Source organism: Schistocerca americana, chromosome 2, assembly GCF_021461395.2.
Source record: "Schistocerca americana isolate TAMUIC-IGC-003095 chromosome 2, iqSchAmer2.1, whole genome shotgun sequence".
NCBI classification, from domain to species: Eukaryota; Metazoa; Arthropoda; class Insecta; order Orthoptera; family Acrididae; genus Schistocerca; species Schistocerca americana.
The window spans coordinates 1,028,367,036-1,028,439,124 of NC_060120.1; the positions used below are offsets into that span (position 1 = coordinate 1,028,367,036).

Sequence of the window (72,089 nt, forward strand, 5' to 3'; positions counted from 1 at the left end):
TTAGAAATCTTGACGTGAGGGATGAGTTTGGGGGTGGTGACGGGTTTGAAGGTCACTTTTATAAACTTTTCTTGAATAACTCGAAACCTCCAGTGAAAACGGATCCCAGTACAAAAATTAACTACATTAAATATTCTACAGAAAGGTCCTCTTCATTTTTTCTGTAGTGCTAATAGTTTGCGCTTAGTGAGCGACAGAATACGAAAATGTCGTGCGTGGTTTTTGAAGGCCAGATATAACATTGTGGTTTGCATCGGCAGGGGCATCTCAATTACACAGTATCATTGATACGGTGAGTTGGTAAACGTGTTGTGCCCCAGGAACTAAATTTAGCAACAAGTACCCAAAACTTATTGTACCTCAGACGGTTGATTGTTATCTAATTATCCAATTGCATACGCGAAGCCATCTTTTGTGTTATTAATATGAATAAGGATACCACTTTTTTCATTCAACAATACAGAATTTCATCTTCATCTTGTTAAAACCAGCGTATCCAACGAGTTATTGAATAGGTCCGTTTCACACTGGGACACTGGCGACGGTCACGGACAGAGATACATTCCGGGAGCATTCACACCGGGACACTACACCGCCTCACCCGGCCACTGTGACGCAGCAGTGACTCACCCTCGCCACATGTGACGGACAAGGTCACCGTGTTACCAGCACTCACCGCCGGACATGCATTAGGTTGAATTGGGAGTGTTCGCACTGGGACACAGGCCACAGACACAGCGCTGCAGATTTGCCACCAGACAGGAAGTCATTTCTGAGACAGTGACGTGAAATATTCATTATATATTATACTGTACACATTGTAGCCATGAGTTTACATTTAATTAACACGGAAGATTTTATAAATGAAGTAGAAAGTCGTTCCGCTATTTGGGATGTCAAAAGCGATGACTATAACATCAAAGTGGTGGCTGGGAGGGTAGTAGCCTTCAAGCACATTTGCGTCCCTCGCCCCCTTTTCTTCTGCATCTTAAGGTGTTCTTATGGTCCAAAAAACAGAGTGAAAATATAATTCTTCATTACAATTATTTACGCATATGTGGCTACTACAATAATGAATTTTATTTATGTTATAATATTATTGAGGTACAAGTACCTGACACGCTATAATTTTAATTGTAAGTTCCAATCAGTTCAGTGAATACAATGATGTGCCTTCAGTTAACACAGTAATAATTGCACTTTGCACATCACAAATCGAACTATCAGTTTAATAAGTCACAGCTGCAAAATACTAACGCGAATTCTTTACAGACGAATGGAAAAACTGGTAGAAGCGGACCTCGGGGAAGATCAGTTTGGATTCCGTAGAAATGTTGGAACACGTGAGGCAATACTAACCTTACGACTTATCATAGAAGAAAGATTAAGAAAAGGCAAACCTACGTTTCTAGCATTTGTAGACTTAGAGAAAGCTTTTGACAATGTTAACTGGAATACTCTCTTTCAAATTCTGAAGGTGGCAAGGGTAAAATACAGGGAGCGAAAGGCTATTTACAATTTGTACAGAAACCAGATGGCAGTTATAAGAGTCGAGGGGCATGAAAGGGAAGCAGTGGTTGGGAAAGGAGTGAGACAGGGTTGTAGCCTCTCCCCGATGTTATTCAATCTGTATATTGAGCAAGCAGTAAAGGAAACAAAAGAAAATTCGGAGTAGGTATTAAAATTCATGGAGAAGAAGTAAAAACTTTGAGATTCGCCGATGACATTGTAATTCTGTCAGAGACAGCAAAGGACTTGGAAGAGCAGTTGAACGGAATGGACAGTGTCTTGAAAGGAGGATATAAGATGAACATCAACAAAAGCAAAACGAGGATAATGGAATGTAGTCAAACTAAATCGGGTGATGCTGAGGGAATTAGATTAGGAAATGAGACACTTAAAGTAGTAAAGGAGTTTTGCTATTTAGGGAGTAAAATAACTGATGATGGTCGAAGTAGAGAGGATATAAAATGTAGACTGGCAATGGCAAGGAAATCGTTTCTGAAGAAGAGAAATTTGTTAACATCGAGTACAGATTTAAGTGTCAGGAAGTCGTTTCTGAAAGTATTTGTATGGAGTGTAGCCATGTATGGAAGTGAAACATGGACGATAACTAGTTTGGACAAGAAGAGAATAGAAGCTTTCGAAATGTGGTGCTACAGAAGAATGCTGAAGATAAGGTGGGTAGATCACGTAACTAATAAGTAGGTATTGAATAGGATTGGGGAGAAGAGAAGTTTGTGGCACAACTTGACTAGAAGAAGGGATCGGTTGGTAGGACATGTTCTGAGACATCGAGGGATCACCAGTTTAGTATTGGAGGGCAACGTGGAGGGTAAAAATCGTAGAGGGAGACCAAGAGATCAATACACTGAGCAGATTCAGAAGGATGTAGGTTGCAGTAGGTACTGGGAGATGAAGAAGCTTGCACAGGATAGAGTAGCATGGAGAGCTGCATCAAACCAGTCTCAGGACTGAAGACGACAACAACAACAACTTAAGGTGTTCCGCCTTATGGTCCAAAAAACAGAGTGAAATGGCTCTGAGCACTATGGGACTTAACTTCTATGGTCATCAGTCCCCTAGAACTTAGAACTACTTAAACCTAACTAACCTAAGGACATCACACAACACCCAGCCATCACGAGGCAGAGAAAATCCCCGACCCCGCCGGGAATCGAACCCGGGAACCCGGGCGTGGGAAGCGAGAACGCCACCGCACGACCACGAGATGCGGGCACAGAGTGAAAATATAATTCTTAATTACAATTATTTACGCATATGTGGTTACTACAATAATGAATTTTATTTATGTATTATAATATTATTGAGGTACAAGTTCCTGACACGCTATAATTTTAATTGTAAGTTCCAATCAGTTCAGTGAATACAATGATGTGGCTTCAGTTAACACAGTAATAATTGCACAATGCACATCACAAATACAAAGTCAGATGAACAATGAGGCCTAACCACATTAACGTTCACTTAACATTTCTAGCAATAACATTTTTTCCAGCTGCCAAGCCACTTTACCTTCAGGGCTAACGAAGTAGTTTGCAAAGTCATCTCTGATACTGTTCGCAATATTTCCTCCATAGACTAAACGAGGTGACATGCCCTACAATCCCTGAATAGTTAAGGTATCCCCAAACGACATAAAGAGTATAAAACAATCCTTTCTCCAGCCGATCATGTAGCAGTGTATGTACGTGTAATATACGTTTTGTCTTCATTCTCCTGCTCCTCGCTAGAAGTACAAACAAAAGTTCCTCCTCACTCGAGTCCATTTCACTAACTAATCAGTTGGCAATACTTGCAGTGTCGGACACCGGTGATCCAGGAGTGTTCACCACAATTACCGGTGACCGTCACTGGTGACCGCCACCAGTGTCCCAGTATGAAACGGGCCATAAAGCTCGAAAATGTACGCTAAGGCTTCCGAGTCCGTTGTCACAACCAGTAATATTCTTCTGGGTATGTGACCGCATTGTCAATGCCTAAAATTCTCCGACGTTTCGGCCACTGTTACAAATGGCCTTTCTGAGAGTGTTTTTGCTAAATGCTGAGTGAGAGATTTTGGATCTTCTACACTGGCAGAAGAAACTGTTGTCGTAATCTGATACGAAATTTAGAATGAGGATAGGGGGTGTTTTCTTCCACCTTGCTATTAAGCAAACACCAATCAAGAACGTCAGTTTTCACCAGTGAAAAGAAATAACACAAACACCAGTAAAGGACGTCTAATACCTCTCCTCCTCATCCTTCATACCTTATCAGATTAGGATAACAGCCTCTTCAGCCAATATACACTCCTGGAAATTGAAATAAGAACACCGTGAATTCATTGTCCCAGGAAGGGGAAACTTTATTGACACATTCCTGGGGTCAGATACATCACATGATCACACTGACAGAACCACAGGCACATAGACGCAGGCAACAGAGCATGCACAATGTCGGCACTAGTACAGTGTAGATCCACCTTTCGCAGCAATGCAGGCTGCTATTCTCCCATGGAGACGATCGTAGAGATGCTGGATGTAGTCCTGTGGAACGGCTTGCCATGCCATTTCCACCTGGCGCCTCAGTTGGACCAGCGTTCGTGCTGGACGTGCAGACCGCGTGAGACGACGCTTCATCCAGTCCCAAACATGCTCAATGGGGGACAGATCCGGAGATCTTGCTGGCCAGGGTAGTTGACTTACACCTTCTAGAGCACGTTGGGTGGCACGGGATACATGCGGACGTGCATTGTCCTGTTGGAACAGCAAGTTCCCTTGCCGGTCTAAGAATGGTAGAACGATGGGTTCGATGACGGTTTGGATGTACCGTGCACTATTCAGTGTCCCCTCGACTATCACCAGTGGTGTACGGCCAGTGTAGGAGATCGCTCCCCACACCATGATTCCGGGTGTTGGCCCTGTGTGCCTCGGTCGTATGCAGTCCTGATTGTGGCGCTCACCTGCACGGCGCCAAACACGCATACGACCATCATTGGCACCAAGGCAGAAGCGACTCTCATCGCTGAAGACGACACGTCTCCATTCGTCCCTCCATTCACGCCTGTCGCGACACCACTGGAGGCGGGCTGCACGATGTTGGGGCGTGAGCGGAAGACGGCCTAACGGTGTGCGGGACCGTAGCCCAGCTTCATGGAGACGGTTGCGAATGGTCCTCGCCGATACTCCAGGAGCAACAGTGTCCCTAATTTGCTGGGAAGTGGCGGTGCGGTCCCCTACGGCACTGCGTAGGATCCTACGGTCTTGGCGTGCATCCGTGCGTCGCTGCGGTCCGGTCCCAGGTCGACGGGCACGTGCACCTTCCGCCGACCACTGGCGACAACATCGATGTACTGTGGAGACCTCACGCCCCACGTGTTGAGCAATTCGGCGGTACGTCCACCCGGCCTCCCGCATGCCCACTATACGCCCTCGCTCAAAGTCCGTCAACTGCACATACGGTTCACGTCCACGCTGTCGCGGCATGCTACCAGTGTTAAAGACTGCGATGGAGCTCCGTATGCCACGGCAAACTGACTGACACTGACGGCGGCGGTGCACAAATGCTGCGCAGCTAGCGCCATTCGACGGCCAACACCGCGGTTCCTGGTGTGTCCGCTGTGCCGTGCGTGTGATCATTGCTTGTACAGCCCTCTCGCAGTGTCCGGAGCAAGTATGGTGGGTCTCACACACCGGTGTCAATGTGTTCTTTTTTCCATTTCCAGGAGTGTATAACAACCAAAACTTCTTTCATTCAGCAGTTGGCAAAAATATCCTGAGGAAGACCATTCGCATCTGTGCCACTAACCTGGAAGAATTTTTCTTGCCGGCCGATGTGGCCGTGCGGTTCTAGGCGCTTCAGTCTGGAACCGTGTGACCGCTACAATCGCAGGTTCGAATCCTGCCTCGGGCATGGATGTGTGTGATGTCCTTAGGTTAGTTAGGTTTAAGTAGTTCTAAGTTCTAGGGGACTGATGACCACAGATGTTAAGTCCCATAGTGCTCAGAGCCATTTGAACCATTTTTTGAATTTTTCTTAAAGCTTAAAATGCTTACACAACATTTATATATATAGCCCGCCAGTGCGGTATGAAACGAAAATTAAAAATGTGAAACAGGAAAAAATTCAGAACGATTGAGAAAGTCCTGCTGAATATTTTTAAAAAAGATAACCAACACTAATACTCCTCGAAATGGAGGATCAGGCTGTATACTTTGAAAAAAGTCTTGTTAGATTTGATGTCATCTACATTTTCTTACCTTACAAAACACATATGATCACGCTAATCGCTTTATTTCATTACCTAGATAGTTTTTACTTTCTGATACTGAATGGCATCAGTGAAATTGAACGAAAAATGTTTTGAAGACTACAGTTTTTGGCTTGCTGACGTAAAGTGTGATCTAAGGCCTATAACCGACTTGATGAATTCAAAAGATCTTCCAAAACCACCCTCAAATTGGCCAGTAGAATCGACTTTTAACAGCCCATGAATGAATCAAAGCAGTCCTCGTCTCTCCAGATTGCCACACTACTGTGCAGTCAGGCCAAACAGGACTGCAGAATTCGTAACCCTGTGACTGCATTCGGCGCTGTGTTGCACCCCATAAAGTTAACACTTAAAAGGATTTTGTTTTGTTGGATTGACAACACTGTTTGCATTTCCGGAAATGCCTCTGTAGTTTCACGCAGTATCTTTGTCAGTCTTGTGCTATGAGTCACTTTGATGGTGACGGCTACACGTGACGTAATTGTTGTTTTCTCAAACATTGCAATATCAGTGAAACATGTTTCCAGTAACGCAGAAAAAAGATACTTTTATTTCTGGCGAGATGAACTAGATGCAGCTAATTGTCCTTTCTTTTAAACACACTTTTACGTTGCAATTCCTAGCATTTTATTAATATACTATACAAGTGGGAAAAATGGCGCAGGTCCGGTCCACGTCACGAAAAAGAAGACGAACCGAAGTATTGAGAGGGGCTGATCCAAAATTTTAATGAAAAACTTGGTAGGCTGCAGGAAGAAGTAGATGGAGAGGAAATGCATGTAGAGGATTTATTTTCTGGCTATATAGTGGTGCTTTGTTTTCTCTTGCGTTGACTTTTCCTGCACAGGTAACCAAGCAAATGACTATTTTTTTCAGTTCCTTTTGCTTACAGAGGGAAAAATGGATTTTATTGGGAATCTCGTAGCTGACGTTACGTAATGGACTGTCGCGCCCTCTACATGTGACCCATATATTCATGGCTCCCGGAAGTTTTGGTTCCAGTCCGCTCCTTTACCTATGAGAATGTCTGCCGCAGTCGAAGAGGAAGCGTGAGGAGAGAGTTTGCACATCGACTACGGCCTACTATCCCGGAAGTTTTATCGATGTGAGAATCTGTTCTGTTGACTACTTTTCCCTGTACTTTGTTTTTTTTGCAACTAGCCTATCTCTGTGCCTTAATTTTAATCATTTACGATATTGATAACATTTGTAGCCTTTTATCCTCTCTTCAGCTTCAATTATGCTTTATGAACTGACGATGCGAAAGACGCAAATTTTTTCTTATGTATATGATAAATCATAATTTACTCATTTACTTCATACGTAAACACATTTATGAGATTTTCATCAGCTCCGTGCTATCTAAGTCTTGTTTTATTCTAGATTTCGCGCAGTCCGGTGCTAAGTGCAGAAGATATTTCTTCCCCTACGTATTCTGACGACGTAGGCGGCATGGTGTTACGAGATTGGTTAGACCATAGACACTAATCTACAATCAAATTTTTAATGCTTGTTGTTATATGGAGCATTCCAAAAACATCTATAGGCAACTGAAACATCTCAAACACGGCCTGGCAAAAGCGCTATTGCGAGCGCGCGCGCGCCCGTTTAAAGTGCACTTACCGTTTGCCACGGACGCTGTCAGGCGCGAGTTCCCCCTCCACCACCCAGCTTACATCGTTCGTTTGTTACCGAGATATAAGGGCTCTGCCAAGAACTTGTGACGTCACCTTAGTCAGCTTGTCCGTCACACTTTGCGAACGCTCGACTTCGTCCACGGCCCACGGGAAATCTATATCTAATTGGAAAGGTACTCTCTAAAGGTTTCAAACTTGTCGTGTGCTACCGAGAAGTTGCATGAATTTAAACGCGCAGTCAAGATTTATTACACTCATGTGAAACAGTTACTCGCTCCCAGCCGGAGACGGTTGCTGGCACTCGTAGACCTGCAGTGTCACGTGCTGTGACGTACGCGCTACGGCCTGTCGTGGGCCTCGGTTTGTTCCTGTTCGTGCCGAAAGTGTCGTCGAAGTCTCTTCGCCGTTCGTGGTAGGACAAATATCTGAGTAGGAATTAAGGTCCCGAAAAACAAACCCGGTTGAATCCCTTTATTGAAATGCAGTCCGCCCCTAAGTGTCTATTTTGTAACGGAATTTCATTGGCGTAGAAGTTGTACAATGAAGCGACAGTTTCAACTCCTTCGTTATCATTTTGGATGCTAAGGAATGGAAGGCTAAAGTTCTTGAGCGAAAACAAAAAAGAGAGAAGGAAGAAAGTTCATATAGATATATGTCACTTCCTGAAAATGTTATTATTATTATTATCATTATTATTAGTCGCAAAGCTCCCAGAGTGAAGACGCTAAGTAAAGATGGCTCATTTTCCGTTCTTCTTGTTCTTTTTATTTGCCCACCAGTTTGCCGGCCGCTGTGACCGAGCGGTTCTAGGCGCTTTAGTCCGGAACCGCGCTGATGCTACGGTCGCAGGTTCGAGTCCTGCTTCGGGCATGGCTGTGTTTAATGTCCTTAGGTTAGTTAGGTTTAATTAGCTCTAAGTCTACGGGGCTGATGACCTCAGATGTTAAGTCCCATAGTGATTAGAGCAATTTGAATTTTTTGGCCACCAGTTTTTCATTGTTTGCGAGAATTTAGCTCTTATTTCTTCGTTCCCGGTTCTTCGGGCTTTTGCCTCTGATTTAACCTCCCATTTTCTACTTTTATTCTAAAATTGTTCCTTACGTCTATTTCTTCTTTGGTGATTTTGGCTAATTCCAAGTCTTTTATAACAGTTTGGATACATTCTCCTCCATTAGCGAGGGAATCTACACGTATTTTACTATTCTTTTTGTTAGTCTGTGTTCGGGACACCTCATTATGTGGCCATAGAATTTGAGGCGTCTTTTCCTCATGTCTGTCTCTATGTTAGAATATTCTTCAATTTTGGAAGTTTTCTGTAGTCTATATCCTTTCTCGGTCCATCTTGTTCCCAAAATTTTCCTAATTATTTTGCTTTCTTCTTTCTTTAAATTTTCTGTTTCAGTTTTCCTGTTTAGTGCCAAGATTTCATTGGTATACAACATTGATGGTTTAATTACTTTTTTGTAGTGTCTAATTTTGGCATTTAAAGGTAAGCATTTTTTATTATAGAGGTTTTGCACTAATCCTAAATCTTTACGAGCTTTTTGTATTCTTTCTTGTTGTGCACAGGAATAGTTCCTCCTAGATATTTATAAAAAAAAGTGTGATACTCTGTTAATTTCTCCATATTTGGTTTGTAATTTGAAACTTTCTAAATGCGTTGTTGTAAACACTGCCTTTTCAAATGATATCTGCAGGCCGACTTTCTTTGCACATTCTTTATTTATTTTTACTTATTTTATTATTTATAAATTCATTATGTGGTTTTTGCTTTCCGTTTTGCTGTCGCAACAATTTGGTGTCCAGCGAATCTTCCGATTTTCGAAACAGTTTCTCTTGTAGCTATTAGATCTTGTATTTCTAACTGACCGTACAAAGAAGCTGAATGTCTTGAGTACAACTCTGCCGGTAGACATAAATTAATTGACGATGTTATTGACAGCGGCTTTGGGTTTTAAAAGAAAATCCTGTTGCCCATTAAGTAACTTTAGAGCATCATTTGCACACTTCTAGAATATTGCAGCGCTTTTAAGTGAAACAAATCTTGAAAAGGAGATTCAGGAACATTTTGTTGTATTGTTATGGCGCTACAGACATTGTTACAAAACTTTCATAGCAGCTTTAGCAATTTAAATCGATTTGAACTTGCTTTTGTGTTTTTACAACTCCTTTCGCAGTGGATGTACAAGGTGTGCCTCGTGAAATTCAGTTGGAGCTGACTGATTTACAGCGTACTCGTGTGCTCGCGGACAGGTTACGTAAATATTTTACAAGAACTTTTCTCGAGAACAATTCTCTGCACTTGTTTCGAACAACTGCTCAAGTCTGCATTATGATTGCGATCACATATTTGTGTGACGTGTTTTTTTTCAGCAATGCAGTTAACAAAATCGAATATTAAGCATGGTTTCAGTGACGTTTACACAGAGGAGACAAAAGTCGTGGAATAGCGATATGCACATAATCAGATGGGGGTAATATCGCGTACATAGGGTATAAAATGGCAGTGCACTGGCAGTCCTGTTAATTGTACTGAGATGATTTACGTAAAAAGGTTCCAACGTGATTGTGGCGGCACGATTGGAATTAACAGACTTTGAACGCGGAATGTTTGCTAAAGCTGGACGTAAGGGACATTCCATTGCGGAAATCATTTGGGAATTCAGTATCCCGCAATCCACAGTGTCAAGAGTGTGCCGAGCATACCACATTTCAGGGATTACCTCTTACCACGGACAACGCAGTGATCGATGGCCTCCACTTAACGACTGAGAGCAGCAGCGTTTCTGTACAGTTGCCAGTGCTAACAGACAAGCAACACTACCTGCAGGAATCAATGTGGGACGTACGACGAGCGTATCCGTTAGGACAATCTGGCGAAATTTGGCGTTAATGGGCTTTGACAGCAGACGACCAGCGCGAGTGCCTTTGCTACCAGCACAACATCGCCTGCAGTGCCTCTCCTAGTGAAACGTCCCCTTAGAAAAATTGTACATGGCTGTGCTTAAACTGACACACAGTATTTTTAGCGCAACGCAATCTGACTTTCAAAAATCCCTACAAAAAAATGGCCCTGACTAACATTAGCCTATACCTTTCACAAATCACTTACCCCACAAAAATCTTGGTTACTCGAAGTACTGCTATACAGCAAGCGCCACTACTGCCAGCTAAGTAAAAGATTCAAACTACGGAAGGCACTAACTACTGATAGGCATAGTTAGCAAATGAAAGATTTTGATAGAGAACAAATGATGTATTTACCTTCATAGTCATAATATATATAGCAGTTCATGACATCCAGTCTTACAAATTTCAAAACTCCGCCATCTCTCTCCCCACATCCACCACTGCTGGCGGCTCACCTCCAACTGCGCAACGCTACGCGCTGTTCACATCCAGCTGCCGCTGCCCAACACTACAATGGCAGACAACAATGCAAACTAGCCACAGACTGCACACAGCACAGTCAGTGATTTTCATACAGAGCGCTACGTAACGTTGCCAATAAGAAAACATAAACAGTCTACTTACACTAGGTTCGTACTTTATCGGTTCGAACCCAGGCGACTGGAAAACAGTGGCCTCCCCAGAGGAGTCCTGATTTCAGTTGGTAAGAGATGGTGGTGGGGCAGACACCATGAAACCAAGGACCCAAGTTGTCAACAAGGCACTGTGCAAGCTGGCCATGGCTCCATAATGGTGTGGGCTGTGTTTACATGGAATGGACTAGGTCCTCTGGATGTTCGGCTACTTTGAGACTATTTGCAACCATCCTTTGGCTTCAACGATGGAATTCAAATGATTTTTATTCCAGTCTTTGATCACAATATCAATTCTTTAGACGATGGCTGGTCATCGTCTAAAGAATTGATATTGTGATCAAATACTGGAATAAAAAACATTTGACAGTATTGGATCACTGTTTGTATACGCGACCATGTCGCAGTTGGTGAAACGATGAAATTGGTGTGGATTACAATGCTCCATGTCACAGGGCCACAACTGTTCGTGATTAGTTTGAAGAATGTTCTGGATAGATCGAGCTAATGATTTGACCACCCAAGTCGCCCAATACGAATCCCATCGAACACGTATGGTACATAATCCACAGGTTAGTTCGTGCACGAAATTCTGCACCTGCAACACTTTCGGAATTATCGACGGCTACAGAGGCAGCGTGGTTCGGACTTCCAACGACTTGTTGAGTCCATGCACTACATCAGGCAGAAGAAGGCTCGACGCGATATTATGAGGAAACCCCCATTTTTGTCACCACAGTGTCTATGACCGGAGCAATGCATTGTTTGACCAGTAATCTCACTCCACGCATCGAGATGCTAGTAAAAAAAAAGATTTAAAGACATTCATAGAGTGAGGGAAACAAATCTTTCCCTCTTTTTCATAAATAGTAGACCAGCTCTGAACTTGCTTCTCAGTAAGATGACATGCTTTAAGTTAATAGAACTTTAATTAAAAAAGCATGTCTTCTTTGCATATTACTTTATGTCTGTGTTGTATTTGCGACCAGGAAATTAAGTCGACGACAGTAGTATTTTACTCTCAATTTCTTGATCCCTGTATCCCCACCGCGCCCCCCTACCCTTCACCCTGCCACCGTTTTCTACTGAACATGACGACAGAATTTGGAATGTTTCGTGCCGCTTGTATTTTATCTCTACCTATGCATTTCGCATTATGCAGTGAAAAGATTAATCTTTATTTGTTTCTTTGTTGCCATGCTGAGCCTCTATCGAACTGTATACGGTCAACCGCTTTTCTATCGTTTGCTGGTGTCATCTGAAGGTGTGTAATTGCCTTTAGTTACATTCACACTCAGCAGCGAGTGGAAGACTAGGTACGAACTGGTGGCACAGGGAAAAATATCAAAACCAAAATTTCACTCACTGACGATCATAGGAAAACAACAATGCTGTTCCACTTCCTAATAACTGTCATGCAAAGCCTTATGTGACGAGATGGCCCGTAACAACATGCGTGTTAGCGTAATTGCTTTTCTTCATGCCACAGTTATAATAAGCTAGCTGTCGTTACTGTTACATTCGATGGCTCTTTTGTAGAGAGCCCGCACAAAATACGGTGGCCGATGCGCAGCGCTAATTTGCGTCCAAAGCTTTGGGCGAGTGCATTCGTTTGTTCCGAAGGTTTGCCACCTTTCGGCCGCTCAGCAATGTTAGAAACGCGCAGCGCTAATTTGCGTCCAAAGCTTTGGGCGAGTGCATTCGTTTGTTCCGAAGGTTTGCCACCTTTCGGCCGCTCAGCAATGTCAGAAACGCGCAGCGCTAATTTGCGTCCAAAGCTTTGGGCGAGTGCATTCGTTTGTTCCGAAGGTTTGCCACCTTTCGGCCGCTCAGCAATGTCAGAAACGCGCAGCGCTAATTTGCGGCCAAAGCTTTGGGCGAGTGCATTCGTTTGTTCCGAAGGTTTGCCACCTTTCGGCCGCTCAGCAATGTCAGAAACGCGCAGCGCTAATTTGCGTCCAAAGCTTTGGGCGAGTGCATTCGTTTGTTCCGAAGGTTTGCCGCCTTTCGGCCGCTCAGCAATGTCAGAAACGAGGCGCACAACCTTCAGTCTGTCTCACACGATTTTGCAGCAACTATTCGGTAAAAGAAATAGTTTTTGCCTTACTTATGAAGTTATATGTCAGCTTCATGATGACGAGCCCATCAATTCGTTAATATGTGAATGTAGGCTTTCCTGGTGTATACTGCTGATGAAATCTTCCCGGGCTTCCATCTGGGTAGCTGCGTCCAAAATCTGCGACGTTTCGATGAGTGTCATTCTCATCATCTTCTGGCGATTTCATTAGCATTTCGTTGATGGTCACAGTTATTGTGATATATGCATTTAAATAAGGGACTGTGAGAATTTCGAAAACGTCTGCAATGCAAAATAGCGGTCGCTATGATTTGGTGCATAGTACATAATATATTGCTGCGTTTGAAGTTAACATATGCGACTCTTCTTTGGACTGGGGTGAGGTCTGTATCTGTCACCAACCTCGAGAAAATTAATCTGATGTAGTATGCTCATTTGCGATCGCGTGCCAGCGATAAAAACAGAATTTAATATCCACAACATTGCTCATATTTCATAAACGATTTGCGATACCGAAAGGAAATTTTGGGAAATAATGGCACACAAAGAGGAGAATATTTTCCCATGTATTACTATACAAAACATCATTATCTACCATGTTATCCCACTAACTACAGGCTTTTAAGATGAAAGAATTTAATTTTGAAGGGCCATCGATAGATGGTTAAATGACAAATGCTGTAGGTTTTGGAACAGCGTAAGTGAAGGCATTTTACACTTATTCTTGTAGCGAAGATGTGCTTCTTCAAAGGCTACTGACCTTACTTCTCCTCAGTTCTTCACTTAATAAACTGAATAAATTCTCTCGCAATTGCGTCTGCACAACATTTTAGTCAGGTGACATTGTGTAAACTCTGCTGTGTTTTGGCAACAGAAGCAAATTTTAATACAACAAATTGCTGCTTTTGTTGCAGAACTCCTTGCAGAATTTAAACAAAAACTTCCATCTATTTTTATAAGGTTACTTGTTAATTTACTTTCAACTGTTTCCTTAATACTACTACCCCAGTAGCTGGAAGTGCATGCCAGAATCTCTGTGTTGCTGTATTCCATAGGATGACAAGCACCAAGGACAATGTTCTGCAATAGTGAATTTGCTCGAGTGTTGTAAGCGTATGTACGCTTATGTTCAGTATACCTGTCCTTCACAGTCTTGATAGTCTAATTAATCACAACTGTAAGCAATTGTGTAGACACCGGCTCTATGCAAACCGAGATCATCGTTTACGGAACCTAAAAGCACCCTAATCTTAGACAGTGGTCGAAAAATACAATTTACATAATATTTTTGCAAAATAAGACCAATTCTGATGGGGATGCCCCATGTATAAGGCGAAAACACTGTATACTTTGGTGCTACCTCGGTATTATCATCACTCACCCAGTGCACATTTGGTCGATAGCGCATCACACATCGATCTTTCACTTAACCATCCTCACGTAAGGTTCGTTAATTCAGCACCAAACCTAACCTCAATCAATGGTAACGAATCGCACAGAGGAACGCGAGTAAGGAGAGAGACCACAGCAAAACTTACAGGAATATCAGTCATCCATCCGCAGTCCCTCCAACCGACGTAAGAAATCCACAGAGTTCTTAATGTGTTGTTCACACCGACCTACAATTGGTCTCAGCAGAGTAGCAAGCCATTTCGACAAACTTACTGGGTGTTTAGTAAACAGTACTACGCGCAGACACATGGAATTGAGTTGCGAAGCCCGTTGTCACCTATTATTACCAATTTGTTTATGAAAGACTTTGAGGAACGTGCCTTGGCGTCGACGGCTTTGAAACATTTTTTTTTTTTTTTTTTTTTTTTTTTTTTTCCCAGATACGTAACGATACTTTTGTTTGGCTATATGGCACTGAGAATTTGGACGACTTTTTAGAACACCTGATTTCATTTACCCGAATATTTGTTTAGCGAGTTAGGTGGAAAAGGATGACTACTATCCCTTCCTTGATGTGTTGGTCAGGACGAAGGTTGATGGGATTTTGGATCATGCCGTTTATAGGAAACGTACACACACTGACTTGTATCTACAGGCTGATAGTTGCCACCATCCAGCTCAACGTCGTCTCGGATCCCGGTAGTTTTGTCAGCAGAGTTAGCCCATCTTTAGGTCACTTTTCGTCAGAATGGGTAAGTGATAGGTAGGACAGACGTGTGTTGTGCGATAGACTAACTGTGCAATGGGTGAGTGTAGATAATACATTACGCAGGAAACAGCTCCAAGAACATTGGTTGTATTTTGCGAAAATGTTTAGTTAAATACGTTTTACAACCAAGGATTCTTTCAGGTTCTGCAAAGGATGATCTTGCTTTGGAAAAGGCGGGTGTCTACCGTGTTCATTGCAGCCGTGGTATGTCATATATTGATCAGGCAATAAGGGCTGTCGAGGTTTGTTATTCATGCACGCTTGGCCCAAATGTGGAACACCGTTACCTGTGTGTTGCGCATAAAGAGAAACAATAACTGCGTCAATTATCACCGAGGGAACAAAAGACTTGTCGATCGCCATAGCAATAAAAATAGTAAAAATAGGTAAGATGATGATCATTGGCATGTACGGTACATAATAATTCAGAAACTATTCCTTAGTAGGTCGGAAATGTTATGAGAATCGCTACAGATTTATTCATTTGAATCGGAGGCGCGACAGTACACACTTCTTTTTTTTTTCGTTTGTTGTGTATATGCTGACGTCTCCTACTTAGCTACATGTGATAGCTACGCCAGTTGCAGTACGCTCGACACACATGTCTTGTTTGTCCCATCTATTCGCCAATGGCCTGTACGACGCCAACGTTCTTCCTTGACTAGTGAAAGTGGCAAAGAAAAAAAATATTACGACCCTGCCAGGATTCGAACCTGGAATCTTCTGATCCGTAGTCAGACGCGTTATCCGTTGCGCCACAGGGCCCATGTGCACTAAACGGGTCACACATCAGTATCTATAAACTAGTTACATTGTGATATTGAACAATCATTATTAGTCTAATGTTTCATTGATGATGAGCATAATCACGTGCCAGTAACAACGTTCACTCATTGTTACGTCTGTCAACATGAAACATAAATCACAGATTAATCTTTGATCTTCCGAATAAATCAATATTTTGGGGTCAGACGGTGTACGATATTTACCCGTTGTTTTATACTTTTGATCACATCGGCGTATATTTTCATATAAAAATCAAAACTCACTTGGCATTTTTCATTTCAACCACACAGTACTCGTCACAAACACGGTTTCAAACTTCCCTATCACAATCTAAAACTTTACGCTCAAACACCATTGTACACGAGATTAAAAATTGACAAGAAAATAAATAACACAAATCAGTTAAATATAGAGTTTGACTCACTAAAAGGATTGTTATTTAATACACTAGCGAAAAATATTATTATTCAACTGAAGAATTCATGCAACAGTTTGGCAATTTGAAAAGAAAAGAAACAATAAAGATTATGTATTGTCTAATAAATTGTTAATACATTGTATAAATTGTATTGAAACCTGCAAAATGCCCACAAGTGTTATATATGTTCTTGTTAAAATGTTCACGTCTAAAAACTAAGAAACGCCTGCTTAAATACCGGTATGTTAATTATTACAACATTTTTTTAAAGTAATGTGACGTCTCTCCAGTACAAAAACCTTTGATTTGTATCTGTACGTTATGAGACGAATACACTACATTCTACACATTGTCCCATGTGGTATTGCTCACTACAATACAAGATTAAAACTACATTTACAATGCCGGTAATCAGCTCTATAACAGGATTTGGAACTACTAGTCAGTATCAAAAAAACAATGAAAGAATGACTCAGTTCACATGCAGGTACATGAATAGTTTTCAGTTGAATAAAGTTTGAGTTGATATCCAATGCAATGGAAAGACTGTTTACTTATTAACGAGTGAGAATATTTAGCAACCGTTAACGAGGAAAACTGCTGCCACACGACACAGTTTTCGAGGTTGTAGCGATCCGCTACGTGCCGTGGTCACTGTCCGTTATTTACACTGGACACTACTAGGAAGAAAAGGAAAAACCCGTTTCTCTTATTTCGTTTTCCAATCCGAGCGATTTTTCATAATGCTACGTTTCTCACTCGAATTAAAAATAAAAAAAATAAAAGCATACATAAAGAGTCATAGTTTAGTTAGAATCTTTATACCGAAAGTTTACCATATAATTTTGCGTTCAACGCAGCGAATGTTTTTGAAATTACCTACAAGTCCTCATTGGTTACTGGAACATGAAACTTAATTTGTTCAGTTTGTACTTTTAACTAGCCATAACAATAGCTGCCTCAGTTCTGGTTCTAGCAAAATTAAAATTTTGCTCCGTATATTTTTTTAACCAATTTAGGTGTTCAGTTAGAGGTTTGGAAACTGAGTTCGTGTCTAGCAGCGCGGTATGAAAATGTAGCCTCTTTAGCAGCGCACTCCAGATTACTGTTGAAGCAGTAGCATTAATAGCACTCCTGTGTTTAGCTGTTTTCACGTAGACTTTAATACCATACTTTCTTTTGTGTGCAACAGAAAATTGTCCAGTATATGGTGTGCAACAAACACGTTGTTACTATCATTTCAAAAATCTGTATTCGCGTTACAGGTTACTCTTGCCCAATGCTCGACGCTAAGACGAACAAAACGCATTCACACCATTAAACGTATTCAACACGATTTATTAATATCGCTATGAATAACTGCTTCTTCTCACTTTTAATTTTTCAAAAGGACAAAAAGTTGGGATTTATGTCCACAAAGGAATTTATGAGGTTGCTCTAGAGAAAGAAACGAAAGAAAAAAATACAAAACGTACGAAAAAAATACAAAATGATCAAAAACGAGTACACGAGATACTTCACATCCGGAAACAACATAAAGCCAAGGTCGGCTGAGAGGCACGGCCATAGAGAATGTAGATACGAACTCGAGCATACTTGGGGGGGGGGGGGGGGGGACAACACTCACCAGTAACAAAATACGCGAATCCCGGGCATTTCTGTAAACCCGAGCATCACTAAAAAACCAAGCCAGTCCGGGCTAATCCTCGACGTATGGTAAGCCCATTTAGACCCCTTGGTTGAACCAATGGTACAGGACCTATCATGGCAAAACTTTCTTATAGCTAAACTGCAGAAACAACCGTTTAGAACAACTCTGGAATCAAAAGGCTATAACGCAGAATTTATTATTTAACTGTATAAAATTTTACGACACACCCTATGATTTAATAAACCTATAAGGCTAAAAGAAATGAAAAGCATTCACACCATTAACGTATTCAACACGATTTATTAATATCGCTATGAATAACTGCTTCTTCTTTCTTTATTTTACTTTTTCAAAAGGACAAAAAGTTGATATTCATGACCACAAAGGAATTTATGAGGTTGCTTAGAAGAGAAAGAAGACCCAGCAGTCCTCTCCTTGAAAGTTGAGGGGAAAAAACCTTAAAAAACTACTGTTTTAATTTTTTGTGCTTAAAAATACCAAAAAATTGCAAAAAATATTTTTTATTTTAGACAAAAAAGTTTTACAGTTCTTGAAATGTGTAGCATTCACAACCTTTTTCTGATTAACTTCTTTTATGTAATTGTTAACACATAGCAACAGGTTCATAAATCTTTTCTTAACACAAATTTGACAAGCAAATACTCTGAAATTTGGGTAATATTCTTTTAAAACTGTAGTTCTTACCGTTTTAGAGCATCTCAAAGAATTTATTTATTTATCATCAATACACCTCTACGTGTGAACAATTTGAGCATGAGAATATCGAGTCTATATTCAATTTCTTGCAAATTATGCCTATTAACCCTTCCTGCTAGATGAAAGGTTGTCTCATATGAGAATAAACCTCTTTCCAGGAAGCTGGCATCCATATCAATACGCTGCAGCCTATACGCAGCAAATTGTTGTTGGCATGGTTTGTTGTTCGGCGTCAGATGTTGCAAAATTTTCACTTTGTAAGCACACATACGAAGGCGATGGTGAACTATACGGTGCAATGTTGGTCGAGGTACATCAAGTTGCCTAGATGCTTGACGAATTGACATATGTGGGCTTCTGAGAAACGTCTGTCTGATGTCCTCCACTGTCTCTTCTGAAACTCCATAAGGTGCATCGGCAGAATGTTTCAGAACACTTACTGTTGCCAGAAACTTCCTACCCCTTCCTTAATTGTTTTCAGATCAGGTGGATTCATAGACACGACAATAATTTCTTCGCACAGTAATCGGCGATTTTGTTTCTGTGAACCACACTACTGGTTTCGTGTGCTGCTGTGGAGTCGCCATTTTCACTTCATGCGACCATGCAGCACTGGCAACGATAGTCGGCGCTTCCGACGCAGGAATATAAATTCTTTGAGATGCTCTACAATGTGGTGCATTTTTCATTGTTGTATATACTGTGGTTTCTCTACTGGGTCCTTGAAATCAGGGAGGTTTGAGTGGGACACCCTGTATATATCTACTGAAAATTATAATTGTTAATCGCCCTCTACCCTTTTAATCAGCCCTTGAACCAAAGCGTTAAACCTATATTCTCAAACACCCATTCGAAGCCTGTTCAGTTGTGGAAATGACTATTCCCCACTGCTGTTTGCGACCAGAAGTGAAAGGAACATTCTTAAAGCGACATGCTTATTAGGAAAACAATCTTTGACTTTTATGGCTGCTGCTAAGGATGAAAAGAAGGATGGAGAAATCAGATTTCGACGACTTTGAGCTCACTTTAAAAACCCCAAAAAAGTCTCGAGTTTCAGAGGTGAATGCAGACTTAATTCATATCAGCTGTCCACTGAAAGTAATCAACCGAAAATGATTATGTAAAATAATTTCGTGTATGGCTTTTACGATAATAAAAGGGCCTACTCCACAGTATTAAACAAAGACCTTTTTTATCTTAAATCACTTTTACTCGTCCACAGGCTAAACAATAACTTCTTCAGTGCAGCACCTTTAAGTATCACTAATCTTTGGCTTCATAAATGAAGACCACAAAAATTAATTATCTGTTCCCTATACAAAACGTTTTTCACAACAGTTGCTTCCGAAGAATCTTTACAACATGATGTCCATGCCAATCTCTTCTCTCATTCTAATGAATCACAGACCATTCACTGCACAATCGGTGGTATACCTATGGACATGGGTCTTTTAGTATTATTCACAATGTTAATTTTAGTATTTATAATTTTCTTCTGCACACTTGTACATCCAATGTTGACAACTAAATTACATTTTAGAAATATGTCTTCAACTATTTGTTACCATCCCTTAAGAAAAAAATGCATTGTTTCAACGTGCCAGCATACTGAAGTAAATGTGCAGCATGTCAATATTACAGCTTCCATGAAAGTAGTGAAAAGTTTAACACTGGAAGTGGCACTGAAAATTATTCTCATCAGTCCAAAACTAAGTTTTCAGATATTTGAATTAGGAAAATGAAGAAGGAATAGATGGTAAAATATCGGAACTAAACTTTCTTCTCTTGGTGATGAAACTGGAGTGCTTGTCTCTAGTACAGGCAAACTTCAGTGCGCATGGAACAACTTAAAGGAGCTAGTTCAATTAGTTAAAAATGACAGTTACAATAATGACTGCTTGGACAGCAAAACAAATAAACACCAGAGTGCCTGGACTTGTCTTGAGAAACTAAACAGAGTTCTCTGAACAAAGCTTCGGAAGTGTTTGTTATGGAATGTTTACATTACGTGTGTTTTCTGTATTTCCGGTTTCGACTTGTAACAATGAGACACGATTTAAATGCAAAAACCATTTAAAAGTTGAGGGTTGCAAGCAGTGCAGAAATGCGGGTTATGATTCGCTAGGAGACGCGGTTTATGATTCGCTAGGAGAGACTGGAGCACAGTGTTCAGTGACTTAACTGTAACTGTAATAAATATGGAACAATGGAAACTCCAGGTTGGAATATCAACAATATAAGAAAAACATGAAATGTATTCACACTTGCGATTATGTTCTACTATCAGCTATACAACGGAACGACGACAGTGAAAATGTGTGCCCGACCGGAATTCGAACCCGGATCTCCCACGTCGCCGGTGTTTTTTTTTTTTTCGGTATTGTGCGTTGCGTTTGGTTTGCGCGGACGTTACATGACATCCGTTCAGGTTGATCGTTGTTTTCTTTACTCAGTTTTCTATTATAGTGGACAACGAACACGTTGAGCTACCGTGCTGGTAGACCATTTTGCTATCCGAGCATGACCCACGGTCAGGCACACAGTTCCATTTTTCGTCAACTACCTGTCCACAAACATGTACTCCTACATCCATTACATACATTCCCGTGCAGGGGGAGACATTTTTACATGAAAGCTTGCCCGGTGTTGGCGGTTAAATACGATATTGCAGTGACCGTGTCATACCGAATTACAATGCGAAGTTCGAAGGCACATTGCATAGTAATTCGGAATAACACAGGCTCTGCAATACCGTACATACGGAGAAGAACAGGTTGCTAATCAGCGTAAAGATGACACGTTGAGTTGCTGACAGGTAAAACGAAAATACTGTTAACGATTTAGCAAGGACACATGACTGCCATCTATGGCAGCTCGGTCCATGGATGATAGCTAAATCTTAACTATCTTTTCGTTGTGCCTTGCTGCTACTCAAGGTGTCATCTTTACGGTGAGCAGCAATCTATCCCTTTCATTGTACTGTTACAACAAATACGAAAAGGACGCGGATGGAACTTGTGGCCGAGCGATTTTATTACATACAGCATTATCTATGCACAACTTAAAAACGATATTGTAATAGGAATATTATAATAAAAATTTAAAAGTACAACACACAAATTTAACCTTTTGCTGCTCGGCACTTTGGAACATTTCAGTCTTAAACGAACGTTGTTGCGGTTCCATTGACATACAGTCTAGGCGGCATTGGTGCGCCCAAAGACAAAAACAGGAGCATTGTTCCTTCTGTTTTCTTCCGATTAAACCGCTTTTGGCGTGGAATAGTAATTACTTTCCTCCCATTACAAAACAACTTCAAACGTCTGACTGCTAAATGAGTGACTCAACGTAATTGACATTGTCGTAGTCATCAATGTAAAAGAGAACTCCAAAATAAAAGTTTATTGCATCCAATGCAAATGGTTCAAAAATCGGGTGTATGGGTACCGCACGCTCTAAGCCAGAGTAACAAAATTCAGCGGGTGGCCATATGTGCATCCGCTGCTTGCTGGTCATCAGATAGCTCATGAACAACATCGAGCATTCCTGTCCTGTATCTTTACTAGCGACGAGAAATAATGGCTTCCTGCTAACATAGGGAAAAGAAAGGAATGGTTTAGTCCAAACAAAGCAGCAACTCCCGTAAAAAGACCTGCACGCATCCACAGAAGATAAAATATGTACATGATTAGGCCCTAGTGCCAGTCAGTTATATTTCACGTTTTAGCGAACCGAAGGCAGGTGGTTCATTTTCATGCTAGATACTAATGTTCGAAGATAGGTTCTCTTTCTGGTAGAAAAGTTAGCGTGCAGCCACTCATGGATGAAAAACTGAAACTGCGGATAGCGAAGCAGAAGTACAGGGTGAGTCACCTAACGTTACCGCTGGATATTTTTCGTAAACCACATCAAATACTGACGAATCGATTCCACAGACCGAACGTGAGGAGAGGGGCTAGTGTAATTGGTTAATACAAACCCTAAAAACATGCACGGAAGTATGTTTTTTAACACAAACCTACGTTTTTTAAAATGGAACCCCGTTAGTTTTGTTAGCACATCTGAACATATAAACAAATACGTAATCAGTGCCGTTTGTTGCATTGTAAAATGTTAATTACATCCGGAGATATTGTAACCTAAAGTTGACGCTCGAGTACCACTCCACCGCTGTTCGATCGTGTGTATCGGAGAACACCGAATTACGTAGGGATCCAAAGGGAACGGTGATGGACCTTAGGTACAGAAGAGACTGGAACAGCACATCACGTCGACATGCTAACACCTTTTTATTGGTCTTTTTCACTGACGCACATGTACATTACCATGAGGGGTGAGGTACACGTTCGACGGGCGTTTCATAGGACGTGGAGGACGCATAAATTGGCCAGCCAGTTCTCCTGATCTTACACCTCTGGACTTCTTTCTGTGGGGTACGTTAAAGGAGAATGTGTACCGTGATGTGCCTACAACCCCAGAGGATATGAAACAACGTATTGTGGCAGCCTGCGGCGACATTACGCCAGATGTACTGTGGCGTGTATGACCTTCATTACGCCAGAGATTGCAATTGTGTGCAGCAAATGATGGCCACCACATTGAACATTTATTGGCCTGACATGTCGGGACACACTCTACTCCACTCCTTAATTGAAAACGGAAACCACGTGTGTACGTGTACCTCACCCCTCATGGTGATGTACATGTGCGCCAGTGAAAAAGACCAATAAGAAAGTGTTAGCATGTGGACGTAATGTGCTGTTCCAGTCTTTTCTGTACCTAAGGTCCATCACCGTTCCCTTTGGATCCCTACGTAATTCGGTGTTCTCCGATACACACGATCGAACAGCGGTGGAGTGGTACTCGAGCGTCAACTTTAGGTTACAATATCTCCGGATGTAATTAACATTTTACAATGCAACAAACGGCACTGATTACGTATTTGTTTATATGTTCAGATGTGCTAACAAAACTAACGGGGTTCCATTTTAAAAAACGTAGGTTTGTGTTAAAAAACATACTTCCGTGCATGTTTTTAGGGTTTGTATTAACCAATTACACTAGCCCCTCTCCTCACGTTCGGTCTGTGGAATCGATTCGTCAGTATTTGATGTGGTTTACGAAAAATATCCAGCGGTAACGTTAGGTGACTCACCCTGCACTTCTGCTTCGCTATCCGCAGTTTCAGTTTTTCATCCATGAGTGGCTGCACGCTAACTTTTCTACCAGAAAGAGAACCTATCTTCGAACATTAGTATCTAGCATGAAAATGAACCACCTGCCTTCGGTTCGCTAAAACGTGAAATATAACTGACTGGCACTAGGGCCTAATCATGTACATATTTTATCTTCTGTGGATGCGTGCAGGTCTTTTTACGGGAGTTGCTGCTTTGTTTGGACTAAACCATTCCTTTCTTTTCCCTATGTTAGCAGGAAGCCATTATTTCTCGTCGCTAGTAAAGATACAGGACAGGAATGCTCGATGTTGTTCATGAGCTATCTGATGACCAGCAAGCAGCGGATGCACATATGGCCACCCGCTGATTTTTGTTATTCTGGCTTAGAGCGTGCGGTACGCATACACCCGATTTTTGAACCATTTGCATTGGATGCAAATGTCGCAAAATGGTGCAATGATCACAGTTCATAACATTTGCCAGTTCTCAAGTAAGCTGACGTGGATCATTGTGGATAGATGCGTTTAAACGGTCTTCATCAAAGCCCGAAGTTGTTCCTGAACGTGGAGAGTCGCTAGTGTCAAAACCATCCTCCTTAAAACGAGAAAACCATTTTCTTGTTGCCCTATGGCATTATCACGGCGATATTGCAGTCCTTGTGTTATAAGATAGACACTACAATATCGCAATGATCCGCCCACACCGGGCAAGCGATTTTAAAATAAAATCGACGTAAAAGTTTTCTGGGTATGGTACTGCACGGTACCATACCCAATGACAGTTTTGACTGGAATACTCTCTTTCAAATTCTGAAGGTGGCAGGGGTCAAATACATGGAGCGAAAGTCTATTTACAATTTGTACAGAAACCAGATGGCAGTTATAAGAGTCGAGAGCATGAATGGGAAGCAGTGGTTGGGAAAGGAGTGAGACAGGGTTGTAGCCTATGTCTGATGTTATTCAATCTGTATATTGTGCAAGCAGTAAAGGAAACAAAAGAAATATATGGAGTAGGAATTAAAACCCACGGAGAAGAAATAAAAACTTTGAAGTTTGCCGACGACATTGTACTTCTGTCAGAGACAGCAAAGGACCTGGAAGATCAGTTGAACGGAATGGACAGTGTCTTGAAAGGAGGATATAAGATGAACATCAACAACAGCAAAACGAGGATAATGGAATGTATTCTAAATAAATCAAGTGATTCTGAGGGAATTAGATTAGGAAATGAGACAAAGTAGTAGATGAGTTTTGCTATTTGGGGAGCAAAATAACCCATGATTGTCGAAATAGAGAGGATATGAAATGTAGACTGGCTATGGCAAGAAAAGCGTTTCTGAAGAAGAGAAATTTTAGATATAAGTGTTAGGAAGTTTTTTTCTGAAATTATTTGTGTGGAGGGTAGCCGTATATGGAAGGGAAACATGGACGACAAATAGTCTAGACAAGAAGAGAATAGAAGCTCTCGCAATGTGGTGCTACAGAAGAATGCTGAATATTAGATGGGTAGATCACGTAACGAATGAGGAAGTACTGAACAGAATTGGGGAAAAGTGGAATTTGTGGGACAACTTGACTAGAAGAAGGGATCGGTTGGTAGGACATGTTTTGAGGCATCAAGGGATCACAAATTTAGCATTGGAGGGCACCGTGGAGGGTAAAAATCGTAGAGGGAGACCAAGAGATGAATACACTAAGCAGATTCAGAAGGATGTAGGTTGCAGTAATCACTTGGAGATGAAGAAGTTTGCACTGGATAGAGTAGCATGGAGAGCTGCATCAAACCAGTCTCTGGACTGAAGGCCACCACCACAACAACAACAACAACAACAACCGTATTTATTGATAGACTCGTGATCAAATCTGTGAGATTTAGGTGTGGTTCTTAAAACGGCTGCCCATTTTGTTCTAAAATTTTGCTAAAGCCAACGGCTTTTCGTAAATCTGGTTAATTTTTAGGTTGGTGCCTAAATTGGTGCCAACGGGCGTCCTGCCACATAACCGAACATAAGCGCCGACAGGCTTGTGCCTAGCGCTTGGATGGGTGACCGTCCGGTCTGTTGACCGCTGTTGGCAAGTGGGGTGGACTCAGCCCTTACGAAGCAATTTGAGGCGCTACTTAATTGAAAAGTAGTGCCTCTGGACACGGAAACTGAAAACGGCCGGGAGAGCAGTGTGCTGACCACACGCCCCTCGCTATCTGCAACCAGTGACGCCTCTGGGCTGAGGATGACACGGCGGTCAGTCATAACCATTTGGGCCTTCCGAGAGCTGTTCGGACAGAGTTTATTTAGTTTACTATAAGTTCGTAGCGTTTTTGTTTTGCACGCTACTACGGTATTCCGGTTGCTGCACTGATCTTCCCCGAGGTCGGCTTCTACCAGTTTCTCCGTTCGTCTGTAAAGAATTTGTGTTAATATTTTGCAGCCGTGTCTTATTAAACTGATAGTTCGGTAATTTTCAGACCTTTTAATACCTGCTTTCTTTGGGATTGGGATTATTATATTCTTCTAGAAGTCTGAGGGTATTTTGCCTGTCTCATACGTCTTGCTCACTAGATGGTAGAGTTTTGTCATGGCTGGCTCTCCCAAGGCCGTCAGTAATTCTAATGGAATGTTGTCTACTCCCGGGGCCTTGTTTCGACTTAGGTCTTTCAGTGCTCTGTCAAATTCTTCAGGCAGTATCATATCTCCCATTTCATCTTCGTCTACATCCTCTTCCACTTCCATAATATTGCCCTCAAGTACACCCCTCTTGTATAGACCTTCTATACACTCCATCCACCTTTCTGCTTTCCCTTCTTTATGGTGTACATTCCAACCTGTCGACCATCTCATTCTAGAGGCTAGAAAATAGATACATCACGTTCGAAAAAAGTAGGCAACAGGAGGCGTTCTCTGATGGACAAGAAAACTGAAAATTTTATAATATGCTGTCTTTACATGCTAAAACTGTACTGTACTAGATGGACATGGATAACGAAGATACGAATCCTGCAAGTGAAGCAGCTAAGAATATAATAAACATACGTCATGTTTGTATTTCCGTATTAAATGAGCATTTAACTAAGCGGGACGTCTATATTGCAGTTAAAATAGAAGTGCAATGCATCACAACTCTTAATTTGTGCAGCGTTCGCAATGTATTTGAAGTACCCTTTTCAGGTGTAAATGCCACTGCCTTGTGGAAAGAAGGCCCTTCCAGATTTTCCTTCTACTCTTATAGGCCAGTAGGTTTAAAATCCAAACCTTTGCTACAAAAGGTTTTATTAATGGCTTCATTTGTGGTCCAATAACACTATCCTAGCCCCCCCCCCCCCTCCCCCCATCGGAGCTGTGTGTAACTGATGTGGGGTAAAAATGTACCCCCAAAAGGCGTATTTTTACGATTGTATTTCGTGAAGGACACACAATATAGAAAACATGATTCTGTTAAAAGTTGTAGGGCAAAAAATTCTGCATTGAAAGAGACCAGACGCACATTTTTGACCCATTCGTTGCAGTAATAGTGCTCATCACAGTTGGACAAATTTTACATATTTATGAAAAATTTTCGTTTTAACGTATGCTTTTTGGTAATACCAACTAAGCCGAATCTATCAATAAAGTGATTCATACAAAAGTTATCGATGAATAAATTCTGCGTTTGATGAGACCAAAGTGAATTTTTTGGGCCTTCTTTCCGTATAACTCGCATCTTAAAGTTTGGTCAACTCACATTGATTTCGTGGGTTGTGAGGAAGAGTGGGGATTTTTTTTTTTAGCCTGTTTCATACTGAAATTAGGTAAAGGGTAAAACATACTACTATAGCACAACATAATACTAGTACTGTACCTAATAAATATTGTAATATGTTACTTAATTAAATTTTTTTACTAACAATTAATTTTGTTGCAGGCTGCACACAAGCATATGTACAAATGACTTATGTGTGTCCTGTGTGTGAAAAGTGACTGTGAGGCAGTGACTCTGAAAGCAAGAGGAATCAGAACTTTGTAGGTGTCAGAACTTTGTAGCTGTGCCGTAAGAAGAGACATATTGGAAAGGATGCTCTGTTTAAGATATGTGAGAACCGTAAAACTTCATGTCTCCTTCATAAATCTTACACTAGGAAGAAAAATGTAGCTGCTGCAGCATTTCCAAACAGCTGAGACTGAATGTCCACAGGTGAATTGCTGTTAGCACCACAACCTTTTCTCTCCACCTGGTTGTGTGGAAGAATGCCGAAGCAAAAGATATACTATTCTTGAGGTCATCTTTGCTAATGGTTGTAACCATGACTCAGGAGCAATTTCTTTCCAACGACAGAAATAAAGGGTGTCACATTAGCATGGTTATTGAGAGGGTTGAAGATGAAGACTTCTCAGTAAATCTAGCTGATAAAGATGCAGACCACTTGATTGTTGCCATGGTCCTTGAGGTACCACAGGAGCATGAGAAGGTTGTGGCAGTTGACGTGGATACGGATCTTCTCATCATGCTGAATGCCCTAGCCACACCATCAGCAAACATATATTTCTCAAAACCTGGAAGAGTAACAACCCTATCAAAGTGTTTGGTCCGAAACAGCTTCAAACTGACAGAAATCGGAAGGCTACTCATATTTCTCCACGCCATAAGTGAACGTGACACAACTTCAGCACTCTTCACAAGCAGGGCGCAGGGCAAGAAGAAGATGATTAAGCTTTTGGTCAAAAATATCTTCTAGAAGAAATCAAATCTTTCTTCAAGCATCACACTCAAGCTGAAGCTGGTCTACGATTTTTAACAACCGTTATGGAGGTAGCGCAGGAGATACTTCAGATAAACTGCAATTCTACCCATTTTCCCAACAGCTCGAGAAATCCATATTCAACGTGGCACCCCAGTCACTATCATTTGAAGCAACCTGCCAATACTGAACTACCTACAAGTACAGGGTGGGGCAAATAAAAGTGGCCTGGATGAGTTGATAGGATTGGATGTGAATTTGTGCCAGCGTAACGGAGGAGGAAAAGTCCTACAGTTACATCCAACAGGATGGAGCAACTGCCCATACAGCCATCCAAACCGTTGGGCATATTTACACATCTTCATGCCTGACAGAGATGCTAGCAGCGTCAGTCTGATCACAGCCATAGCTAGCCACCCAGGTCATCTGATCTGTCAGTGTGTGATTCCATTGTGTGGGGTGCATTGCAGCAACCCTAGTCTTCAAGAACTGCAGCAGAACATTTCTGATAAGGCTGCAGCAATTCCAGCAGTCCAGCTTCGATCTGCCTGCAGCACCTTGCTGATCAGGCCCTGAATGCCCCAAGAGATGAACGGTGCTCTTTCAACATCTGCTATGGTCAGGCTATTACTATATTTCCTTTTCTTTGCTAGCTCCTTTGTACTCTGGAACTCTGTTCTCTGAGCTACTTTTATTTGCCCCATTTTTTACATATATGGTTAGTACACCAGATGGAGTTGCTCTTCTGGGGATGGCAGGCTTCAAAGTTGGGTATTGCCCCCATTCCTATCTCCAAGTTACCAGTTCCACAATTTTCTGCAAAAACAACAAGGGGTGTCCAAGTTGTGGGTATCAGAAGACTAGGATCAAGTATTCATTGATTTGTGCAAGGGAAACTCCTACACTAACTGCCTCCGACGGGGCATATATGGGGAGGAGCCGAGTGATAGGCAATGGATTCTGAATCGGATATTACAGACTTTGAGGAGCCATGTGGTCCAATGACAGTCAGACATCGACCGCTGTGAAATTTGGGTACCTACCTACTTTTTTTCTCTTTTCATCTTCATATCTTTGACTACAATTGTGTGGCTATGAAATAAAATAATCACTAAAGCGTTTCAAGAATTCTATTTCTTATCCTGCCTCAATCTTCATACCACTAGAATAGATTTCATCACGTTCCATATGAAACCATTTTAATATAATCTTCTTATATATCCTATAATTTTAATATTATATTGTATTATTGTACTTACTAAAAACAAGACTACTACAATGGAGTGCTACTGTACTATGTTTAATAAAAGTTTAAATAACACTTATTAAAGAACTGTAGTTTAAACAGTCTTGACTGGACTCTGATGAGCAATAGTATTGCAGCAGGTAGTCCAAAAAAATATGAGTCTGGTCTCCTTCAATGCAATATTTAATACTCTACTATTTTTAATAGGACCATATTTTCGATACTGTGAGTCCATTAAGGGATATAACCATAAAACCGCAGAAGTACCTCTTCTGGGGTACATTTTTACCTCCCCCTACCACTTAAACTCATCTCTGATGGAGGGGTGGGGGGACACTTAGGATAGTCATATTGGGCCACAAGTGAAACCATTAAAACAATAAAACCTTTTACAGCATTTATTTCTGATTCATCTACTTTTTTGATAGTACACTACTGGCCTGTTAGTTTTGATGCAAAAGCTGGAACTCAAAAATTCGTGCCAGTAGTGAATCCCATTTCTTCCACTCCTATTAGTTCATTGGGATATGACTGGACAGAACACAAGCAACTCTACAAAGAGTAAAATAAATAAAACAGCAACACATCTACCTGTTATGCATATATACAAGGTAATTGATCTGATTAGAGATATAGCAATCAATTTGAGATACAGCAATGAACTAGCAATCAGAAATGAAAATTTAATTTATACATTAAAATATAACAACAAATTAACTCCACAGTAACCGTTCAAAGTTATTTCTGTGAAACTCAGTGCACATACTACAACTTCATCCATTGAGAGAACTGAGATCTAGGTTCGACGTCTTGCTCCCCTTTCTTGCATTAATCCTGTCCCACTATCTTCCAAAGCAGTAATGCATGCTGACAATACTTATGACAACTTTTCATGATGCCACAAATGTTATGGAACAAATTTATCATGGAAAAGGCATTTCACTGGTTTCAAGAAAATAAACAATAAACACCAGCAAAATTGAGAGTATAGTATTCTCACTAAAAGGTACAGCTGGTGACCATTATGGCCAGGGCTCAGAGAAATTACTGAAATCCACCTTGACATCAAACTGATCTGAAATACTCGCTCAGATAACTTATGGTACAAACTATTTAGTGTATAAAATGCATGTTTGGCCATCAGCTGCTTTTATTTTAAACCCACCAAAAATCAGCTGGTTTCAGTCATGGACCATATTCATGAATAAGGGTTAAAATGGTTTAAGCCACAACATTACATTTTTCATTACTTAAATAATGTGGAGAGCATGTCATGAATATCAATATACAACACAGGACTTCTAGAAGTAAACATGCTAATTCCACACCTACATAGAGCAGTACTGATGGGAAGAGCCTGATCTTCTCTTCAGTACTGCTCTGTGTATACTTGATATTAGTATGTTTGCTTCTAACAGTCCTACATATTGATATGCAACGTTGTGGCTTAAAGCATTTTAAACCTTATCTGTGAAGATGGTCCATGACTGAAACCAGTCAATACTTGGGTTTGAAATAAAAGGAACTTATGGTCAAACATGCATTTTATACATTACTTGACAGCTGTTAATGGTCACCTTCCAAAAATGCTTAAAACTATTTAGTGTGTTGCGCCTCATTAGAAAATTAAAAACCAATTTCAGTGAAAACAGCAACTTTCTGCATACAGTGCAATGCCTTTTTCCACATGCACCTACGCTATGATATAATAATGTGGGGTAATTTGCCAGGGCCAGAGCATTTTTCTTTGGCTGAAAGAAGATATATTGAAGGTCCCATACTTCACACCTTCTGCAGGCCAGGATCAATTGGAATGAACTTGATGCAAAATCACTGAACCACTCTCATTAAATCAAGGGCATGTAGGAAAACTTTTCTTTAATAAATTATCAATGGGATGCAGCAGTTGAAAATTAATAATCTCAGAAAAGCAGTGGAATCCTGGTTGAAACAAATAAATTTCTACACTGTAAAAGAAATGTGACTGATCTATTAATTTCAATGTAAACATACTGTTTCTGTTCATGTTGTTCTTAAGAGTATGTGTCCACCAATTACGAACAGTGTAACAAAATTTAGCCTGTGTGCCATATGTTAATTGAAAAGTGTCTTTGCCGTTAGAAATATGTTATTAGGTACATGTCAATACAATCGGTATTGAAATAGGTGCAGTGTAAAGTTATGTAACTATGGAGGATGCCTTATGCAGCTAGAAAGCTGTTTACAGTCTACTAAGTAAATGTTTTCCACAGTGTACACCTATTCTTCAAGTGTGTGTTTCAGTCAAGTTGATGGGTGTTTTCTCTTGAATCACCTTACACTTGTTCTAACACCACTGACAGAACTGCACTCAGGGGTTCAATGTCCTTCGGCTCCACTGATTGCATATTTTAGTTCATGATAGGGATGTAAACACTGTTTCATTAGTACTCACCACACATTTTTCTGCAAAGTGTCTTTCATGGTTACTCTGCTGAGTGGCACAAATATTGATGCAGCAGGCAATAATTACAAAACATAAGCAGTTTACATAGACATGATTAATATTTATTGCTTATTCAACACTTCATACTGTTCGAAAAGTTCATTTCATTTCCTTATTTGCAAATACTCATGCCAGTTTAGAACCTTCTACCATCTGTATAACTTATGTTGATAGCAACAGCAAAAACCTGTTAAATGCTGTGGTAAACCATTATATACAAACAGTAGCAGCCACTGACATCAGTGAAGTGTTAGGCATTAAACAACATACACGTCAGTCTAAAATATTAAAAATTCTCATTTGAGAATAAGTTAACTCTAAAGATGATTGATTTTCCAATGGACTCCTCAAAGAAAGCGAAGGGACCATCTCACTGTTTGTTTAGAGTATTATGAAAGCAGCACAGGTCTCTTCTGGAAGTACTGGAGAACACTGTCACTGTTTCCCATGGCACCACTTAGTTCACTAAAGAACATCATTACTAGAGTGTGAAAAAATAATGAAAATTCATTGCAATACAGGCAATGATGGCAGTAATTCAGTAGATGTACAAAAAATATGTTTCCAGTTTAATTTTAAATGTTCATTGATGAGGATATAGGACAACTTTCTAAAACATTGCCCAGAAACAAGAAGCCTATAGTAGGTTTATTTACAGTGCATTCATGTTGCCTTTTCATCACTCCAGACAGTGTTCCAAAAGCCAATATGATCTGCACATAGCCTGAAGTTATTTCGTATCTTATACACTCTTTTAATGCACACATTTTAGAAGATCTGTCCCCACTTGTCTCTTTCTTTCTGCAGAAATTTCTGTGAGAAACATACTTACCTAGCAATATGACCTGACTGTAGACTGTCAGGAAAACACTGTACTTATTAAAAATTAAACCACTGTGTTAGTTAAAGAATACTGACAATAACTCTTCCCATGGAATAAAAGTACACTTTCACATGATACAATAAGAAATATTCTCTTCTGCTCAATGTAAAACAGTTCATACTGTGTGGAAATAATAAATCATTCATCTGTTGTGCTAGAGTTTCAATGTTCTGCACAAATTATTAATTCTTTTTGACTTAAGTCTAAATGCACTGAACTTGAAATTCTTTGTCAGTCTTCACTGGTAATGAAAGGTAATGGCATAACGATGATGGACAACTGTGTATTCTTCAGATGAAGTGAAGCTCTATGTTTACGCTTATGTACGTGTCAGACTTCGCAAGAAGGGAAATATGTGTATTACCTAATAGGCCTATACATTTACTTAAGAATGAGAACTCAATTAACAGTAACCAAAACATTCTTTATGCATACTTAGATACAGTATAGGTGCAGTACTGCTAAAGATTGTTCAACATAACATGCATTTCTATCTGAAAGAATTATGTAATGCAATATGATAACAATATTATCAAAAGAACATATTGCTACTCGCCATATAGAAGAGATACCAAGTTGCAGACAGGCACAACAAAAAGACTGCCAAACATTTGATCTTTTGGCCAAAAGATGTTCTGCTGAAGTAGAAAACGACACACACATCTGCATAAGGACAGCTCACACAAACATGACCACTGTCTCTGGCCACTGAGACTGGACTCAGATGTGATGATAACATGATAAAAAGGAAAACTAGCTGAACTAAGTGTGAATATACTTGTACAGCACATTAAAAATATTTAAGAATAACTTTCTGTCATTCTCAATACAAATTTCATTGAAACAGGAATAGAGAATGTTTCTGAGACAAATCATTGCACTCATGCAGTCTGACATCCTGTTCATCAGTAAGTGTTTCCCCCTTTCTTTTTACACATCTAGTTTCACAGGACCAAACTGAGCAACAAATTTCCATGGTCATGGAATCAGTCAGTATATGAAATTAATATCAGAAAAGTAGTAATAATAAATCAAATAAAATGTATGTGAATCCTACACAGACAGCAAGCCAGAAGTTCATATTAGTGTATCAATATGGTACAGGAATTAGCTTTATTATTTTTCCAGGAACTCCCCAGGATAATGAGTGATCCACGAGCAGATTAGAAAGTGTGAGGATTACTGTGAGATTTTTACACTCTTTTGGCCTCTTTTTGAAAATGTATGCAGCAAACTATTGCATGCCTTTCAACACAAGAGTCAAGATGGTGCAATCCACATGTATATTGGATTTCTTCCTAGTATTAACTGAGTGAGGGCTATTAATTCTTGGGAATAAGCTCATACTGTTGACAATAAATGACATTAAAGAAAACGGAGTTTGACAGGAGGTTTGTGATCTTACACTACATACTGCTCATTCTGAGGTAAAAATATCCTTTGAGAATTGAAAGAGCTACTCCAGAATATAATACCATTTGTCATATGTCACAAGTAAGTAAAAATAAGCAAAGTAAGCTAACTTTTGTGGTGGACTACCACTTGCTTCACTGTCCTAATGTTGAATATAGCAGCATTAAGTTTCCAAACAACATCCAGAATGTGCGTTTTCTGTGATGGCTTGCTCTCTACCTGTAACATCTATGAATTTGAATTGTTCAGACTCACTAATCATATGCCTATTCTGTGTACTCAAAATGACAGTTTAGTGGAATTGTGTGCTACAAACTGTAAAAACTGAGTCTTACTCAATTTAATTTCTACAAGCCATGAACTTATGTCTTGAACTGCATTGGTTGATATATTGTCTAAGTTGCACACAGCATCCTTCACTGCTACCAGGTTAGTGTCAACAGAAAATGAATTATTTTGGAATCTCCTTTCACATTAGAAGGCATATAAGAATCAGTAATGGTCCCTGCACTGATCTCTCAGGCACCACCCCACTTAACAGTGTCCCAGATGGACTCCACATCACAGACACTCTCAATACTGTGAAGAACAACCTTTTGTCGTCTGACCTTCAAGTACGAGAAACCAATTCTGAGCTACTCCCCTTATTCCATAACGTTCCAACTTCTGCAGTAATATTTTATGATCAACACTCAAATACCTCAGTTAAATCAAGGAATATGCCTAGTATTCACAACTATTAGTTTAATCCACCCAGTGCCTCATAGAAAAAAGAAAATTAGGATTTCCAATTGTTAAACCATTTCTAAAACAAAACTATTCATTTGACAGCAAATTATGTGAACTGAAATGATCAATTACCCTTTATATGAAGTCTTTTCAATAACTTTAACAAACACAATGATGCAGAAACAGTTCTAAAATTGTCTACATTATCATTTTCTCCTTCTTTGTAAAGCAGCTTCACTACAGAGTACATTAATCACTCAGAAAACTGACCATTCCCACAGGAAAAATTACAAATACGGATAAGTGCTGGGCTAACAAAGGCAGCACAGAACTACAATATTCTGCTAGATAAGACATGTCTGCTTGTGTCTGTGCGGATGGATATGTGTGTGCGTGCGGGTGTATACCTGTCCTTTTTTCCTCCAAGGTAAGTCTTTCCGCTCCCGGGATTGGAATGACTACTTACCCTCTCCCTTAAAACCCACATCCTTTCATCTTTCCCTCTTTCTTGACGAAGCAACCGTTGGTTGCGAAAGCTAGAATTTTGTGTGTATGTTTGTGTTTGTTTGTGTGTCTATCGACCTGCCAGCACTTTCATTTGGTAAGTCACATCATCTTTGTTTTTAGATATATTTTTCCTACGTGGAATGTTTCCCTCCATTATATTCATAAGATTTTAATATTATATTTATGCATACATTACACACACTAAGTGTGGACAGTTACTTTTGACTCACCCTGTATGATTTCTTCTAGAAACTAATTTGTTAAAATTCACCTGCTATATTCAGAAAGTGGTTATTAAACAGTGTACATATATCTGATTTATCAGTAACAGAAACATTTTTACTACATACTGACTTTATATCATCAAACTTCTGCTGCTGACCAGTCACTTCTTTCATGACTGACAATATGGCTTTAATGTTATCTTAAGAATTAGCTTTTATTTATCTACATACCATAAGGTTTTTCTTGCTAATAATATTTTAATTACCTTACAGTACTGTTTATGATGGACTACTGCACCTTGATTGTGACTATTTTACATTTATTGTCGACATAACCAGAATTATAACATCCGCCATTCTTGTTCCTTACTGAGGCTTAAAGAAATCTAATTATATTTAAAATTAATATTACAATCACCACATTTTTGGTAATTTATACAAAGTAAACCAAAAGCTTTCTCTTGAATGAATGGAAATCAGTGTTACGGGATCAGAACTTTTAATTAAAAGTTTTGTTTCACTAAATCGAACTACTCCTACACAACATTCAGAGGCCTGTTCAGTGAAGTGCTTTAATATGTCTGCAGACTCAAATGGAACACTGTTTTTCACATACAAGGTCACTCCTACACTCCACACATACATGGTCACTCCTAAACTCCACAGGGAAAAATAGGCAGCAAATCTGCATCCTGAAAAAGGAAACCTCTGAATTGTCACATTATTTAAATCGTGTTGTAATATACCAATAATGTCAGAGTCAACATCCTTAAGCAGTCCACAAACTTTACCTCCAATATATCTTATATTTTGATGAAATATGCTGATCCCTTCACTACTTAAGATACCTGATTGAAGGTGGTTCCTTTGTTAGCTGCTCAAAGCAAGGATACCTATCAGCTGACTTTAGTCCAAAAAAGTGACAGCTCCAACTACTAAAAGTGATCCCACCACTACAGTGTCACTTCTGACCTTTGCCAACCAGCCTTTCTACACTACATCATATTCAGCAAGCCACATAATGGTATCTGGGAAAGGTACTTGTAATACCACTAACTGATCCCCCTGTCCTTGTTCCACTCACAAATGGCAGATAAGAAGAATGATTGTTGGTAAGCCTCTGTATTAACTCTAATTTCTCAATGAAGTCACTTAGCGAGAAGTATATGGGGGGAAGTAATGAGCTGTCCAACCCCTCATGGAAAGTGGTCTCTTGAAATTTTAGTATAGTGATGCACAATGCCACTCTTGTAATATCTGCCACTGGAGTTTGTTGAGCATATCTGCAACACTCTCACACCGACTAAATGATCCTGTGATGAAACATGCTCCTCTTTGTTGGATCTTTTCTATCTCTTCTATCAGTCCTACCTGCTAGGGATCCCAGACTGATGGACTACACTCAAGATTTGATCAAACAAGTGCACTGTAAGCCACTTCCTTCATAGAAGAGTTTCATTTCTTAAGAATCTCAGTTACATTTCTTAGGAATCTCAAGTCTGGTATCTGCTTTTCCTACTATTGTTTTAATGTGGTCAATCCACTTAAGGCCACTCTGGATACTTACTCATAGGTATTTTACAGTAGATACTGTTTCCAGAAGTTTGTCATCAATAGTGCAGTTATACAATGGTGGATTTAATTTCCTGTGTATGCACAATATGTTACACTAATTTATGATCACCTGCACCTTTCCTGTGGGTTATTATGAAAATTGACACTGTCCTCTTGGGTTGCTCCTTTGTCATACAAAAAAATCTAGTCACCAACAGTTGGCAGGAGAACATACATATAAAACGTATATGTATGCAAGTTTTTGGTGCCTGTGGCTCCTTCTTCTGGCAGAGGAGTTGAATTGAAAAGAAGAAGGGTGAAGGAAAAGGACTGGTGAAGAAAACAGAAGCCACACGAGGATTTTGAAATTGAAGAATAATAATAGGCTCTCTAAAGCATACTTCGTAACTGTACAGTCTCTGCTGTTCTTTTGTGTGGATGAAAAACAGTTGTGTGTAGGTACAACAGATAATGCAACATATAAAACAAAGCCTTTTCTTGTATTTTCTAGCCCTTGATCACCTGTAATATGATACAGTTCAGGAGTCCTAAAAAGCCAAATAATCACAATACTGTTAACTTGGTTTTTCTATTACTCATGACATGAATTTCAGACAAATGGAAGCTACAAAGGCCATGCATAGATGATGAGCAAGAACTACGAATATTTCTATTTATCGAATACTTACATGGTTTATTCTTTTTCATGATTTCTGGGTTCAGAAATGTAATGGAGTTTTAACATAACACTGTAATGCTATTTTATTAGTATTTCCTCCAGACAACTCTGAAGAAAGTTTGTTACAAGGACTGCTGTAATATGCACCACAACTCGAAGGTTCTTATATCAGTCGTAAGATATAATTTTTTGGGGTGTTGGTAAAGCAAACCACCTCAAGAGTGTTCAAGCTACAGACAAAAATCATCAGAGCTATGATGGAAACACATAATAGCCATGCAAACCTTTATCTGTAAGCCTTGCTTAATACATTAATCATTTCGAATGAAATTTTTTTACACATATGAAGCCAGCCATTGATCAAACATGTTACCCTGTCATAGACTTACCTTGTTTGAAAATACCCCGTATTACATGGTTTTGAAGGTTACCAAATAAAATAAGGTCAAAGTTCAAGGACTGCAAACCACAGAACATTGAAAAGGTTAATGTTATTCCAGTGTGGAAGATTTTATAAATTAGAAAGACAATTAGCAGATAATAACTTTTTGTTTCTTTCTTTGTTTTTATGCATAATAATCTCTGTCTTTGCTCTCTTTTTAAATGGAGGCATCTGTTACTTTTTATAAATAGACTAAAAATGTAATCGAAAAGAAACAGCATGGAAAAATTTAAGAAAGAGGAAGAAATGTAACACATATTTAGTTTTTATATTGTAATATGCTTACGTGTGCTTGTACTTACTGTCTTTAAACATATGTTGTTTTTATATACCACTATGTTGGCACACAACTGTATTTACTGATGAGGCACCAAAGTTTCAATGAAATATTTGTATAGGCCTATAACATCTCGTGTGATAATAAAGATATTACTTCTACCTCAGCAAAACTTTATGTTCCGTGTAACATGCCAAGATTCCCTGTTGTCTGCGACGATCAGCCAAGGACAATGGAAATTACTTAAATAATTTGAGTGGAAGTACAGGAATATCAGTTTCATCAGAACTATATCTAGTACATCAGCATAGTGCTTCTGGTCAAAGAGTACGAACCCTTGTACCAGACTGTAGGAGACTCAGTGTATTAGTGCATTTAAAAAGTTGTATTTTTGCACTTTCTTCTAATTTATTTCTTGTAACAGCAGTGTATGATGATGATTTCAATTCATTAATGCAAAACTGGAAGCACTTCATATCTCTCTGTTAATGAATTAACCCTACACCTCACAAAGGCCATATTTGCAATAAACATTGTGATGCGAAATTATCAACTGAACAAAGGATGGTACAGACTATGGAAATTTTTCAGCTAATTATGGTATGTAAAAATGTTTCATTATGAACCTTCAGCTTTATTACAAAAAGTTTTATACAAATCCTGATTCTATCACCAATTTCATATTAAGAAATGGAATGACTACTATGAAATAATCCATGAATCAGATTTTCTTACATCTTTACACACTGTAGTGTTCTTTTTACATGTAGTTATAAATATCAACAGTAACTGAACAGTAAATACAAAATATTACCAGACCTGAGTCACTGTGAACTATGGACAAAACTCTATAAAACATACAAATTTTTCCTGATATGCAATATAAAAGCAAGGTTTTACAAAATATGGGCAAAAATAACAAATACTGCAACAAACACACCTATGATGTAGTTTTGAAAACATAAACACCATGTGAAAAAATCAGTGCCAAACAACCAGTACAAAAAAAAGTAATGTACACCCTAATGATGTAGAAGACAAGAGAACGTACTATTAAAAATGCTAATTAATTTTACCACCAAACAACCAATACAAAAATAGTTTACGCTCTAATGATGTAGAAGACATGAGAACATACTATTAAAAATGCCAATTAATTTTACTTTATGGGCACAATATCAGTTGACCTGTAAAACACAAGCAAACTCAGTTGTACATGTTCACACTTGAAAATAGATCCTGTATACCTCTGGGTACAACTTTTTAAATGATTGCCTGTAGAGAAATTACAAAGGAAATATTTAGCTAAATATCTGTGGATATAAATATAAAAATACAGCCAGCAGTATCAAAAACTAATTATGAATTAAATGTCATAATAACAGTTTGAATTATATCAACTCTGTAAATGGGAAACCTACCAATGAATTGAATAATATTACATAACACATATTGCAGTGACTAAAAATTGAACCAATTTCAAAAATACCAGAATAATATTACAGGAACTTATTATCTTCAATGTTCTACCAGATGGAATTAGGAAAGGACATGTTTAAGTTAACAATTTTGGTCAAACAAGACCTACTTTGAAAAAAAAGTAGCAAATAAAGTGATGTGGTATAACAATAAAAAGGTAAACATAATTATCTTCCATAGCTATGATCTCACTGCCCTTACTGCAGCTCTTACGGTAGTACAAAACCTACTGAAATATATTTTCTTCATACCTCAATTCTGAGAAGGAAATGTGTGTGTTTGGAATGTTATTACATCCACAGTTTAACGTAAATGCCCTAACTGTCAACAAGCTGTAGGTGGTAATTGTGGCTCATCATATTGCTTTGAGAAAGTAGCTTTCACTTGCTGAGGCAGCAAAGTGTACTGATATTCTGTATTCAGTTGGTAGATGTCAACAGGAGTTTATAGAAACTTTCACAAATCTTTTTACTTTAGCAAAAAGCTGCTGCAAGAATTTGTGACCCATAATAATATGCCAATGTATAAGCAATGCTTAGGAAATATGATAAGCATCCAAAATGTAAGGGAGAGTATTCAGTAGAAAATTTAATCCTGATGTACTGAAGTCATATATTACCATTGAAAAACAAAAAAATAACAAGAAATATAAAAATGATGTTCCAAGTTGTTGTAGCAAGTACCCATTTAATTTGCCATTTACTAGTTATGTCTCTGTCCTGATGTTACACACATGAAAAAATCAATAAACATTACGATATGTTAAACACTTTATACAGCCATATAACTTCAATTAGTCCCTGACTTTCTAATGTTAACACCGATACAGTACTGGAAGTATTCACCTTGAATCACTTCTGAAAACATCTGTATTAACACACAAAAATATTTATTATATTGACAATTAGGGTATGTCACACAAAACAATTCAAAACTTTGAGAAAATATTGGTCTTAGTTTTTCTTAAGCAATCTGACAACTTCAGTTGCTATTTCCTTATGTTGATTTTTAATTGCTACTTGCACCAGGGTGTCTCCTTCTTCATTGCGGCAGTTGGTAATTGCTGCAAATTCCATAGTCTTCTTTTCTTTCAAAGACTGCAATTCTTTCAAGTGTCCAGTTTTACCTTTCTTGAATGCTTGAAAGAAATCAGTAACAGACTGCAATAGCTTGACGGTGTGGCGATGAGCTCCATTGTCAGCAAAGGACAAGGGAGTTTCTTTGCTCTCACTTTTGATGTCATAGGACGCTCCGTGTGAAAGCAGGGCACATACAATTTTGTAATAGCCCAATTTCGCTGCGTAATGCAACGGTGCCAACAGAGTTTTTCCATGAATCATATTTACAGCAGCTCCATTATCAAGAAGAAAATTGACGATGCGAATGTGTCCTTCACAGATAGCGTGGATAAGTGGTGTTCCAAACTTGACACTTCTACAGTTTAGGACTGCCCCATTGTCCACACAGCTTTTCACACGGTCAACACTCCCTGCTTTGATAGCAGGAAATAATTTCTCCGTTACGTTTAAGACAACGATGAGAGGCAAGTTGAGCCGCATGATGGTATAATCTTTAAGCGATAGGCTCTTACCGGATCCGAATGGAATGTTGACGTCTATGTAAGCTCCACTGTCAAGCAGACGTTTTGTAATGGTAACATTGCCTGACTTGACCGCTATATGTACTGGCAACTCATCCTTTTCATTTCGAGCATTTACTAGAGCTCCGCTGGCAACAAGAGATTTCATTACGTCCACTCTGGAATGTATGTCGTTATCTTCGGAGTCGGTCAGCGGAACGCCAGTTTCGGCGACGAAATGTATAGGTGTCCACTTGGCTTCGTCAGCAGCATTTACGTTTGCCCCTTTCTTCGTGAGGAACTCAACAACGGCAACATGTCCACAGGCAGCGGCAAAATGAAGTGGGGTGCTGTTCCTAGCATCGGTGCAGTTAACGAGTGCTCCGTGAGTGACCAGTAACTGCACTATCTCCAAATCACCGTTTACAGCAGCCGTATGCAGAGGCGTTCTCCCGTTTTTGTCACACACATTAACATCAGGCTTGCCCTGAAGCAGAGCTCGAACTATATCTGGAGAGCGGTTTTCGACTGCGGAATGCATGGGACTACTTCCGTCTGTCGCTCTCTCATTCACATCCGCCCCATCCTTAATAAGCTGTTTAATCACATTGATCGATCGGTCGCATTTTATTGCCACATGTAGTGCACTGTAACCGTCGTTAGTCTTGATGTTAACGTCTGCGCCGCGTTTTACCAAGATGTGTGTCACTAGGAAATGTTTCCTGATAACCGACACATGCAGTGGCGTTTGGCCTGTGAAAGACTTTGCATTAATTTTCGCTCCTCTATCTAGCAGATTCGTCACTACTACAACATTCCCACGTCTGCAAGCCAGGTGCAGTGGCGTTAAACAGTTTGGACCCGCAACGTCGAACTGCGCTCCTGACTGGAGCAACAACAATGCACTGTCTGTCTGATCAGATTTTATAGCAAGGAACAGGGGCGTCATTTTCTGTGCGTCACAGGCATCTATATCTGCGCCAGCTCTTATAAGTCTACTGACTACACTCGCTCCGCCTTCGGCAGCAGCTACGTGAAGCGGTGTGGCACCTAGAGATGTCGCACTATTAACTTTAGCTCCCGCATCAATCAGTGCGCATATGATTACGAGATGATTTGTCTCGGCAGCGATGTGCAAAGGTGTCACATTAGATTCTATCTGAGAATGGTATGTCACACCTATAGATCCAGCGTTTACATCGCATCCATATTTGACAAGTTCTTTAACAATATGAACATGGCCCCAGAAAACCGCGACGTGTAGCGGCCTTACCTTACAATCGTCTTCGACATCAATATTTCCACCTTTTCGAATCAAATGCACAAGCTTCTCCAACTCACCACTAGCTGCAGCGAAATGAAGAGCACTGACGCTTTTGACAGACATAGTGCAACACTTCACTCGTAACACCACTCACATACAGTTCACTACCGTCTTACTCCGCAACACGCGCACCAATAACTACCTTTAAACCCGTGTTACAGTACCGGTAAAGTACAACAGATTTCTATTGTGTCAGTACCTAACAGGCTAAGCAACACTGCGGCATGTAGAGAATTGAAATGTACTTGGCTGTAATTTAATATCTAAAGTTGCAATGCAACTAACTATTTGTCCTACAGCAAACCCATAATATACCACATGAAAGAAAGTAATTGTTTTCAATGCCATTAATAAACGGCTATTACCTTATTGCAGACTTTCATGCATGTGAAATTTCGCGGTTCACATTACAGTGTTGGTACTCTGCGGACTTTCATCGGAACCTTCAAGCTAGCGACGATGCGCAGCAACCCAAGATCGACTACGGGGAAACCCCGATACGAGAAACGACTACAAGACTTACACAGCATCGATATATCGATGCCTCTATCGCAAACTCGGTATGTTGCTGCCACAAACCGTTGCTGTGGTCGACGTTACGACACGCGAGAAATTTATGAAACGTATTAACAAGTATTTCGAACGCTGTTACTTGGTAAATGTCGGCCAAGAAAAAAGAAATGCTATGTTTAGCAGCTGTGGGATTTGTTTTCCAATGCTTTTATTGGGAGATGTTGGCTGTTTAGAGAGGAAGGGCCCGGACCTAAACTATCTGCTAATTTCTGAAGGAGTAGGCTATGTAATTTTAGAACTATCTTTGACCAGCTAAAAAATTAAGTAGTTTTCTACATCTACAACAATCCTCTGCGAACTATTACGAAGTGTTGAGCAATTGCTGTTCCATTCGCTGTGCTGGAAGACTGCTTTAATGCCTCGCGATGTAATTAATATAATCCTGTATGTTCAAGATTCTGCACATACTGGTAAATGTTCATCAACTAATAATAATAATAATTTGTTTATACCAGTGGTAAGTACATCGCTTTAGCATAACTACAAAAAATTGCAATCGAGAGAAATAATGGTACATCATTTGATAAACACTTGTCCGAAAATTTGAGAAATACATTTGTTAAGCAATTGATTTACGAACTGCAACAGCAATAAACTCTCCAAGCATGCCGTAACTTACACGATATAACATCAAAGTGTGCTCTTAACATATCAATTTTTCACGTATTAACACTATGTTTGGGAACACATATCCGCAAACATATTACGGAAGTTTCCGATTCTACCCGTCTGCTTGTTACCCATGACGTAATCAGTATGGCGGAAATGGCTATTCTAAGCGTCTCCAATATGGCGCCTATGATGTCACTACATACACACAGCAGCAAACACGAAAATACATGATGACAATAGCATCTCCTTCCAAACTAACGGGACAACCGCGGGAAATTGGGGACTTTTGGGTGGGGACAAGCTAAATATAAAAGTAAAATAACACACCACGATCCCATAACACACAAAATTAAAACAAAACAAAAACATTTACAAAAAAATCTACAGGAATCGGACACTTCCCTTGACCTATAAAGGTCAACCACATCTGACATTACAAAAACACCACAAACCTACAGCAAAATCTACGAAAATTGGAATTGGACATTTCCCTTGACCTATATAGCTGAACCACAGCTGACGGTACCGAAACACCAATGCCTACAACTAACACTACAAAAATTGGAATTGGTCATTTCCCTTGACCTATATAGGCCAACCATAACTATTGATACCAAAACGACAACACCTACAACTACGAAATGAAAACCAAAACCACAACACCCAAAAAATTTATTAATTAAAACACATTCAATGTACAATAAATACACAAGACATCACTACTCGAGAAAACTAGACCCAGAAAAACGATTATTTACCACCAAGAAATTCTGGTGCTGAAGAGTAGTTTGGCCATGCCAAACACAAACACACACACACGCACACACACACACACAAGGGTGCACGCTGACACTCCCACATGTGCCCGAGATGACGGAACTCTTGGTCAACCTCATGTTCTCGCGACGAATATTACACTTCACAATCTCAGCGATTAGCCTAAGTAACTAGAGCTATTTAATAAGGAACAACAAGTCCTCCCCCATCTCCGACCACAACATAGCACTCTTATATTTCATCGCCCTATCCATATCGAACAACAGAAGCCACACAATAAATTAAACATCTTACCGCACCACAAACACAAACCAATAACACCTAACGAAAACCCCAAACACATAAACAAAAAAAATTAAGTGATAACCACTGAAATCTTACATTCCGAACAACAAACACTGCCGACGACTTCACACATCCAATGCCAAGGCTCAAATAAACTCAATACAAAAGTTACATTCAGCACATACACGCACACCACCAGAGGGCGCCTTCAAACACAACAACATGACATCTACAAACACAACCAACTAATAAACTCCACGCCGTAATAATGTCACACACTTAAATCATGGGTCAAAGCAGACGGATGCTTCCATTGACCTGTAGCTGTAGGGTGCCAACAGATCAGATGGCGGGGACAGAACCTCAAGCAAGCTATTGAAACGTACCCTGTTCTGAACACAACTATGTAGTAATTTCTAGAATTCCTTGCCATTTTCAAGATAATTAATTTTGGTGCTAGTTTATCCTTAAAAACTTAAGACGAGAGATTTAGAAATTGATGTGTGTCAAACTATAAATGATTTTATTAAGATGTTCTGTAGAAGTGGGAGGAGGGTGTTCATGTTCCACATGACTCCATCCCCCCCCCCCCCCCCTCCGCCCCTACGTATTGGATCCCCACCTACATGTTCCATTCATACTGCCAATTACTTCTATTTGGTAAGTGACCCATAAAGTTTACTACCCAGTGCCAGTATATTCTTGGATGGGTCATACAAAGGTTTTGTGGGTAATCTTTGTAGACAGATTGCACTTATACAGCAGCTTATCATGTTTTACACACTACTGAGCCTATGTGGCCATTCCATTTCATATCACAAATTGTTAACCCAGGTATTGATATGAGATGTCTGATTCCAGTTGTGACTCCCTGACGGATAATATAGTCACAGGTTGCTGTGTTTTTGCATTTTGTTAAGTGCACAATTTTAGATTTTTAAACATTCAAAGCAAGTTGCCAACATTTATACCTCTGTGACATTTTATCAATATCTGACTGAATATTTGCACAGTTCTTTTTAAAAAGCGGTACCTATTATTTCAGTAGAGGTAACTCCACCAGCTGCAAAAACTCTGAATGTACTATTAATACTTTCTACCAGTTTCAATTAACATACAACTTGCACAACAAAGATATCAACACACTTTCCTGGAACAAACCAGGAGCTATTGCTATATCTGTCACTGATGCTCCACCCAAGATAACTTACTGTGGTGTCCCTACCAAGAAATTCTGACACCAGTCACAAATTTAACGTGATATTCCATATGATTCTTAAAGATTGCTGTTTCCTGTACTGGTTATCAAATAACTGTCAAATTATTTGACTATTGTTAGCAGAAACAACCATGTTTAAGAACTAGATTAATGCTGTGCATCCACCCTGCAACAAACCATATGGTTTGGCTTTCATTAATAAGTGTTGTCATGGACCAAGTCAAATGCTCTTCTGGCATTGGAAATTGTGCATCCACCTGATTCCTTTGACCTACAGCTTTCATGATGTCGTGAGAGGAGGGCAAGCTGAGTTTTGCATAGTTTATATTTCCAGATCCATACTGAGTGGCATGAAGGTGATCATTATCTTAGAACTGTATCATTACATTTATATATGATGGTAGTATCTGTTTCCGAAAGAACAGTTACCATGGATGACCATGCAGCTTTGCTAGAAATGAAATGATAATTAAATGGACACCCTAGCTGCAAACAGGCGTTGATGTACTTCATTGGGGACATGTTGAAAATGTGTGCCCAATGAAGTACATCAATGCCTGTTTGCAGCTAGGGCGTCCATTTAATTATCATTTCATTTCTAGCAAAGCTGCATGGTCATCCACGGTAACTGTTCTTTTGGAAACAGATACTACCGTCATATATAGTTAAAATATGGCTTCCCGGCCATTGACCTTCTTGTGCGAACGAACACGCTATGCCCGAACTCGTACGGGACTTGGTAGATTAATCTGCTATGAGTAATGAATATGATGGGCAAACATCTATTAGGTGCACTACGAATGTAGTGGTGTGGACATGTTGGGAATGTGGATCTCACGGGGAGCGTGCAAGGGATAAGTCCCTGCAGACGCACTATCCTCTGTGCCCGCGGTGGCTCAGATGGATAGAGCGTCTGCCATGTAAGCAGGCGATCCCGGGTTCAAGTCCCAGTCGGGGCACACATTTTCAACATGTCCCCAATGAAGTACATCAACGCCTGTTTGCAGCTAGGTTGTCCATTTAATTATCATTTCATCATTACATTTATGCTGAATATATCTTCATTTATCCACCCAGCTGTCATTTCACAATGATATAGAATTTGTCATCATAAACAATGAAAATAAATAACTCAAATGTATGTACACATTAAACACTATATATTTTTACAAGAATAGGACAGGTGGTTAGCCATGGCCTTGCTGAAGAAACCATTATGGCATTTGCCTGAAATAACTTAGGAGAGCCACAGAAAATCTAAATCAAGATGATTTGGGAAAACAAACTCCATCCTCGCAAACATGATATCAGTGTCTTAGCAACTTCACTGCCTTATCCAAATGGTCACTAGTGTACAATGTTTTATGGTTGTACACAACTTGCACCACTACACACACTGTGGACACTTACTGGTGACTTCAGGTCCACATATGGACTGTTATGACTCCTGAACTCTCTTTGGTCTGTTTGGAAAATATATTCCAGGTTTGCAAACATGGTACTATGCACTTTGCTTATTTATATGTCTTCCCTTCAGTCTGTCTGGAAAACAGAGTCAGCATCCGCTCCATAATCAGTGAGATGGTGAGCTCAGTAAAAGCAGAGGGCATTGCTATCATCACTACAGATCCTGGCACATGATTTTCTTGTAAAAACATTGCAGTGTGATCACCTATAATAATGTGACAGATTGATCTAGTTATCCCCTTTTGTATTTAATTCATACTTTGAGTCCTCTAAGACATCTTTAATTTTGTAGTGTGAATTACTTATGAAGTTTGTTTTAGATGACTTTGTAAATATATGCATTTTAGTAATTTACACCTACATCCACACTGTGCAAACTACTGTGAGGTGCATGGCAAGGGATACTTTGCACATTATCAGTTATTAAGGCTTCTTCCTGTTCCATTTACGTATGGAGCATGGGGAGAATAACGGTTTAAATGCCTCTCTGCACTTAGCTCTAAATCCAATCTTATCCTCAGATCCCTATGGGAGTATGTATGGGGTTGTAGTGCATATCTAGCAGATTCATAATTTAAAGCTGATTCTTGAAAATTTTTAAGCAGGTGTTTGCAGGATAGTTTACATACAAGTCTCTGTCAGTTCATTTTCTTCAGCACCTCTGTGACACTCTCCCACACCTCAAACAAACCTCTGATCATTCATTCTGTACTTTTCTTTATACATTAAATAGTCCTTGTCAGCCCTGTATGGTACAGGTCTCAAACATTTGGCCAATATTGTAGGATGGAACACACAAGTTTTTGTAAGCAATCTCCACTGTAGACTGATTGCATTTGCCTAGTATTCTACCAATAAAATGAAGCCTGCCACCTGATTTACCCATGACTGAGTCTTTGTGATAATTACATTTCATATCCCTATAAAGTGTCATAGGTATTTGCATGAGTTGACAAATTCCAATGGTGACTCACTGATATTATGGTCAAAAAGTACTACAATTTTTCATTTTATTAAGTGCACAGTTTTAGATTTCTGAACATTTCAATCAGGTTGCCAGTCTTCGCACCGCTTTGAAATCTTCTCAAGATACAACTGAATATTTGTGCAGCTTTTTCCAAACAGTACTTCAGTATATACAGTCTGTGAAAAGTCAGAGGTTATTATTATTAATATAGACTGCAAGGTCATTAACATACAACATGAACAGCAAGGGTCTCACCACACTTCCCTGGGGCACACCTAAAGTTATTTCTACACCCATCTCTGACTCTCCATTGTAGATAACATGTTGCATCCTTCCTATCAAGGAATCCTCAATTCAGTCACAAAGTTCACTTGATAATCTATATGATCATACTTTTGATTATAAGTGTAGGTGAGGTACTGAGTCAAATGCTTTTTGGAATTCATGAAATACTCCATATACCTGAGTGTGTTGATGCATGGCTTTCAGGATGTCATGTGAGAAAAATGAGAGCTAGGGTTCACGTGATTGATGTTTTTGGAATCCATGCTGGTTGGCACGTAGAAGATCAGTCTGTTGGAGATACCTCATTACATTGGAGCTTTGTTCAGTTTAGTGACTTCAGTTGTTTTTCAACACCATTGAGGCAACTATTCTATCTTTTCAATGAACTGAGAATTAAATTACAGCAATACCTCTGGAATTTCCTTCGTAAAGGAACATTTTAAAAAAGAATTCAGCATTTCTGCACTTAATTTGCTACCCTCAATTTCAATCCCAGTTTCATTCTTAAGTGTCTGGACACTAGCTTTTATGCCATTACCATCTGTTACATATGACCACAAATTCTTTGGGTTTCATGAAAGGTCTTTTGATAACATTTTGCTATAGTAGTCATTGAAGCCTTCACACATTGCCCTCTTGACAGTCTACCACACTGCATTTAACATCCCCCTATCTGTAGCCCTATGCTTTGTTTTACATATATAATACAGTAGTCTTTGTTTCTGTGTAAGTTTCCTTACAGTGACTGTTTACCATGAAGCATTCCTCTTATCATAAATTGTTCTACTAGGTACGTGTGTGTCAAGTGCAGCTATTCTTTTGTAACTGATCCACAGTTCTTCTGCATTCTCCTCTCTAGAGCAAATGTTCCCTTTTTTTTTTTAGATACAACTCTATTGGATCTTTATCTAGTTTGGTGAACACATAAATCCATCTACTTGTTCTGCTTTGTACTTTGGTAGTTATGTTTGCTACATGATCATTTACACTAGTCTCTATGTGGACATTCTCAAAGAGGTTAAGTGTATTTGTTGCTATTAGATGAAGCATATTTCCACCATGGCCAGGCTTCTGCACAATCTGTTCTACATAGTTCTCAGAGAATTCATTTAGTAATTTCACAGGAGTCTTGACACAGCTACCAATTACAAAACTATAATTTTTACAGTTGACTGTAGGATGATTATTAAAGTGTCCTCCAGTGATGACAGTATGATTGGGAACTTTCGTGTTAGTAAACTTAAGTTTTCTCTAAAGTTTCTGGTTACATCTAGAGGTGAGTCTGCTGGTCAATAGTAGGATCTGATTATTAATTTATGCCCATCCTTGATACTAACTCTTGCCCTGACAATCTCACATGCAGTTTCCTCAGTGGATTTGAATTTCTTTTTTACTGTGACAAATTCACCAATTCTTTCACAAGCTGGGACATCATCATGAAAAAACACAGTGACCCATATATGTAATAAGTTTCCTTTAATTTACGTCTCTGATTACAATCTTTTTTGTTTAGCAGAAAAGATTGTGACCATAGACGTAAATTAAAGGAAACTTTTCACCAATTCTATTTGCCAAGGGCTTCTCCTTTGATATAAATGCGAAATTCCCCAAAAATCTCACTAGTATTGATTTAGAGTTTAGCCAGCTTTCTGCACCTAGTATTATGCGAGCTCCTTTGTTTTTTTAGGAGCACTTCAAACTGTCACACTTTGTTGCCAATGCTTTGGCAGTTAATCACTTGAATTTTAATACTCTCCCTTGTAGGAGGCATTTCCTTGGCTCTTACAACAGTTTAATGTCTCCTACAGCTACCATTTTCTGAACTGAATGGAGAGTTACATAATCTGAAAAGAAAGTGTGTACCCAACACACAGTCAGCTATCTGGGTAGCAGCCTCTGATGTGTAGTGTAGACCTGACCTTATAGTTCTCATCCCTATGGCACAAGTCTATGAAGTCACAGCCTAGCTTGTCACAGAAACTTCAAAGTCTTTGGTTGTCTCCCAGAACTAGGTGGCCATGATCGCTTCTTGGTATAATGCTGCAAATTGTGAGGTTCACCAAAACTATGAGCTAGATTGGTCTTCTCAGCTTTCTCTGCCAGTCTCTGGAATGATCCAAGTATATCGTCAGAGCCCTGATGACAGTCATCTCTTGTTCCAATGCGTGCCACTGGTCACATCTGGTTCCCTCAATAGCTGTGAGGACAGCCTTTTCAACATGTCGAATGGGGCATCCAAGCATACACGCTGAATGCACCTGCTATTCCTTCCTGTACCTTGCTGCCAGTTCCTAAGGGATACTATTATTTGCCATATGCTTGAACGTTTCATCTACCCAGCATTTTCTTATACATTCCCTATTAGAAAATTCTGTTTTGAGTTTTTTGTGCATGTATTGTGTACTGAACTGGGGATCTAAAAACGATGGAGAGGTTTCGTCCTGCTGTAGCCCTCAGTGGTTCACAACCCCACAACAGGCCACAGCAGTCCACCCACCTCACTGCTGCCACCCCACACCGAACCCAGGGTTATTGTGTGGTTTGGCCCCCGGTGCGCCCCCCCCCCCCTCCCATCCCCCGGTATGTTTTCATACTAGACAAGTGTAACTCCAATGTTTGCGTGGTAGAGTAATTATGGTGTACACGAACATGGAGACAGTGTTTGCGCAACAATCGCCAACATGGTGTAACTGAAGTGGAACAAGGAGAACCAGCCCGCATTTGCCAAGCCAGATGGAAAACCATCTTAAAAACCATTCACAGGTTGGTTGGCACACTGAACCTTGACACTAATCCACCGGGTGGATTTGTGATGTGGACCAGCATGCCTACCAGCTCAGGAAGCAGTGAATTAGACTGCACGGCTAGCCAGGTGGGCAAAGTTTTTTGTTTCTTTTACCATGCTAAATGGAAGTCTATACTTGATATTGCTCCATGAATATGCATAGCACTATTAGTGAAATGTTCTAAGATTTACAATAAATAGATATGAGATATACAGGGTGATGGTTTTGTGGATCACTTCTGCTACCCTTCTTGTAGATGGGTTTCTGATTCCTTTTTACTGTATGTATTCCAAATAGTTCTTATTTTGATGCTAGAGTAATTTACCTTTTCTTGAAAAGCCTTATATTTTTCCTTGTAATGTATTTTATTAAGCTTTTTTAATGAAATTTCTGATGTATTTTTTTAATGTGAAATAAAGCATTCTGTTAGGTTGTTTGCTATTGTGTTTCTATTTGTAACACAGGTTTAGGGACATTAATGTAGGGCTGCTTACATTTTAGGACTACTATTGTCAGAGTAGACTATGACCAAGTTCTGAGTACATTATGTTTTTCATTAATCCTGCATCTTACCAGTTTATATTTTAGAAATATATCTTAAGCTCCTCAATTCCATTGTTCTCTGTCTTTCCACATCCTGACATCGGGGGTCCTTTTATACTCAGTGTGAATGGTCTTTCCCTGCTTCCCAACTTTCCAAAACCTATCCCTGTTTCCTCACTGATGAAGGAATGAGCAGTTCTGAAAGCTAAAAATATATGTTTTTTTGTACTTTAAATGTGTCTTAAGCATTACTGGAATTTTGCTTGTTGGAGGTAAGTTTCTGACCAGGCTTGCTGCCTCCTTGTGATTTTATAATGTATGAGCCTTTTAGCTTAATTAGAATTATTTACTCTATGGCTTTGCTGTCTTAGTGTGCCTATAAATATACTTTCAGTGCAAGTGTTGTTGGGTCATGTAACTCTTTTTGAAAATTTTACAAGAAGACTTATATTATATGAAATGGCAAAGGACACAAGCGTAGCTGTAGAATAAATGTGATCCAAAAACTTCAAATTAAAATCTCTTTCTAATATTCTGTTTACAATGTAAAGTGTTTAGTAACATATCAAGTTCCATGACCAACTGAAAATCACCAGTTGGAGCCCTATATTTCCACTTCTACAGCACAAGCTCCAAAATGATGATGACTGCAAAATCTAACAGTGTCAATGTTTTTCTATAGTAATACCATATTAATGTAAGTGGCAACACCTCCTTTTAGATACATAAAGATACAAAGATGATTTTTCTGGAATTCATGCTGCTCCAACATTGTACTAGAAAAATTTACTTTATCACTGATAAGCGTCATTATGATTTGGGTGAAAAAGAAGTGTGTTTGGATAAGATATGTGTGCAGTCAAACACATGTTAGGTTGTGTGGCAGGTATTGGGAAATGGTGCTCACCTCTTCCGTAGGAACACTTGGAATGCATATGTTCTTCAGCGACTTCATCGTTCACCTAGAAAAGCTGGTTGACCCTGCCTCCAAGAAAGCTAGTCCAGCAAGTATGCATGATAGCTTCTGTAAAGTTGGCAAAAAGAAAAAGAGAGTGGATATAAATGCACAAAAATTGGAGTTAAGTCCCACACCTCCAGTGCACAGGTGTGGCCACAACGTAGTACTGACTGTACTGCAGGAAGAATCGTAAGCTTTGTAAAGCAACTAGACACCATTTTACTAAGGTTGTGCAGACTTAACTGGTGAATCATTGTTTGCAGAGACTTTAGTGTTGCTTTTCTGTCTGATAGCAGAGATTGAGGCATGTAGAGTTGTTGATGTTCAGCTTTGGATTATTTTCAAGAGTAAAATAGCCAACGAGGATTGAAGGACATGGGAAACTCGGCTTGCCCTTTTTTCATGTGATCTCCTGTCAATCACGGATAAAGGGCAACAGGCGGATACCATATTCCTAGATTTCCATGAAGTATTTGACACAGTGCCACACTGCCAACTTGATGAAGGTACAAGCATGCAAAATAGGTTCCCAGATATCATCATAGACAGTGTTGTCATCAGGAATGCCCCAGGGAAGTGTGATAGGACCACCATTATTTTCTATGTAGATAAATGGTCTGGCAGACAAGGTAAGCAGCAATTTGCAGCTGTTTTCTTATGGTGCTGTAGTGTATGGGAAGGTGTCATTGTTGAGGGTCTGTAGGAGGATACGAGATGTCTCACACAAAATTTCTAGTTGGTGTGATGAATGGGAGCTAGCTCTAAATGTAGAAAAATATAAGTTAATGCAGATGAGTAGGAAAAACAAACCTACAATGTTGAGTGCAGTATTAGTAGTATGCTGCTTGACACAGTCAAAGCAATTAAATTCTTACTGTAGCAATATAAAATGGAATAAAGATGTGCAGATTGTAGTAGGGAAGATGAATGGTCGACTCTGATTTACTGGGGGAATTTTAGGAAAATTTGGTTCATCTGTAAAGAAGACTTTATATAGGACACTAATGTGACCCATTATTGAGCACTGCCAAATGTTTCCGATCTGCACCATGTCAGATTAAAGGTAGACTTTGAAGCAGTTCAGAGGCAGGCTGCTAGATTTGCTACTCTTAGGTTCGAACAACACAAGTATTACAGAGGTGCTTTGGGAACTCAAATGGGAATCATTGGAGGGAAGGTGACATTCTTTTCAAGGAGCACTATTGCAGAAATTTAGGGAATCCACATTTGAGGCTGACTGCAGAAAGATTCTGCTGCAGCCAACATAAATTTTGCATAATGACCATGAAGATAAGATTAGAGGGATTAGGCATATAGACAGTTGTTTTTCCGTCGCTCCATTTGTGAGTGGAACAGAGAAGGATCTGACTAGTAGTGGTACAGGGTACTCTCTGACATGCACTATATGATGGCCCATGGAGTACGTATGTAGATGTAGAAGGATGTACTGAAACAGCTATTGACAGTTCGTGCAAAGAAGGGTTCCACGACCGGTTGTCTTACTTGCCGGTGAATCTTGTGGGTTGTACGGTCATTATGCGTGAAACTGTAGATGAAACATCAGGAACAAAAAATTTCATGGAAGCATGACCATACAATCCAGAAGATTTGCTTACAACTATTGGCACTTTGTTTTCAGACCCAACAATTTGGAGGGATTTAGCTGTAATACCAATAGTTGGAAGGTGTTTCTGGGCGTGATAATCAAATGTTAATGATAAAATATCCTGACCAGTTAGGTATAGATACAGAATTAAAGTATTTCATTGCAGAATAGCAATGACCCAATCATAGTCTGTAGAGAAAAATTGTACGAAGAAAACTGGAGAGATATTTACAAAGCAGACAGTCTTGATGGAAAATTTAGCTCCATATTCCCATGAAAATGGGCAAAATCTATTAGAAACAATGATATGGGATTGATAACTCATGGTAATGATTCTCCATATAAACTGGGGGACAAAGGGGGTCGGGCATTGTTGTCACCGGGGGCACAGAACCCTTCATTTCAATGACTGAGCGGGTAAGACCATTCCTGTCCCCCTCTCACAAAATCGACTTAGAAATGTACATGACCGACAGGCAGAGTCAGTACTAAAAATTCTGCTGCATGTCAGGAAATGCGTGATTAGTATTTTGATTAACAATAATTTTTGTTTGTGACTGAAGCCAACTGTCACGTCTGTGAGCTACTATCTGCCAGACAGCATTAAAAATGTTATAACTCTAACTACATTATGTGCTGCCCTTTTCCTTCTCTCTCCCTTCACCCCACTTCTCAGTCCACACCTTTTAACTCCATAAAGTAAAGTTCTAAGGGGAGCCAAATCGGTCAGCCTGGGATATATGAAACAATGAATGTGAAAAGAGGGGGGGTATCCAGGTTGCAGTAATATAGCACTGGGAGAAAATGGAATATTGGTGAGCGAGAGATAAAGACATAATGTGAGGGCTTCAGTAAGTCAGGCATGCAGAAAAGAAACTGATGAAACAACACAAGAAATAAAATCACTTAAAATGAGTAATTAACTTTTCGTAAGGTGTGTGACAGAGTGCAAGGCAATGAAAATAATCGCAAACCTCAAAATAAAAACATCTAGTGGCTTGGATGCTGTATCATCCACATTACTTAAAGAATGCAGGAATGAATTAATGAAATCCTTAACACATCTAATAAACAATTCAATTGGCCAGGGGACCTTTTCTGACTTCTAAAAATATCACTTAGTTATGGCTAGTGTATAAAAAGGAAGTAAGCACTGACATAAATAATTAGATGCCAGTTTTGTGGATTTCAGTGCTTGGCCAGTTTCTTGAAAGAGTATTTTTAGACCAAATGAAATCTCTCTTCTGTAAATACAACTACTACTAAATAAACTCACATCATGGGTTACGAAGAAGGCGAACTATGTTAACAGTAGCTACTTTTTTCCATGAAATGCCAAACATACTGGATACAACAAATGAAGCCAATGGGACATTTCTAGGTTTATCTAGAGCCATTGGTTTTTGAATCATTCACTACTTTCATCCAAACTAGAAATTTCCAGTATAAGAGGTGTGACACTAATTTTCTAAAGTAGTTATCTCCAAGACAGAAGACGGAATGCCAAACTAAGTTATGAGAAAGAAGATAAGATCATAACAATGAAATCATCATACAGTATTCTCAACTGTGGAGTCCCACAGGAAAATATTCTTGGGTCATTTTTGTTTCTTGTGTATGTCAATGACATAACACAGCAACAGAACTCAAAGCTAGTAAACTATGCTGATGAAACGCCATTTATTAACTGGGACTGTACTTAACAGCTAGTACTGCAAAACAGTAAAGATAACTTTTTTCTTATCACAGAACATCTAATCATGAATAATCTTACATTAAATAAGGACAAGACAGTTATGATGAAGTTATTGTGGAATTACAACTAATATCTTGTGGACCTAATTATTGAATTGCTATCTATTGCTGAAAAAACTGGCAAATGTAAATTTTTATTCATTATGATAATGAACATCTTTCTTGGAAAGAGCACATGAGCTATATCTGTAAAGAGGTTGGCTGTAGCACATACTTATCAAAATGCCTCACAAATACAATAATACTTCTTGTCATAAAACAACTATTTTATGGCTTGGTCCAGCTGCATGTAGATGTAGATATGGGGGATGAAATTTGGGGTGGGACACCCATAGTCTACTCAGATAAAATATACAGGCTTCAGAAGAGAACAGTTAGAATAACTGTTAATTTAAGCAAATGCCAGTCCTGTAGGTATTATGTTATCAGGTATAATTTACTGACTGTGTACTCATTGTGTGTTTTTAAGTCAATTAAGTATGTAGAATGGAATGAAGAACTAAGTCTATTGAATAAATACATATATATTACAATACAAGAACCAAATGTAATTACTATAGGATACTGAATAATAAAAGAATTACAGATGACAGCCCACTTGCTGCTGGAAGACTTTTCTATAACAGGTAGCCAAATAGTATGGACTAACTCAGTGGAAATCCTTTTAAGGACAAGCTGAAACAGTTGTTAGTAAAAAAATGTTTATACTCACTCAAAGATTTCTGAAATCCATTATTGATAATGCTGTTTTTGTACATTGCAGTACGTTAATGATGATAAATATTTATATAATTGTATCTAATGTGCGACTTGTATGTATTCATATATTCATGGCATATCATTGTTGTAAATGTACAAAAAAAGATGATGTTCAAGACAGTAAAGTTTTTTGAACAATTAAAGAAATCTATTATTATTGTGTAACATATGAACAGTAAATTGAATTTCCTTCTGGATTAGAATGATTGAGCATCAACTAAAATTATCTAAAGCAATGATCCCATCTAGAAGAGATACCAGTACTTGATATATCCTCCATCTACACGATGCTTGGCAGGATTGGTTGGAGTACACACAGTAGACTTAAACAGGGACTGGTTTCATGCACAGTTCGGGATGGTGTACAGCCATGTAATTTATGTTCTATTGGATGACAAATTATTGATAATGTAGTAGGGTTAATGAGTTAATGAACTGCTTCAGGAAGTTATTTACCACATCAATCTGATTATGACAGTTCCAGTAATGCCAGCATAGTCTGAGAGGTTATTCAGCACCTTGTGATGATTTAAAACTTGCCTCAGATCAATAATGACACATATACACTTCTGACACCATCAATGTGTGGTGGATTTTTAGTATTATGAACACTGAATAAATTTTCTCAACTGCTGAGATCGCTACAATCATTTATTCATACAGGTGACCGATTTCGGCAGTTCTCTGTTGCCATCTTTGGATCTGTAAAAGATGTGGCTAAAAATGCTAGGATACAGCAACTAACATAACAGCACACATAATTATATCTGAAATATGCAAAACATGGAATAGCGAGAAATCTATGGTTACATCATTACATAACCTCCTCCTTCACCACAGTAAGGGGTGCTATACAATGTGTGTATATGTTGGTATCGTGAGCTACACTAGAAGGAAGCATGTTAGTTTTTAAATAACAGACACGTACATACATATTATTGTGCCAATTACACCACTTTACAGCTGACATATGCCAACATAAACATTCTTAGTGACACATAAGTACAGGGCTATTACAAATGATTGAAGCGATTTCATAAATTCACTGTAGCTCCATTCATTGACATATGGTCACGACACACTACAGATACGTAGAAAAACTCATAATGTTTTGTCCGGCTGAAGCTGCACTTCAGGTTTCTGCTGCCAGAGCGCTCGAGAGTGCAGTGAAACAAAATGGCGACAGGAGGCGAGAAAGCGTATGTCGTGCTTGAAATGCACTCACATCAGTCAGTCATAACAGTGCAACGACACTTCAGGATGAAGTTCAACAAAGATCCACCAACTGCTAACTCCATTTGGTGATGGTATGTGCAGTTTAAAGCTTCTGGATGCCTCTGTAAGGGGAAATCAACGGGTCGGCCTGCAGTGAGCGAAGAATCGGTTGAACGCGTACGGACAAGTTTCACGCGTAGCCCGTGGAAGTCGACGAATAAAGCAAGCAGGGAGCTAAACGTACCACAGCCGACAGTTTGGAAAATCTTACGGAAAAGGCTAAAGCAGAAGCCTTACCGTTTACGATTGCTACAAGCCCTGACACCCGATGACAAAGTCAAACGCTTTGAATTTTCGGTGCGGTTGCAACAGCTCATGGAAGAGGTTGCGTTCAGTGCGAAACTTGTTTTCAGTGATGAAGCAACATTTTTTCTTAATGGTGAAGTGAACAGACACAATGTGCGAATCTGGGCGGTAGAGAATCCTCACGCATTCATGCAGCAAATTCGCAATTCACCAAAAGTTAACGTGTTTTGTGCAATCTCACGGTTTAAAGTTAACGGCCCCTTTTTCTTCTGCGAAAAAAACGTTACAGGACACGTGTATCTGGACATGCTGGAAAATTGGCTCCTGCCACAACTGGAGACTGACACCGCCGACTTCATCTTTCAACAGGATGGTGCTCCACCGCACTTCCATCATGATGTTCGGCATTTCTTAAACAGGAGATTGGAAAACCGTTGGATCGGTCGTGGTGGAGATCAAGATCAGCAATTCATGTCATGGCCTCCACGCTCTCTTGACTTAACCCCATGTGATTTCTTTCTGTGGGGTTATGTGAAAGATTCAGTGTTTAAACCTCCTCTACTAAGAAACGTGCCAGAACTGCGAGCTCGCATCAACGATGCTTTCGAACTCAGTGATGGGGACATGCTGCGCCGAGTGTGGGAGGAACTTGATTATCGGCTTGATGTCTGCTGAATCACTAAAGGGGCACATATCGAACATTTGTGAATGCCTAAAAAAACTTTTTGAGTTTTTGTATGTATGTGCAAAGTATTGTGAAAATATCTCAAATAATAAAGTTATTGTAGAGCTGTGAAATCGCTTCAATCATTTGTAATAACCCTGTACATCAGATGATGCAGAGGTAGTACAGATCGATGCTATCATCTAATGTTAGATTAAGGCATGGAAGTAATATTTCATATAATTACATATGCTGAAATTATTATCATAACATATAAGCCAAGTCAGTATTCTATGTATTTAAAAAATGTCTGTAAAGCACATTCATAAAATGTAATTTATATATAAGTGTTTTATATCATTTTAGAAAATCTTTAAAAACATTTTTTAAACATTCTTAATAATTCCTTACTAAATTTTCCTTTTACAAAATTACAACCAATACAACAATCTATAACTTTAAAAGCTCTTTATGTACAGCTAATGGCCTCATATGTAGGTTGATTTCTGTAGATCCAGGAATAAATATGATATTTCATCAAGAATACATTCAGGTACCAACAGTGGAGCTGTTTAATGTTTGTGCTGTTTTGTAATTAAGAGTGTTTACATGAGTTTATCCAAGACAACATGTCACTCGAAGTCTAGGTGAAATATTGTCACCGGAGACGTCTGTGTGCAATTTGATCACATGGCATCTAGGTGAACACTCTTCCAATGTTTAATGTAACCAATGTACAATTATTACACGTTGTGGGTTGTAAACACTCTTAAACTGAGTCTATGATCTAGTATTGCCAATTCACTCATATATGTGCCTGTGATAGACCAAATATGTTCACATTAAATTCATCTTAGATGACTAATATAAAAATGCTATCATGTAATAGAATGTGGCCAGTGCCTACATCATACGTTTAAAAAAGATTTTTATAGAATAAATCCTTAAGGTATTTTTTCATATAAAACTGCATTAGATGCCAATCTTTATCTAAAACACTTTTTCCAAAGGTCTACCTGCAATTTCTTCCTAGATGACCACCATTAATGTATAATTTTTGTCTGTCTAATAATATCATCTTGATTAATTTTATTCCATCCAGAATTACTTGGAATCAAAGGCAAAAATTACACAAAAAAGACAACATGGGCTATAAATAATATTTTACAATTTTGTCAACAAATACACTGTTTAAAAGAGCTTATTTATGAAAATCCATCATATTTATGACAATCCATCATTCGACATCTAGGTGAGATCTCATTGCCTGACGTGTGATGCAATCCCGTCACCCGATGTCTAGGTGAATTCTCTTCCATTGTTTGACGTGACGTGTACTGTTCTTTCACGTGAAACACAATAACTCTTATTGATCCTGTGATCTATTTATTTAACTTATTTACCTTTCTAATGTTATGCATAAACATGCTTACTTATGACAATGCGTTGTATGACATCTAGGTGAGGTCTTGGGACCCAACATCCATATACATCATTATCTTCCAACGTCCAAGTAAATTAATTCCATTATTTGATATAAACATGCAATTACAAATGTATCTAGTATTGTAACTGCTCTTAAACAAACCGAGGAAGGTGGTGCAGTGGCTGCCACACCAGACTTACATTCAGAAGGACGACAGTTCAAACCCATGTCTGGCCATCAGGATTTAGGTTTTCCATGATTCCCCTGAATCGCTCCAGGCTAATGCCAGGATGTTTCCTTTGAAAAGGCACAATCAATTTCCTTCCCCGTTCTTGACACAATCTGAGCTTGTGCTCCATATCTAATGGCCTCAACACTGACGGAACATTAAACCCAGTCTTCTTTCCTTCATGCTGTTAACTCTTAAACTAATCCATGATTTCATATTACTAAGCCTTCATGCATATCTATTGTAATACTATGTTCATGTGATATTCTGTTAGATGACTAGTATCAAATGTGCTGTTATGGTGGTTTGGTTATTCTATCTGTGCTTTATGATACATTAATAGTTATTAATGTAGGGCATAACAGGATACTTGTAAAAGCCGTATGGCCAAAAACAACCTACAAAAATTGTGAACACATAGGGTAGTAAGCTGCAAAATTTTGGATCATCATCAGTAGAATGAGATCTACTACAGACCAATCTTCTTATTACACATTTTAATTTAATACCTATTATAATCTATGTATATGTAGTATGTCTTGTGAAGGCTAGATATCTGTTATCATAGCAATAAGCACACTGGAACCCAAGATCTAAATAGATCGACAAGTATTTCTCTCATCACCAGTGACATAATTGGAAAAAAAAAAAAAAAAAAAAAAAAAAAAAAAACAAGAATCCCCTGACATGATGTCTAAGAATGTGTAGATATGTCCTCTCTTCCCGTTACCCACCAGGCCTCAATCTCCGCTAATTTCAAGTTGCCGCCACTCATACCTCACCTGTCATTCAACAACATCTTTGCCTCTGCACTTCCGCCTCGACTGACATCTCTGCCCAAACTCTTTGTCTTTAAATATGTCTGCTTGTGTCTGTATATGTGTGGATGGATATGTGTGTGTGTGCGAGTGTATACCCGTCCTTTTTTCCCCCTAAGGTAAGTCTTTCCGCTCCTGGGATTGGAATGACTCCTTACCCTCTCCCTTAAAACCCACATCCTTTTGTCTTTCCCTCTCCTTCCCTCTTTCCTGATGAGGCAACAGTTTGTTGTGAAAGCTTGAATTTTGTGTGTATGTAAATCGATCAGGTTTATAAACATTGTAACTTGAGATTTCCATAGACAAATGTTAGCTTACAATCTGATTCTTAACGAAAACTGGTTAAATTTCTCCATTATCTTATTGAAAATACTCTGATGACCACTAACAATTCAGATGTAATGACTAGCAAAGGAGAAACTAAAGACCGAGGATTTGTATTCATGGTATAGTTATGGTTCCTGCAGACATCTACTTTCAACTGAAGTCTAGTTGATTTATTAATACGCAACTGATGAGGAAATATGTATTTATCATACCTTTAGAATGGCTGAACTAACCATTTTACTCCTAATTTTGACCCATTCATATGTAACCAGTGGTACTTTACCCTTTGCCTTAACCTATGTTGGAATTTACCTTACCTATGCCCATTTTTCCAATCTGTCAGATCTGATGATGCTGCATTATGTCAAATGTGGTGATGTTCAAAGAGAAATCTGTCAACTAGTTGTTGAGCAGTGTGTGTTCTGGAAGTAACCTGATGATACTCAATTTACCAATGTAAATTGAACTCTACAGTTACGTGCGACCATGTTGACTACCGAGCGAGGTGGCGTAGTGGTTAGACACTGGACTTGCATTCGGGAGGACGACGGTTCAATCCCGCGTCCGGCCATCCTGATTTAGGTTTTCCGTGATTTCCCTAAATCGCTCCAGGTAAATGCCGGGATGGTTCCTTTGAAAGGGCACGGCCGACTTCCTTCCTCATCCTTCCCTAATCCGATGAGACCGATGACCTCGCTGTCTGGTCTCCTTCCCCAAGCAACCCAACCCCACCCCCCCATGTTGACTCGCAGTTACCACTGAAAAAGGGTGAAAATTTGGAACGACTACATCTAAGCTATGAGAACATGATGCCTTTGACAGTTGTTGTGGGCAAATCCTTCTATCCATCCTTGTGGTTTCCTGACCTGAAATGTTCATGTCAATTCAGTTACTCTGAAGTCCGAGTTCGACTTATAAATAAGTAATGATGTATTTTAACAGTTGAAAACTGACTTAATTTTTTCCATGAAACTAGATGTCTGAAAGACTAACAATTACTGTTTCTTCTGAGGTGCTTGACAACCACATTCATTTGATATGATGCATGCTATAGTTATTTTGCTTAATCTGATCTGTCTAGACTTAATACAATGATATACTGTTACGTGCAATATAGTTCTTTTTAATCACCCATTGTCAATGTATTCTCAAGCTTACGAGAGTTTATCCGTACACGCTGCTGCTTGTAATATCTTCCGCCTATACTTAATACAATGATATACTGTTACATGCAACATGGTTCTCAGTAACCACTCATTATCAATGTTCTTACCCTTTCGAAAGAAAAATATTTACTTTAATTAGATCTATAACTTATGAGAACAAAGTTAGAACTAGCAATGTATTGACATATATTATACCATGATGTGCTGTCACATGCAACCTAATTCTCTGTTATCATTCATTATCCAAGAGGTAAACTGCTTGCTTGTGGCATACAGCCTACCCCGGCTATTATTAACAGCAATATCATGATTATAATTGATTTTATCACTCTGCTAATGACTGTTTATTTATACGTACTTCCACTTGAAGAACATACGAGGGGGGACCCAAAAGTAACCGGAATCGTAATGCTGCACATCGTGTTCTTGTAGTAGCAGGTTGCGCCGCCAGAGGGTTGTAGTAGGAGCTCTGCTAAGTCATTATGCCATGCGGCATCACCCAACAGTGAGAAGTGTGGTTTCTTTGGTAGTTCTTTGAGTGTGTGTGTAGAGTGCAGACGTGACACGAGGAAATGGCTAGATCTTACGAACAACGTGCGACAGTGAAGTTTTGTTTCTTGCTCGGCAAGAATGCAGCAGAAACTGTTGTGATGATTCAGACAGCCTACAAAGACCATGCTCTTAGTAAAACGCAAGTGTATGAATAGTTTTCTCAGTTTAAAAAGGGAGAAATGGTGGTTGAAGATCAGCCCCATTCTGGTCGACCTTCTACTGCTCTAAGGGAAGACAACATTGACAAAATCCATGATCTCATCGGTGAAGATCGACACAGGACAATTGACCAACTTGAGAACTTGTCTGGGTTGTCCTGGAGCTCAATTCAGTGCATCTTGACCATCGATTTGGGGATGCAAAGAGTGGCAGCAAAATTCGTGCCGAAGCCTCTTACCGGAGATTAAAGGAATCATTGCGTTCGAGCCTTTCTCAAAATGAAGAATGTGTTCAAAGATGATCCACATTTTGTCAACAAAATCATTACAGGTGATGAGTCATGGTGCTATGGGTACAATCCAGAAAGTAAACAACAGTCATCACAATGGAAGTCACCTGGCTCACCTCGACCAAAAAAACCTCGATAAGTGAAATCGAATGTGAAAACGCTGCTGATCTGTTTTTTTTTTGACATCAAAGGGATTGTACACTTTGAATTTGCCCCTGAAAACCAGACAGTAAACCAACAATTCTATTTGGAGGTTATGAAACAGCTTCGCAGAAGTTTGTCGCGAAAACGTCCGGCTTTGTGGGATTCTGGCGTGTGGTTCCTGCATGACGACAACGCTCCCGTGCACATGGCTCTCAGCATTTGCCAGTTTTTGGCCTCAATGAAGACGACTACCTTGACTCAAGTGTCCTATTCGCCAGATTAAGCACCCTTGGACTTCTTCCTATTCCCGAAGATGAAAAGAGACTTGAGAGGGAAGCGTTTTGCAGATGTGGAAGACATAAAACGCAAGTTCATGAAAGTGCTAGCAGATATCAAAGAGGATGAATTTAAAAGGTGCTTCGAACACTGGAATGAATGTTTGGACAAGTGTATTAATGCTAATGGAGAGTACTTCGAAGGAGATTAAGGTTGTATTTGAAAACAATAAAATATATGCTTTCTAGAAAGAAATTACGGTTATTTTTGGGTCTCCCCCCCCCCCCCACCCATCCCCCCCCCTTGTATATATATTTTATATTTGCTTTATATAAAATTTTAATTTTGAAAGTGTAACAAAAATTTCTTTTGTCATTATCACACTTGACTTTCACAAGCTGCGACATCGTCGCGAAAAAACAGTGACCCGTACATGTAATAAGTTTCCTTTAATTTACGTCTATGTTCACAAACTGAACGAAAGTGCTGGCAGGTCGATAGACACACAAACAAACACAAACATACACATGAAATTCAAGCTTTCGCAACAAACTGTTGCCTCATCAGGAAAGAGGGAAGGAGAGGGAAAGACGAAAGGATGTGGGTTTTAAGGTATAGGGTAAGGAGTCATTCCAATCCCGGGAGCGGAAAGACTTACCTTAGGGGGAAAGAAGGGGTATACACTCGCACACACACACATATCCATCCGCACATACACAGACACAAGCAGAGATTTGTAAAGGCCTTTACTGTTTGATAACAGATTACCGGTTTTGGTCTTTAATGACCATCATCAGATCTGCAGCAAATCGGAAAAACATAAATACACTTGCAGACTGTATACAGCTTAAGAACAATACATATACCATAATGAAAAGTAGTACTGACAAAATTTACATTTGTGCGCTTTAAATATTAAGAGGCATACCTGTTTCATAAAAACAAAGTCCTAATGTACTGCAGCCACAGTGGCATCGTCAGATGTTAAATGCGGAATCAGCACCAGCATTGTGAAATACATATAGATAACATCACATGCACAAGTCACGTTGTCAGTAGTACTACTGTTTAAAACAAGCTGCCATACAGTAGCCACAAGATGTTTGTGTTGTAAGTTCACCAGATGTCGCTAATGTTGGCATACACTAGTTTTCAATAATTAATTGAAACAGCAAATATAAAGGGAGATACAATAACGTATAAAAGGCATTACAGTAATAAAAAGCAATAAAAAGAAAAACACAACAAAAGTAAGCAACTTTGGCGCGGGGCGCGGACGGCGGAGGGAGCGCGCCGCAGGCGGAGGGTATTTAAATCGGCCGCCGCCGCGACCGAAGCCAGTTCCCTCTGAGCAGCCATAGCGTACGGATCTCCGTGCCGGCACGTTCACAGGAGCTCAGTCCGTCAGTTCACCTGATGATGGCGACATGTATGATCACCGAAATATTGTGCCCATTGGACACTATAGACCGGCAGCACACCCGTGGATATTTTGATTATCAAATACGCCGGGAGAAACTCAAGAATCACAAAAGTAATATTGTTAAAAAGAGGAAGAGTTAAAAAACAGTGTTTGACATGTGCTCTAATGCCAATATTCTAGATAATGACATAAACATTAACACCATTGATAGTGTACCGGGTAATACTAAACTACCATAAAACCAATTGTTAAAGGAGCCACAAATGAAAGAAAACATAGTGCTGCACATAATCAGCGCCCTCTGTTAGCGCTAACACCAGAATTCCGCACAGGTGAGAAGTGGTTGGAGGAATGTGACCGGCAGAGCGCCCCTCATACCCTGTGGTACTCGGTTGCAATAAAAGAATTATTGCAACCGAGTTTTTCCTGTTTGCTGCAGATCTGATGATGGTCATTAAAGACCGAAACTGGTAATCTGCTATCAAACAGTTTGTGACCATAGATGTAAATTAAAGGAAACTTACACTTGACTTTGTGGAGTTTAGCAAATATATTGATGCATAAGAAAGTACTTCACATAATGTGAACATTGTAACACTTGGATGATCTGTCCAATGAGGCAGTTGACTTTGTTTATTTATTGATATGAGATATGCTGTAATTCGATGCATTTGGCTACCTTTTTTCTCTATTTTCATCTTTATGTACTAATTTTTGTTTGAGCAGCAACAGATATCAGAGGAACACAGTAATTCTGTACCTCGCTTTAGTATTTTCATGTTTATGTCTCAGATATGTCACAGGTTTCAATATTTCATGTTTATGTATTTGATTATTTCATCAAACCCAGATACTAGAGGGATTGCTTGTAAGTCAGCTGGTAGTATCTAGCATTTGTTACTTGAATTAACCAATACAGCATTATGTATGTCATTTACTCTGTTCTGCAGAATGCTAATTGTTCACCCTTTGTTGATCAGTCAATAGGGGGTGTTGGGGTTAATTTTTGGGGACTGGGAAGGTGAAGCTGTGGCAAGTCCGTTCTGCAGGGAATGGCGAACACTCTTCTCCTTCCGGCGCCACAGTGAAGTACTGGAACAGTGGGGGTCCTGGGTAAGGGGGTTTCCTGTCTTTGGGGTCTGTCATCTTTTCTTCTTCAGCTTCAACACTCTGAATCTTCTATTTCATTTCTTACTTCTCATTAGAGTACCAAGCTATCCTTCCCTCTGTCTCTATTGCTGAGACCCTTCTAATTTACCATGTCAGCTTTATTAAGTGACTAAAGCCTATTTTATAGGAGGATCCAGGGAACAAGCTAGAATTTCTGCATTATTAGATGTAACTATGCCCTGCCGTACTACATTATTTATCTATGTCTGACTTGGTTGTGTATTGTCACCCAAATGGGAACATCTACTTATGTAATTTTTTTTCTTTTAGTTTTTGCTGTATACTAGCACTCGAAGTTGTGAACACTTACTTATATGCAAATATGCTCTGTTATATAACAACATTATCATGAGAAATGACTCACTTGCACTACTCTCTATATTTATCTAAGTCTAATTTTGTAGTACATAACTTTTTTTTCTTTTTCCTTTTTTACTATATACCAGCACTCGAATTTGTGAACACTTTCTTCTATATAAGTATGTTCTGTAATGTTTGTTAGTTATCATGAGGAATGACTCACTTACTATATTCTGTACTAGCATGCAAAGTGTTTATTAATTATCATGAGGAATGGCTCACTTACTATACTCTGTATTACCATGTATAATGTTTTTAATTATTGTGAGGACTAGGTCATTTACACTACTCTCTATTACATAAATATATTTCATGACTGTTGAGGTGTATGATACCACTATATGTTAACACTTACTGTGAAGGAAGAGGCAATGATTGCAATTGCATAAATATCCATAAAAATAATTATTATATGTTTTGTAAAGATGGAAATGAAGCATCGGAAGTGTCTCGACAATTGAAAAACGGGAAGACTGGACATTGGTCAGACATTTCATTCTATGCTAACTGTTGAGGAACTATACCCCAAGAATTTAATTGTACTATATGATTATAAGATATCTGATATTCAATACTATATGAAAATTTCAATATAAATTGCAGAGAATAGTGCCATAGCACTTAAAAGTTTTGCACTAGTATGATTTTAGTGATGTGTTATCAAAGAACAAGTTAAAATTGCAATATGAGATTTAAGGCAGGAAATGTTTATTGGAATTTTGCTGAATTAAACTGTTCTATTCAAAACAATCAATTACACAATATATGATTCTCATAAGGAGCGAAGTATGAAGCACATTTCAGGTTTTTACAATGAGGAACTTCTGACTAGCAGAGCTCTACAGTGTACTTCAGTTCAGTGCTCATAGAGGAGACTAAACACTTTGTTGGTCTAATACTAGATGTACTTGCCAATGATAGGAGGTGGCTAAATACAAACTAATATGGATTTTGAGTATTGTAGTATCCGATATTAATGCGTGTTCCACAATGCATCACCAATATTGAGAAAGAGTTATACACACCAATGTCTCCATTGCACTCAGGAGAACCTGGAGGCTCTAATGACAGACATAAATATATAGAAACAAGGCCAATTCATCTAACTTCCAATAGATAATTTTCTGATTGAAATAAATTTACCTCATATTCATGTTGTAATACAAGCTGCACACAAATTCTGCGATTTAACTTGTTCGTTCTTTGTGCTATTAATTAATAGTTTGTTTAATCTAGTTTAATCTGATGAAAAATAATTTATGATAATTTTACATATTTGGTTGCTCATATCTTTCGCATATTGTTTATTCATCCAATTGATTTTAAAATTAGTACCTGTCAGAAAAGGTTTTGTACAACTTTCAGTTGCACAAATCCTTTTGGGGATTGTTGAAACGCAACAGTCTAATTGAACCCATTTAAACATGTAAATTTTAACCATAAACAGTAATTTCTGACATAGAGGTGTATGGAAATATGTATCTGTGGAAAAGTTACAAAGAAAATAATTATGGAATCTTAATTACACTAATGTGTAGAAGCTCTGCAAATGAAGGGAACATTTTCCATGAAGAGTACCTCTAGTAATTAATAAAATATGAAAATGCATTCTTGTCATTTCATATTCGAGAAGTTATACTCGAATAAAATAATGGACATAAACTAATATAGAATTGTATTTGCTGTTCTAGAGCAAACATAAGTTTATATATGTATTTTATATAATGGAAGGAAACATTCCACGTGGGAAAAATTATATATAAAAACAAAGATGAGGTGACTTACCGAACAAAAGCGCTGGCAGGTCGATAGACACACAAACAAACACAAACATACACACAAAATTCAAGCTTTCGCAACAAACTGTTGCCTCATCAGGAAAGAGGGAAGGAGAGGGGAAGACGAAAGGAAGTGAGTTTTAAGGGAGAGGGTAAGGAGTCATTCCAATCCCGGGAGCGGAAAGACTTACCTTAGGGGGAAAAAAGGACAGGTATACACTCGCACACACGCACATATCCATCCACACATACAGACACAAGCAGACATATTTAAATATGTCTGCTTGTGTCTGTATGTGTGGATGGATATGTGCGTGTGTGCGAGTGTATACCTGTCCTTTTTTCCCCCTAAGGTAAGTCTTTCCGCTCCCGGGATTGGAATGACTCCTTACCCTCTCCCTTAAAACTCACTTCCTTTCGTCTTCCCCTCTCCTTCCCTCTTTCCTGATGAGGCAACAGTTTGTTGCGAAAGCTTGAATTTTGTGTGTATGTTTGTGTTTGTTTGTGTGTCTATCGACCTGCCAGCGCTTTTGTTCGGTAAGTCACCTCATCTTTGTTGTTTTTATATATATATGTATTTTCATTTTTATATGTTAATTTTAATTGTTACTTAATTAAAAAATCATTTTAAACAATGCCGAGAATTGTTCAGGATTGTTAAGAAAGTATAAATAGTTACAGCCATATTGGCATAGGAAGTTAGTCTGGTTTTGATTTTTGAGGAGTGAGCATGTAGCTGATCCTTTTGTATTGTAAGTATTGTTTGTCTTTGTAATAATACTTTAATTTTGTTTTGAAAGTATAATAAATATACTGAAACATAATACAAAATTGATTTTTAATTTTAACATTTCCAAAGTTAAAATTGTTGCAGTTTCTGAGAACTTAAGACTTCAGCTGCGACAGATCTTCAGAAAGGATAAGTACACAAAAACCCCAATATAAATGTTTAACCTAAGAATAGTTACATTTTAGTGTACATAAAATCCAGGAACATTTTCAATTACTTATTGCACAAGAACCAAACATTGTACAGATATCATACATATGTCATTTTGAAGAGAAACCTTGAAAGTTTTTTTTTTTTCATGGATATCACCATAGAGTAGTTTGGTAATTTGCTGATAGTCAGCGCTAGTCAGAAACATGGAAGTTCAGGTGCCGAGTGAGTTTTCTGTGTGTTGGAGTTCGACAAAAAAAAAAAGTGTGCTACAGCTATTCAACAGATGTTTAGAACCAAGTACGGTAAGAAGCCACCAACAAGGGAGGCCATTTACCACTGGCACAATAAGTTCGTTATGATAGGTTGCTTGCCCATCAAAGAGAAGCGGACGTCCCAGTGTGAGTGAAGTGAATGTGGAGCACATACAAGAGACATTAATAAGGAGTCCAAAGAAATTGGTGCTTTGTGCATCCCGTGAACTTGAAATGGCTCCAACGATAGTATGGAAAGTCCTGCTACAGAAGCTGTCCATGAAACCATTCAGATTGGAGCTAGTGCAAAAGCTCAATGACAATGACAAAGATAAACCTCCCCAATCAGCAGATCTCACTCCGTGTGACTTCTTTCTGGTGGCCACATTAAGATCTGGTGTATGTACCATCTCTACCATGTGATGTAGCATAGTTCTGGGATCTGAGAGAGACTATGGGAAGCGACTGCCACAGTCGACGATGCCATGCTGGGATGGGTATGGCAAGAATTCAATTACCATTTTGTCATCT

General features: G+C 39.2%; 1 protein-coding gene and 1 non-coding gene across 2 annotated transcripts; both read right to left on the reverse strand.

Annotated features, from left to right (window-relative positions):
• Nucleotides 1–15,882: 15,882 nt before the first annotated feature.
• Nucleotides 15,883–15,955, reverse strand: Trnar-acg. Its single transcript has one exon. It is a non-coding gene; the product is annotated as a tRNA-Arg (tRNA).
• Nucleotides 15,956–39,793: 23,838 nt separating this feature from the next.
• On the reverse strand, nucleotides 39,794–43,659 carry LOC124595475 (ankyrin-1-like). The gene has a single exon (XM_047134231.1). It carries the CDS (start codon nucleotides 43,531–43,533, stop codon nucleotides 41,521–41,523), a length of 2,013 nt encoding a protein of 670 aa, XP_046990187.1. The 5' UTR covers nucleotides 43,534–43,659; the 3' UTR covers nucleotides 39,794–41,520.
• Between the last annotated feature and the right edge of the window lie 28,430 nt (nucleotides 43,660–72,089).

Coding starts and splice junctions, on each gene's coding strand:
- LOC124595475 (XM_047134231.1), bottom strand. CDS start 43,533: ATGTCTGTCAAAAGCGTCAGTGCTCTTCATTTCGCTGCAGCTAGTGGT.